The 72,089-nt window shown below is 43.9% G+C and overlaps 1 long non-coding RNA gene across 4 annotated transcripts; it reads left to right on the top strand.

The window, feature by feature from the left end:
- The first annotated feature begins 15,424 nt into the window (after nucleotides 1-15,424).
- On the top strand, nucleotides 15,425-42,664 carry LOC132328476 (uncharacterized). 4 transcript variants are annotated; one of them, XR_009486780.1, is made up of 5 exons: nucleotides 15,425-15,740; nucleotides 15,842-15,952; nucleotides 23,663-23,840; nucleotides 32,934-33,105; nucleotides 42,424-42,664. It is a non-coding gene; the product is annotated as an uncharacterized LOC132328476 (long non-coding RNA). The 4 variants fall into 4 exon arrangements; XR_009486781.1 differs by lacking the exon at nucleotides 42,424-42,664 and adding an exon at nucleotides 41,779-42,409; XR_009486779.1 differs by lacking the exon at nucleotides 42,424-42,664 and adding an exon at nucleotides 38,829-39,853.
- The last annotated feature ends 29,425 nt before the right edge of the window (nucleotides 42,665-72,089 follow it).

Here is a 72,089-nt window from a genome sequence, read left to right on the forward strand (position 1 = left end):
CCCTCCTCTGTGGAAGGTATGATGCCTTGTGCAGGCTGCCCTAGAGCAGAGGCTGGACAGAGCTAAAGAATAAAGCAGGGATTTATTCCAAGGATCTCCTCCATGGACCCACCTTGGGCAGCACCAGAGCCCAGCCAGGGCTGCACCCAAGAGGAACCAAAATGGTCCCAAAATGCACGAGCGCTCCCGGGGTCTCTCCCTGGGATCAGTTCTGCTCCATTTGCACCTTGCAGTTCATTGTCCCATTCCAGCTTTAGCCCAGGCACTCCCACCCTGCTTGTTTTTCTCTCTCCAGCCCATGGGGTTTGTGCTCTTGGGCTGAGATTTGGATCATTTGTCCTTGGTGCCCAGCTGGAGCAGGAATTGTTTTGTCTCCCTGCTCTGTGCAGAGAGCTCACCATCCCCTCATGTGAGGCCCAGACTCACACACTAAAGCAGCACAGAAAGTGAAAATTATAAAAGCTGAAACCTGGGGCATCAGGAGAAGTGCCTCACCTCTGTAAGACCTGCAGTTCCCCTTCCCTTCACAGTGGTGGACATAAATGTCCTGAAAAACCTGACATGTTCATGTTTGGAATTCCAGAGCTTTCCTGGGACACCACCTGTGCCTGCCGGTGTCTTTCTCCCAGACCAAAGAGACAAATGACTCCTCTGACCATTTGCCTGCCTTCTCCACAGGGAGTGTGTCCCTCCTGTAGCCCCTGCACTTACCAGCTCCTGCCTGCCTTCACAAACACCCAGGCACCACATTTATCTTCCCCTCTTCCATGGGATTGGGAGCCCAGTGTGCTCAGGGTTAAGGTGAGCACCTTACCTCTACAGGTATTATCTCTCTTATAATCCTGCAAAAAAAAAAAAAAAAAAAAAAAAAGCCCACAGTTTCTTGGTGTTCCAGATCTCTCATTTCAATTACAAAATACTGTTTAGAAGTCATAGCTCAGGAGTTCTGGCCTAATTTCTCTCACAAATTGCTTGTACGGATTTCTCTCACTAGAAAATTAATTGACCATACAATAAACTATTTTCCCTTGAGCAGGGACTATTCTGTTTCCTGTGACGTTACAGTAAGCTGTCTTTGGGCCAAATATTTAAAGGTATTTAGGTGCTTAAAGATGCAGGTAATGTGAATTTTCCAAAATACCTAGCTGCCTAATACACAGTGCTTTCAGTGGGAGTTGCCATCAAAGAGCTTCTAAAAATCCCACTGTGCACCCATCTGCTCCTTTAAGCACCTGAATTCCTTTAAAAAACAGGTCTCTCCCTCCCTCAGTGGAGATAAATTTTATTTTTCCAAATGTAGACGGAGCTTCTTAATAGATTTTCTCGGGTATTGCCTGCCACCTTTAGCTTATTTTCATTGTTTTGATTATGATGTCAAATGGAGTTGATGATCATGTTTATGCAGTTCCAAGCAGAGCGTGGGCACACAGCATCTATCCTTTGTGACACCAACTTGGCACAGCAGCTGATGTTAATAAATCAGGGCTAAGAGGTTTGTAGGCAAGCAAACTGTCAGGAAGTTACTGCAACTTTTGCAGTGCATTAAATGATCTGTGTTTTGCTCTAACTTTTTAAAGCCTCTTTGAGGACCGGTGTTCTGTTTCTCATTAGTGGGTCTTTGATCCAGTGGAAATATCAGTCCCTTGAGTTAATATTTCATCTGACTATAGGGCCATGTAATTTCCTATGACACTAAGTCAATAGGTCTCTGCTGGCTTACCCCAGCAGGACTTGTATGTGTAGGCAAAAAAATTCTCTGCAAAACAAGAATAACGTGGGTCTAATCAAGAATTTATTTCTCTGGTTAACCGAAGGAAAAAAGCAGAGTGTGAACATCCGTCCATCTAGGCACAAAAGGGGCTTGAGGGAAAGAAAACATTTCACTTTGTATCAATTCACATTCTCAATTTAATTCATAAACAGGAGTGTCAGGACGTGTGCATCTTGCAGAGCTGCAGAAATAGCAGTGGATTGATCTATCATTATTTACTGGCTGGGCCATCCTGCCTGTGTGCTTTCTGTTATAATGTACTTGCAAACCTCAGAGGGTCCTTCTGCATTAGCCTCCACCTTCTGTCCTCATCTCTCCCTCTGGCCACCCCGTGCTACATCCTGAAATTTTAATTTCCTTGCACAAGGTGCTATGGAATGAAAATAAGCATTTGTCTGTGGAGAGTTTGCTGAGTCTGGAATATTCAGTGTGGCTTAAGCTAATTTAGAAACAAGTGGCTAAAATTGTGCTTTTACTTTTTAAGGCTTTTCCAGCAATATTTCATTCTGTGGTCTCCAAAGGAGTGAAGCATTTACGAATATGCATTAATCCTCACTGGGAATTGATCCAGAGCTTGTTTTAAGCATATGCTTAAGTGGTTTGTTGAACTGGGGCCATGGCTGCCCAGACCCATCTCTGGATGAGATTTAATTGAGCAATGAGAACATTTGAATTCATTTACTTGTACTTGTGGGATTTGAAATAGATAGATTTATTTTTGAATAGTTATTGATGAGATTTACAAGGATTTGTGCACATCTGATATTTGGATTCACTGTGAGAGAAAAGGTCTGATCCTTGCTATGACTTTCAAAAAAAAAAAATCTCTTTAGTGCAATATGTGCCTGATACTGTGCCTAAAGAACACAGTTATGTTATGTTTTCACTGTGCTGAAATAGATCTTTGATTCTTCTTGCTTGGTTTTGGCTCGAGATTTTTAAAATTTCTTTGATGATGTGGCTCCCACTTCTGTCCTGAGTGTGTGGGGAGGAAGAGCCCTCGTGCTCTGGCTGGTGTGTGAGCTCCTCACTGACCCACTGCAGCTCATTCATGAGTTTTCAGCTGTGACAGGCTGAATGCCCAGAGTGGTCACTGATTAGTCTGCCACTCCTAATCTCATCCCTGCAGTTATCAGGCAGGAAAACAGTGACAAGCAAATCTAAGCAGCGTGGGAAATGCAGAGTCTGAGGAACCAGGGACTTGGGCATCTCGTGGCATTTCCTGAGCCCTCCGTGGCCTTGCGTGTGAAAGCACCACAGTCTGGAGCAGAAAAGGAACCCAGAACCTGGCAAATCTCACATTGTATTTGTGACTTTTAGATTGCTGCATGATGCCTTAGGGGTAGGAGAAGAATTTCAGAGTCCTGGGTGATTCCTCTGAGCTTGGTTGTTTCGTGTTCAGTTGAGATGCTGAAGAGATCTGACCCTGAAATTTCAGGCTCACCTCCTGAACTCCAAAATCCCTCTTTATCAAGACAAAGTTCTCAATAAAGTCACTGGGAGTTTTCCTCAGACTTGGGGATATCAGAATTTAACGGTCCTTATATATATATATATATATGTATGTAATTTTTTTTTTTTTTAAATCAGAGGATGGTTTAAAGCTTATTTATCATAAATGGAGATTTCAGGCCTCATGAAGACATTCTATTTTACCAGGTTTTAGAGCAGAGGAATACAGCATTTTCTGACTGACATGTGATAAAATGAGGTCTTAGATCTTCTTTTGGCAAATTTCTTTTTGCACCTGTTTATCTTTCCCATTATTTGTGCAGATTTGGATCCCACTCCTGCCGTTGTCCTGACTTCTTGATCAGTTTCCAAGGAACATTTTTACTGTCTTGGGCTCCCTGAATTCCCTGGGCCAGTACCAAAGGCTGAGATGTATGCATCACATTCACCTGGGATTTGCTGAGGCCAAAATTAAATCAGATAAAGCTCCAGGCAGAATCTGGGTCTCCTATGTCTCAGGTGAATACAGTAATGTCTTTATTCTATAAAAACATATTGTATAAATACCAAAAAAATATTTCTCTGACCTTCTCCCTACCAAAAAAAAAAAAAAAAAAAAAAAGAAAAAAAATAGGAAGGGCAGGATTCCATGAATCAGTATTATCCAGAGATTTTTTTTATTTGTCAGAATACTCCTGATTGATTATAGTTGTTTTATTAAGAACACCTTTGCTTAGGCTTGTGTCTAAAATTCCAAATTCTCCTTAGAATATGGGAAGTGCCAGGTACTTTAACAAACAAGGGGCATGCTCTGAAGTTCCACACATCTAAACAAGGTGACCCAATGAATGTTTTATGGAGCAGAATTAGGGAAATAACCACAGTAGTAATCCAGATGGATAAATGTAAGTCCCCTGGCTGTGGTGAACACTTCCCTGTGCCCTTTGCTGTCTTTTCCCCCTCCTCAGTGCAGTTTTTTTAAGCTCTCTGGCAGTTTCAGAGCTGTGCTGGGCTGTGCTAATGGCAGGCAGAGAGAAATTCTCTGTGTTTTACCCCACCCAGGGCAACGAGCTCCCTCCCTGTCCCTCTGAAAGCAGCAATGCCTTAAACTCCAGAGCTGGTCAAATCTGTGAATATCTCTTCGTTTGGTGGAAGTTGAGGACCAGTGTCCAGGCATCCCTGTTTGATTCCATACCCTGGTGAACATCTGGATGTGTGGCTCTTGCAGATGTGCACATGAACCCCATCTATTGCACCAGCTGGAACCCAGGCTGGGTGGAAGGAGAAAAGAAAATAAAAATGTAATCATTGGTCTTAAAGCATTCTGGTATGAGTTAAACCTTAATAACTTTCCCCTTTTACAACACGATATTTTCCCTGTGTTTGGGGCAGGATGTTAAAGCATTAGAAAATTCCCTGTGTTTAGCATTTGAACTATAAAATCATTATAAAAATCAGTTTGCAAAAGCCTCCCAGCTTTGTGCCCAGGTTGTGTGATGTGCTCCATGGCCCATCCTGCCCCTTTTGCTCCCTACAGCTCTCAGTCCCCCCCCTACATAAGGGAAGGAAGGTGTGGCCAGTGATCAGGGTGGAAATCCTCAACTTGAAGAGTAAAAAGAAATAAGATGGGGTAATTGATAAAGTGTAGCAGGTCACACATGGAATGCTTGAAATAACCACTTTAAAATTGCTCAGCTGTGTGGGGAGACATGGGGATAAAATAAGTGTGGCTTTTGTTGATTTTGTGACCATATATAAAATGTTGTGGTATCCTTAGAAGGGAGGGTGCACAGGAAAGGTTTGGGGGGTGGATGTGATGGTGTTCACAGGGGTCCCAGGATGAGGGAAGAGATGAGAATCTTGACTCCATGTTCAGAAGGCTGATTTATTATTTTATTATATATATTATATTAAAACTAAACTAAAAGAATAGAAGAAAGGATTTAATCAGAAGGCTTAGCTAAGAATAGAAAAGAATGATAACAAAGACTGATGTCTGACCATGTCAGTCTGGACAGCTGGACTGTGATTGGCCATTAATTAGAAACAACCACATGCGACCAATCCCAGATCCTCCTGTTGCATCCCACAGCAGCAGATAATCATTGTTTGCATTTTGTTCCTGAGGCCTCTCAGCTTCTCAGGAGGAAAAATCCTAAGGAAAGGATTTTTCATAAAACATGTGGGTGACGGGGGGGAATTAGTGCAAGAATCAAATTAGAAGTAGGGGAAATCATGGTGCAGAATGTGATGGTGCTTTGCCTTCTCCTCCCAGCTGTTGCACTGGGAAGGGAGGCAGTCCCCATCTGCCTCTTGCCTGGAATATCAGGGATATGGGCCCAGGTGGCTGAATGCTCTCTCCAAAGCTCTGCTGTGCACCAGGAACATTGCAGGAGACTCCTGTAAGCATGAGTGCATCCTGAGTTCTGTTTTTAAAGGCAAATCATTTCAAGTAGAGTGCATAGAGCTCACGACAAACACATCTGGATTTCAGTTGTTGATGTGAAATATTCACAGTCCAATATGGTAAGAGCAGATGTTGGATTGACACTCATTGTAAATGTGAATGATCACATCACAAATCCCATATGTAGCTTAGTTGAGAGCAGCAGAGCCTACCTGCCCACCTTAGTTTTGCTCTGGGGTTAAAAATACTTGCTTGCACACCTAATGTTAAAAAGATGCTAAATGAGTCACCACTCTTTTTTTTTTTTTTTAATGCTAAAAAGAGTCACCACTCTTTTATTTTAGGTGTAGGAAATTATAATAAATCTCAAAAAGGTTTAGATGTAAGCTGTGGTAGGAATTGAACCGACTGCCTTAATCAGAAGTACTTGGTTTGAAATGAAACATTAAAAAAACCCTTTTAAAATGTTTAATATTATCATATTTTGTGCTTAGTAAGCACTGCTGCAGAGGTCAGTGGTATCAAAGTTAATGGGTTGAAGATTAAGAGACATCAAGTGTCTGTGCCTTCTGCTGAGATATGTAGAGGCTGAAGAACTTCTGGTGCCTTTGAGGGAAAGTAGCTGAGGCAAGAAAAGTGCAGCCAAACAGGTGAGTCAGGGCTCCATAGAAAGGTCAGCTGATTTTCCAGAAGCTTTTCACTCCCACAGCATTCTGAATGTGAGTTCTGCTGGTGTGAATACTGCATATATGGCCTTCTTTTTGCATTTACTTGGGAGTGTATCCACCAGCTGGAGGACCTTGAAAATTATTTTGGATCCTTAAAATGTGGCCATCTTCCAGACCAAAATGCTCCCAGACACAACAGCTGGGGCCAGAACTTTTGCAGAAGAAAAGCCCAGGTTCCTTTCCTCCCTCTCAAAGCCCTGCTGGTTCTCTGAACATTCAGACCATGTTCTGTTCTTGGTGCAAGTTAGAATTCTCCAGCACACTGAGGGCTCCAAACCAGGGTAAGGGCAGTGTGGGATTTCAGTGTGTGACCAAGGATGAGTGAAAGGGGTCAGAAAAGAGATTCAACAACCAAGGAAATAATTAGGCACAAGCTGAAGGTAGAACCTTCATGCCAAGGTGTGGGAGAAAGAATCCTAGAGATTTAAGAGGGGGTCAAAGGCAGGGTTAAACCAATGAAAATTGTGTTGGTCAGTGTTTTAAATAAAGAAAAGGGAAGTCAGGGCAAAAATGAGAAAGTTTTGAGGAAGAGCTGAAGTGTAGGGGTAGGAACAATCTGAGTGCATTAGGAAAACTGCACTGGGGAACACAGGCAGCAGGGAATTGTGTAAGTTTTTATGTTACAAAGAGCACATCCTCAACTGAGCCATCTCAGAGCTTAAAATGATTCAGACTTCAGATTAACTTCCTTTCCTAAGAGAGGATTTAATTTCTGAATAGGCAAACATTTAAAATTGTAAAGAAGAAAAAGCAAGTACTTTCCTTGGAAGGATGGATGAAACATAAATCTTAAGCAGAACTATAAACTGTGGAGACAAGGCATTTTTGTTGGATTATGTAGCTCATATCAGATAGCAATAAATCAATCCTTCAAAGACAAAAGACTATAGAAAGAAGAATAAACCAAAGACTCTCCAAATAACAAAGGCCAGATACACAAAAGTAACTAAGGAGCTGAAGAGGCAAATAGATGCCTGGCAGGATTTTAAATGGGATCATTCAGCACAGACAATCATCACCTGCTAGTGATTATTGGTATCTTTAGGCTCCTTCAGGCCCAGACACTTCCTTGACTGAGGTTAAAATTCCCATCAGCATCAGGGAAATTTAACTCACAGCCTTAAAATCTGCGTGGTTGGTGTATCATCCCTCAGGTGAATGAAAACTTTACCTCGTGGATGGGTTTGACCTGTTGTGAACTTTGACAGCACACATGTCTTAACACAGCTCTGTCTTTGATCCCTTGGGTCATGCCACTGAGATGGGAAGTTCTGCACAGATTTATTTACCTTGCTTCTTGATCCACGACTTCATAAAATAACAGATTTTTGAACCAAATTCAAAATATTGTTGGGTAGGATGACAAAATTCTAGTAGTGGGTGTAAGTCACTAAATGCTAGTTAATGCTCACTACCTCTCACAATTTGGAAATTATTTTTCTGTAAATTCCTATATTTTGGGCAAAAAAAGGCCCCATTCCAGTGCTGGAAATAGCAAAATCCATGTCACACTCTATGCCTGTACTTTGTACTCCCAGCCCCTTCTTGTTCAGATCATCCAGACTTTTTACAGCATACTCTGGCATGTTCCTAACCTTCACGCACCTTGGCCTTCTCCCTGGGAATATCAAAGAATAAAAGGAGATTAAGACTTGGGATTCAGCCTGACTCACAGGCAGAGCAGTCAGAGAAGCTGGGAAGTATTTTATTTCCAGGTCCCCTGGCTGGAAGTACTGGGGATGGTCCTTTGAGCTGAGCTCTGCTGTGCTGGTAGCTACATTTTCATCCAGGATAAAATTAGCTGGTTTGTTTGTTGCTATTAAATAAAAGGATGACTCAAGTCTGAAATTGTTGGGGGTGTGTGCAGGAAAGGGATTCCTGCCCTTCCTAAATCAGAAGCAGTAAATGTAATGCAGATAAATAAGGGGGGGGGGGGGAGGAGAAGAAAACCTGCTATACATCTGTTTTAAAAAGACAGGCAAACAAGTATTGAGGGCACAAGATCTTAGCATGACAGAAAATGACTAGAACATGCCAGACATGGGGAATAAAAGGCAAGCAGGCAATGTTGCTGCTGGAAGAGGCAGAGATGTGAAAAATGTAGGAAAATTTGCAAGCCTTTATTTGCCACTAGTCTGACAACAGATGATGATGACATATCTGTGAACATATGTTATGAGAAAGAGGGCTACTCTCACAGGCTATGCAGTGATTGGGTCATTGAATATTTTTAGCTCCAGTTCTGGTTCTGGTTGGCCTCTATATCATCTTGAGTTAGTTCAGTCTCCCCCTGGAATTCTGTTCTACAGAGTAATTTAAGTGCATTGATTGAGAAAGGAGCCCTGGCATTTGAATACAATTTAATTATGATTGTGATCCAAGCCTATACAATTTTAGGTTTGCTTCATCAAAGATTAATATTCCATTTCTTGGATTTTGCACACTTACAGAGTTCAGCTGGAAAAAATATCAGAGTGCACATCTCACCAGTGAAATGGTACTTTTGTGCTCTCCTCTCCCCTTTGGCAGCAGAAAAGTGCTTTTTCCATTCCACATCTTATGACATGCAGTACTTAAAACAGGGCAGTGTGGAAACACCATGAGAATAAGTTCTTCCTGCAAAAGTTCAAAATAAACTTACCTGTTTAAAACAGAAAAATATGTTTTTCCAAAAGCTTGTCCATACATTAATCCTGCCCAAGGGCACTTGTGGTATGTGCTTTCACTACTTACCTGGCTTTTATATGCAATCAGTATTGCCTGAAAAGTGAATTTTTTTACTAATTAGGCAAAGACTGGACAGTGCAGCAGGAGATTGTCCCCCTGCTACTCCTGATAATTTTTTCTTAAAGGAAACACCTCACTGATGCATTCCTTTCCACACATCTCCCCCAGCGTGGGGATGTATTTTTGATCTCACTGCTGTTACAGTCCCATTTCCCCCACTCTTTTTTAATTAGGACCCCCACAGTAGAGGAAGGGGTAAAAAAAAAAAGAAGGTAGTGTTTGCAAATGGCAAATCAGTCCGTGGGGACTGCTGGGATTTTAAGGGCAGCTGCTGTTCAATGTATCTGGTGTGTCACTTTCTGTTCTGTGCCACTGTTTTATTGCTGCGGTGGGAATGGAGCAAAAATAGAGGCTACTGCAGTTGTGTTGAATAACCATCAACGTGATCCTAGCCAATGTGTCAGTCCCTCACTGGGCACAAAAATGTCCATATTTGATCTCCACCACCCACACTGGCCTGGAAATGAAAACAGCAACATGCTAAATAGCTGCAGAAGAGCATCATTAGCTGAGAGCCTCAGCTGATGCATGGGGATGTGTTGGTGCTGCTCTGCATGTGTGGGTGTGAGAATATCCCTGCATCTCCAGAAAGGCTGGTGTAAGTAAATAATTCATAAGGTGCATGCAGTGTATTTAAATGTTAAATACATTGCCTTTCAAATTCAGTGCAACAATTGAAACCTGTGTTTGGCTACCACTGCTGCATATTTAAAGTGAAATCACAAATATGAAGTGAAACCCACAGTGTGGAAATGCTGAGTAAAAACCACCCAAGCCCTATTTTTTGATGGATCACCTGAGCTTGACAGCCTAGCCCTTTGTGGAGCTCAGGTTCCCTTCCTCCCATGCAGGAGTGCTGTGTTTCCATTCGAGTGCAGAGTTTTGACATCAGGAGTGCTGACTCACGGGACAGCGAGGAAGGAACACTTCTGGGGTGGCTTGCTGTGGATTTGCCCTGCTGTGACTTCCCCTGCCCTGTGCCCCATGTCCTGTCCCCTGGCATCTGCACCTGCTGCTGGAGAGGAGCACAGGGCTGTCAGACACATCTCACAGCTGCTGGCTGCCACAGCCCGGGCTTGAATCCACCTGGATTGTTTCACCTCTCCTTCCTGGTGGTCACCAAAAGTTTATCCCACATCCAGCCAGGGTGCCTTGATGGACCAGCTGGTCTGGGGGAGCAGTTGCCCCAGCCAGCCACAGACAGCTGGCAGGCTGGGTGGTTGAGTTAGCCAGGTAAATGCCCTGGGCTCCCATCGGGAATGGGGGTGGGTGCAGTCCAGAAGACAATTCCTGAACCGGTAGGTGAATTCCTGAATAGGTAAGTACCTTAGGTGATGTGATAAATGAGATCTCTCAGCAGCGTGTCTCTTACAGTAACCAAGGGAGAGTTCTGCCTGTGGTTATCTGTAAGACAATCGTGCTCTTTGACCTTTCCTGCTATTTACATACAATACACTTTTCTTTGTCCTTTTTGATGCAACTTCACAGAATCAGCTGCTGTACCCATCCAGAGGAGCAGCTATTGAAACCGCTCGTCCTCTTTCAGAAGCAGCTAAAAGCAGTACCCAAACATGTCGTAGCATGCAATTTCTCTGAGGAGGAGATGGAAAAATCCCAGTTTTGAGGCGATGGGAGCCCGGCTGGGCTTTTGTTCTCCCCAGGGCGCAGCAGCGCTCCCTGAACCGGCCGCGTTTCCCCGACAGATGGCACTGCCTTTCTCTCGTACTTCGCCCAAAGTTTAAAAACATTTCGTTAAAAATAGCTGCCCCACATTCTTAATTGGCAATCCTTTTTCTGTTTATTGTTAGGCACAAATCAAACGCTGTTTAGCTCTCAGGCGAGCTCAATGCACAATACATAAAACCATAATGTGAAACACGCAGATTTTCTTACTCTGTTCTGTATCTGCTTGCTACAGCAGAAAATACTGAACAATTTGTGGTTTGTCACTAACTTAGTTATGATAAAATGTTATTTTTTCCATCATGAAGATAGAACCATTTTGTTAAGTCTTAAAACTTGCTGTGTTGCCTGCACAACGCCCCTGTTTTCACATAAATGGAGCCAACGTTATTCCAGCATCTCTGGACTTCCGCTACAGTAATGGAGTGCTTCAGGCATTTGAAAATGCCCTGAATCGGGCTTCAAACTCCTCTGTGCTGGCTGGTCTTTCTTCCATGAGGGGATGGAGACCTCACAGTGAGGTCCTGGGGTACTGAGGTCTTGCAGAGTCCCTGGGCAAAGCCCTCTCCAGAGGGGCTGGGAGCACTGCAGGAAAATAATGGCTGCAGCACATCCCTTCTCCTTCTCTGACCATCCCATGGTCCCGGGGTGATTCTCCACAGCTCCTTACCAGGGTCTCCTGGTGCCAGCTGGGCTCCTGCAGGGAGCAGCGTGGCTGGAGCTGAGCCCCCCCTCTGCTCTCTGCTCAGCCAGCAAATCATTTCTGTGGCCTCTTCTGGGACCTCTTTCATTGCTGCAATTCCTTGGGCTGTGCTGAGCAGAAAGGCCAAATCTCCCCTTTCCCAAATGAAATCCTAATGGCCTGGCTCTCTCCTACTTTGGTCTGCACCTCGTCGTGCTTTCCGTGGCTGGGCTGCTCACGGTGAAGCAGAAGGAACGTGTTTTGTTTGGTTTTGCTTTATTTCTTTGCCTGCTCTTGCACATGGACAGATTGTCAGCCAGCTGCCCACGGTTTCAGTCCCTTCCACCTCCCCCCACAACGGTCACAAATCCAGTGGAGGTCCTGATCCACACAAGAGCTCTGTTTCCTACCGGGGCTCTCCCAGCTCTGCCCCCAAACACGTTTTGTGTGTGCTCCAAGGCGGTGGCACTGCTGGCCTTTTAGCACAGATGCATGGGAGAAATTCCTTCTAATATGCATTCACATGTCTCTCTCTCTCCAGTGACCTTTATTTGCCATCCCCTTGCCTATTTAGTTCGTTTATTCGACCCTTCTGAAGTGGTTGGTAATATTCTCATCATACTGGGCAAGTCTCCATAATTGTATCAAATTCCAGTGCTTTTGGCTGAATTTTTAAGCCCCTTCTCCTGTTTGCTAACATATTAAACAGTGCTGTACCTAACACAGTTCTTTGAGTCACCTCATTGTCAAAGCAGTTGAAAGCCTTTTCTTCTTCTTCTTCGTTTTCTTTGGTGATTTTTACTTCCCAAGTTGGTTTTGTTCCCTTTGTCACTTTTTGTGATGAAGGCTATCAGCTGTTTTTAGAAAGAGCAGTAGAATAATCAGATGTGCTTGTACTTGAGGCAGTTGACATTCTGAGCCTTATTTTCTTTTTAAAAACTCTGCACCATTCTCTCCCTTTTGTATAATGACGGTCTGGCTCTTTTCATACTTTATTTTTGTTTTAAGAGATTTGCTTGCCTGGCAGTAAGGTTTAGTAAGCTGCAAATTTCAAGGCTGGCTCCACATGTTTTTAAAAGCTAAAATACTCACATAGCAGCTTCCAATAGCTGATGGTAATGAGCAAGGATGTAGGGGTTTTTAATTAGTTACTCCAATGCTTCCTTGAAAATATTTGCGTGCACACATGCCGGTTCTGGAGATCTGTTGCTCCTAAATGCAAATGTTGCAGCACCTACTGCCTTGATAACAATCTTTAATATGGTTTTGTTTTTCGGTTTTGGTTTTTTTTTTTACATGGGAGAATAGATGTGCTGAAATGGCAGCTTAAAATTCTCTTTTGAATACAGGTATAAGTGAAATATTTGGGATCTTTGAACACATCATCTTTAAATACTCATTTGTCTCTCCTTCAGTCCTCCTTGCTTCTTGGCTCTGTGTCTCCCTCTGTGTGCAGGTAAAAATTGTTGCTTCTTTTCACAAACAAACAGTCAAAAATATTTTTTTCCCTAGACCTAATTTCTATCCTGCATTTTTTAAGACAGCAGCATGTGTGGTTTTGTTTCGGTTTCACCTGCTGGGGGTTCTTCTGCTTTGAAGATAACTGGTAAACAGCTGACCATGTCAACACAAACATTTCTTTTTCCTTGACTTCTGTTTCCTCTTTGTGTCAAAATATTCATAGTCTAGTGAATGTATTATGATTTTGAGACATTCTGGTTATTAGGAACCTCTGGTGTTATTTCTTGCATCATGCCAGCCATGTGATTTCAGCCTCAGGTCCCAGACAAGCTGCAATGCATCTTTTGTAAAGGCACTCATTCTTACTGGAAAGACATCAGCTTATTACATTGCTGCTCTCAAGCACTTAATTTTAACCTAATGCTTTGCTTTTTAAAAAGACCAGACTCTTTTTTTTTTTTTTTTTTTTTTTATCCCAACCTGCATTTGCCTACCTTCTCTTTTTTAATTTCTTACAGTTTTGGCTTTGCTGGCTAATTACAAATTGCCCTGGTGTCAGGACCTTCCCTCCCAGCACTCCACTGACACTGTGGTGAGTTATCCCTCCCTTTCCCAGGGGATGTCTGGTGCAGTGTGTTATGCACAGGTGAGGATTCCACAATTGCCAATAATTTAATGACTCATTTTGATTCCCTTGCAGCATCCCAGAATCATAATTATTAGAAAATTGGATGCCAGAAGTGGACACAGCGGTGCTGGTGCCATCAGTGAGACACACCTGCAATATCATGGCCTCCTGCATAATCATGCAAGTATTGCATTAACCTTAGCCCATAGATTGCATGGGGAATTCATGGTAAATTGATTTTCTGAAGTCCTTTTCAGTGTCACTGCATTTCAGGATATGGTATTCTGTGTTGTTAGTGTGACCTACATTCTATCTCCTGACATATCTGACTTGGTGTCAGTCTGTATTAAAACCTTTTTAAAGATATTACTTCATTTCACAAGCTGATTCAAACAGCACATTATAACTGACCAATCCCAATCTCTCCAACTGCTATTTGACCTTTTTTGGTTTTTTAATATACCTTTACAGTAGCCAGTTTAAAATATTTGAAGTATTTTCTTTCCTTGATATTTTCATAAATTCCTGTCCTGAACGTAGTCAAAAGGCATTTTTAAAAAAATATTAGAAACACTGGAAATGCTAGTAAATGCACCCATATTCAGATATGATGACCAACAGAAGTGCTTTTTCAGGTTTTAATGTTTTACTGTTGCACATTTTTAGCAGTGTTGTTCTTTTACAGAATATAATGCAAAAACTTTCAGAAAATATGAATCCAAAATGTAAATGCAATTACTTCTTTTACAGCCAAATATTTTGAGAAATGAAAAAAATTACATCAGTCTTGTTAAAAAATATTTATTTTTTATATATATATATATATATATATATATATGCTTCCCATATACTGACTAGGCATTATGACCTCACTTTTCACCTTTTTTTTTTTTTTCATCACAACCTGTGGTAACTTCTTCAAAGAGTTATCTTAGCCCCAGTTCCTGATCCCAATGGTTCTGTGAATTTCTCTCTGCCTGCAGCTCCTTCATTTTATCTGGGTGAAAAGCTGATTTGGCCACCTTTTCGCTCCACCTGCTCTGGAGGTTGTATTTCAGCCTTTTCCCTGGCCACCTAAATTCAGATGGCCACCAAATCCTTTTTCTGCTCCTTCCCTTCACCACTGTAAGTCCCATGCCACGAGCCACCATCAAGACTGGTTTACCCAGGCTTTTTTTCTTCTTTTTCGTTTTTAACCTTCTCCCATGACCACACTCTGTGAAAGAATTCCATAAAAATCTCTTTTGAATTCCCACCAGAGAAGGGACTTGATCATCCATCCTGCAGAGGGGTTCACTGGGGTTAGGCACAGCTTCTTTATTTTCTCAGAAGGAATTTGAATTCTGAGCAGTTACTGACTCAGTGACTAATAAGTGATAGCACCCTCCACTTTTCCATTCCTATTTGGAAAAGCATAGGGTTATTTTCACACAGGTAGTCATGTTTTTTTGGTTGGTTTTTTTTTTTTTTTTTTTTTTTTTTTTTTTTTTTTTTTTGATAGCTACCTATCAATTGACAGATGAACTTTTGGATTAGTGAAGCCTTCAGAACGAGAGGCACCGGCTCAACCTGTTTGTTGTTTTTTTAATGATAACAGAAGAGCCTTGGCAAATCAGTGTTTCCTCGAGGAACATCCAAATATCCACTGACTCAAAAGATCAAAGGAAAGAGCAGGGGCAGGTTATGTGGGACTCTGTTCTTGCATAATTATTGGCAGCTTTTCTGGATCTCTGTCGCTTGCACAGGTTCCGTGCACCAGACAAGGACCTGCTTGCTTGATTCTGTAAGCAAGAACTAAGGGTAATTATTCTTACTTAGTAGAAAATTCCAGATCCCAGTGAAGTCACCTCAGTTACTGGTTGCTAAATTGATTACTGGCTGTTGCATCAAAGCCCTTTCTTTTACTTTTAATAAAATTTGTTTCACCAGGGAAAAAGTAAGAAAAGCAAGGCAGTTTGCAATGATCACACAGGGTTTGTGAGAGCCAGGCTGGGCAGGGACTGAGGTGGCCACAGGCTGTGGCATCCTGGCTAGGATTTTGCCTCCTGACAGCAAACTGTGACTCCCCAGTGTTTTTTCTTAGTGAAGAGAGGAGTTTGCCAGGACAAAGCAAAGGCTGAGGAGCCCAGCTCCTGACACAGGTGCTTTGAAACTCTCCAGAGGTGCAGCTGCCTCAAGAAGTGTTTTATGAAAATATTGGGCTGTTCAGCCTAAACCTATCTTTTTAAAAATTCTCTTTCAGAAGAGAAGAAGTGCTGTGCTGACCATGCATGAGGAAGCCAATCTTGTTGCTAATGGATACAGGATAAAGTGTGAGGTGATATTTGTTCAGCTGAGTCACTTGCAGCCAGAGGTAAGTGACAGTTCTGGGAAGTAATAAGCTGTCATGTAGTGTTTCTTAAATGCATGGATTTTCTGAAACCCTGTTCAAGGGGTCAATAGCAGAGCAGATGCAATTGTCTGCTGTATCACAGAGACCTCGAGAGTCAACTCTGCATTTCCCTTTATTTTCATTCCCCTGAAGTGGTAAACTTGGAGAATTTCCCCCCAGAGCAAGGGAGCTTTCACTAGATGTTGGGGATGAGAACTGCCTGTTTAGCTTTGGAAATTATCTTCTGTATTGTTATGTTTTATTCCACCTGTTTATTTTATTGTTTTGTTACACGTTATTCCTTGAGAAAGCAGTCTGCTTATTACTACTACCATTTGTTAGACGATGATATTTTAATTTTTATTTGGATTTTTGTCCTAGTGGTGTACTTGCTAAGTACAATTTACTCACAGTCAAGGCTGGTCAAATCAAACTGTCAAAATCTATGCTAGGCACAATTCTCATCTTGTATTTGGTTATTTCTGTGTTCCAAAGGGGTCAAACTAGGGAGGTATAAGGAAATACAACAGAGAGAGAGAGTAAATAATCCAGACCCTTCAGAGGATCCACTAAAGAGGAAAAGACTGAGATGTGCACAATAATGAGTGTCATGGAGAAAGTGATTAGGGAGTGACTAATGCATTGTTTCTGACAATACAGGACCTAAGGGGGTTCCAGTGTTATAATCACACAGGGAATTTAAAGCAAACTTTTGTCATGCAGGGCATAATTATTTTGTGGAACTCGTTGCACAGGATGTTACAAGTTCAGAAAAATAAGATATATTACTGAGGATAGGGCCATGGGGGACTATAAACATGATGGTACAGTGGCAGTGCCCTGAGCAGCTGATTGCTGGAAGCTGAGAGGGTGTACACAGGGATGTCATTGTCATATCTTTTGAAAAATTTCTTTGCTAAGATTTCTTCTCCTGGGAAGCTGAGAAGCCTCAGAGAAAAATGAAAGCAATAATTATCTGATTTGCTTCTCCTGTGTTTTGCTGCTTTTGGAAAGTGGTTTGGGCATTGTTTACCAACCGGTCATTGTTTGATTGGTTTCATGTGAATTGGTTTTTACTTAATAACCAATCACAGCCAGCTGTGTTGAGGTGCTAGAGAGGCACAAGTTTTTCATTAGTATCTTGTTAAGCCTTCTGTAAGTATCCTTTCTCTATTCTTTAGCATAGTTTTAGTATAGCATTCTTTAGTATAATATAATATCATATAATAATAAATTAACCTTCTGAAAACATAAAATCAAATTCATCATTGCCTTTCTGCCACAGAAGACCCCAAAAATACCACACAGGGATTTCTGATTCGTCCTGTTTCTGTTTTTTGCCCTCTAAGAATCTCCTCCTAAGAGCCCAAAGACAGGATGCAGGGCAGGGATGGACTTGAGTCTGACCCGTGGGGTTGTGTTCATGCACACAGCTAGCTATCCAAAAGAGATCAGAGGCAGCAGAGGAGACACAGGCACTCAGGATGTGCTCTCTGAATCAATGCCATGGTCTGGTGGGGGTTTTAGTAGCCAGATAAATGCCAAATCCACTCCAACCTCCTGCAGTAGCTCAGCAACACCAGTACACACCTGCAATGAGGTGTGTTGGTGCCCTGCTGGGAGGTGTTTTCCAGTGTGCCTGTAACCATGGTCTCCTGGCCAGCCAGGCTGTAGGGCTCCACAGAATCTGTGGGAGCATCTCCTCTACTCTCAGAGCCAGTTTTCCCACTGAAGGGACTCAGGCTGTGCAGAGGAGCAGCATCCAGCTGCACAGCTCAGCTGTGCCAGGGGCACTCAGAGGAGGATGAGGATGTGCTGTGAAGCATAAATACCTGTTTGGCAGGGCAGATCCTGTTTTCAAGTGCTCAAGTGTCACTGTCATATTTTCTGAAAAATCCCTTCACCAGGGTTTCTTCTCCTGGAAAGTTGAGAAGTCTCAGAGAAAAATGAAAACAATAATTATCTGACTTCTGCTCCCTGTTTTGCTGCTTTGGAATGTGGTTGGAGATTGTTTATCCAACAGGTGGTTGTTTCATTGGTTTAATGTGAATTGTTTTGACGTAATGACCAATCACAGCCAGCTGTGCTGGGGCTCTGGAAGCAGTCAGAGTTTTCATTATCATTCTTTGTAACCTTCTGTAAATACCCTTTCTCTATTCTTTAGTTTCAGTATAGCATTCTTTAATATAATATAAGTACCTAAAATAATAAATTAGCCTTCTAAGAACATGGAGTCAGATTCTCAATTCCCCCTTCATCCTGGGGACCCAGCAAACACCACCCTGAAGTAAAACAATATGATAACAAGATACTGCAAGGCCTCCTGGGGTAGGTGAGAGTTTGTGTGTGCTGTTACCCACTGGTAAATATGAAATATCTCCCCCTGAGTCATGAACAGGGATTCAGGAAGGATTGTGTATGGAGAAGTGATCAGCATGGAAAGGAAGAAATCCAGTGGGAGAAATGCCTAAAATCTGGTTTAAAGCTTCTTTGTAACTTTGAGAAGTATTAAGAAAGAGAGGATGCTTTCAATCTAAGATGTGGCATGATAGCAGCACCAAGGCAAAAATACAGAGCAGATTTTGTGTGATGCTGTGAAATAAAGGAAGGAAGTTAGGAAAGGGCAGTGGAGTGACTCGGGAGGGATTGTGTTCACAGCAGGCACAGCTGTCTGTCTGTTTACAGACTGGCCCAGGAAATAGGAGTGAGAAGTTGCTGGAACACAGGGAGTGACGAAGGCAGCCTATATATCCATGTCTGGGGCTAAAAGGCAAAGGGAAAAGCTTGGAGTATCAACAGAGATTGCAAATGGCAGAGCAAAGCTTTATAAAGCTTCAAGAATACTTTCAATCCCTGCCCTGATGGTAAGTGGGTGTCTGGGCAGCACCTCTCTGAAAAAGGAACCCATGGACCTTTCTGTGTGTTCTGAGGTGGGGGGAATTGTGTTTTCCTTTGGGAAGGCTGCTCTGTGAGGCCAACAGTGAACAGTAAACTCAGAAATGCCCCAGAAGTGCCAGGTTTCTGAAAGATTTGCTCTGGCTTCAGTCAGGAGAGGACAGGGTTTCTCATCCCTTCCTCATTAAGGAGGGAGCACAGCTCTCTGCCCTGGCTCTGTCTAGAGACAGAGATTTTGCCTCAGAAAATTAGAAGGCATTTTTTCTGCTGAGATACTTAACAGCATGGCATAAATTCATCTCTCACTCACAAATTAAATTCAGCAGATGCATGTAACAGGTCCCAAGTGGGCAAGTCTCAGGTGTAGGAAAGACTTCTGGAATTCTTTTGCTTTGGCAAGAATTGAAGGGTGGAACTTGCTTGTCCTTTTTCTTTTGTGATTGTCTTTGCTGAATAGAGTCACAGACTCATAGGCTGGTTTGGGTTTGAGGGGACATTAAGGATGATCTAGTTCCTCTTGTCAGGGACAGCTGCCACTGTCCCAGGTTTCTCAGAGCCCCGTCCAGCCTGGCCCTAAACACTTCCAGGGATGGGGCAGCCACAGCCTCTCCAGGGAACACACTTAATTGTCTCACTGCCCTCATAGTGAAGAAGCAGTTTTTGCCAAATTTATTTGCCTTACAAAATACATAAGTAAATGTTAAATTGGTACATTTATTTTAAAATTACCTAGAAGCAGCTCAGGTTAATATATCTGTACATTTTATTTCTATACTAATGGTCACATATTTATGTTTTGTAAATCTCATTACTCTAAGTATTTTGAGCTAAGTATATATTGAAAGTATATATTCTAAGTATATATATTGAAAATTATTGAGCTGCAGGAAATTCTGAGAGTGGGTTTGAGTGCTGTAAAAAAACTGTGGAATACCCTTCTTCAACCATGCTTCTACCAGAAGTGTCAGAACGTGATTGCAACAGTTCCACTTTAAAATCTTCTAAATGCATATGAACATCAAGACAATAATATCTGCAATATATTCCATCTTGTGCAGAAACAAATGCCTACGTGCATTTAAATTATAGAAAAGAGCATGACTTTAATATTAGATTTCTGTAATCACAAGTGTAAAAGCCCTTTTGTACACAAACATAATAATAATGGCTGAGATTCCTCCCCAGAAAGCAGAATTTCTCTCAAATCCTCTGTTCCTTCCTGTAAAAGCAGAGTCAGTATGTAACAGCTGTCTGTATATGCATCTCTGAGCTGAAATTAGCACCTTGTATTACTGGATTTCATTTCAAAAGGACTTTCCAACAACCTACCAGGTATTTAAAGGATGCACAGTGCAGTTGTAATGATACAGGTTGCTTATTTATTTAACTTGAAAGCCTCTCTCAGCTCCCTGTATCCCTTTCTATATGTAGGAATTATGAGACCTTGAATAATGAACGTGTTATTTAAATTGTGCTGTGGCACTACATAATGCTGAGAAGTCATTTTACACAGTTCACTATTCTCACAGTCAATGGTGCTTGACTTGATTGCCAGTGCCTCATAGCTAGAGTAGATCTGGGCAATGTTTTAAATTTGTTAAAAATCACTTAGACAAAATTGTCTTGAATGAAATAGAGCAGGCTGGAGAGCTTATTCATTCTGATAGTCTCCTAAATGAGTCTTAATTGTCATGCTTAAAATTTCCATCATAAAGTACATTTTTTATTTAAAAAAAAGAAGAAATAGAAGAGTAAAGGAAGCTGAATGTTCTACCTGGTCTCTGCAAAACAATAGTGGAAGAGGCAAACTCAGCCTGACACCCTGCCTTAGGATTTTAAACCACAATTCAGGACAACCATGGTTAAGGAAATATTGTGCCCACAATTTTTCCATCATGAATAAGGACAAGGTGAGTAGAGCTAAATTCTTCCCATGCATCTTCACTGTGCTGGGATCCAGCAAGTGCCCTGGTACAGCTCCAATCTGCCTCCCAAAACTGGTGTTACCCTCCAATATTGATTTGTTCAGCAAGGCTAGTTTGACTTGCCCAGCACCCACCATGTGCATTCTCATGATGCAGCCAACTAAGAAAGGTTTTGCTAGGACAGCACATCACTTCCTGTGTGATAAAGCACTAAGAGGTTCACTTCCAGCTTCTGGGAGCCTGGGAAAGGCAGATTTTAACAGATGGAGGGAGGAAAGGCTTTCCTGTGAGAGCAGCACCACAGAGCTGGTGTGCTCCTTGTCACCTGGGAGTAGGCATGGCCATGGGCATGTCATAGTAGAGTAGAGGAGAAAAACCCTACAAAGTTCCCACCTCCAGACTGCAAGACTTACTTGAAAGGCAGCTCTGAAACACAGCCTTGCTCAGATCAAGACAGGATCACACTGAAATGTTGCTAAAAATGAGATTGTCTTTGGAGTGTGCCTGAACGCTCTGGGATGCAATCAGAGTTTCTCTTGGGAATGTTTTGGCCCAGTGTCCACGCAGGTTTTCAGGTTTCACACCTGTATCTGAGGGCTCAGAGCTGTGCTGTGGGTCAGGACTGGCTGCAGCCATGTCACCACTCCTTGTCTTCTTCTTTCTCAGGCACATGGAAGAGGAATTGCTCGTGGAGCAACTGGTTTTGATACCCTCCTCTTTGCTTATCCATTCTCTTTGTTACATCAACCATGGATAATCCATGTGTTTTCTTCCCCACACCTTTTTGATCAATTTAACTATCTAATGAGGTCTTAACAAAATGAAAGAAAGGAATCTTTATTTCAAGGTACTAGAGTTCTTGGGACATGGATTTGAAGCAGTTTATGATCAAATAGTATTTTTTAATTTGTCCTGATTCATGTGAAAGTAATTTGAATCCACATTAGTATTCTATGAACTGATCATTAACACTTTTCAACTGATTTAGTAAACATATATTGCTTCCAAAATAAATAGAAACAGGAAAGGAGTACAGTTAGTGTAGCTGAAGCATGAAAACATGCACATTAACATGCAAGGCAAAACTCCAGTGTTGAAATGGGGCAGCACATTAAGGTTATTTTTCTGGCCATGTTTTCACATCTCCAGAGGATCCTTAAAAACAATGCAATGATCATCCCAAAGTACATCTTTTAATAATTCTGCTTTGTACTTCACTACAAAATGGTGAACTGGGTGTGATAAATGAATTGTCACGGCTCCCCTGAAAGTATTGGGTGGTCAGGAGAGGATGCCATGGTGAAGATGAAGAACACATCCTCCAAGGGGCTTGGCTCTGAGATAAGCCCATCAATATTTGCACAGCCCTTTGGGCATACAAGGCTTCTCTAGGGGCAAAGTCTCTCTGTCCCCCAGAGGAAAGCCAGGCCAGCTCTGATCCACAAGCCATGAAATGACACACTGCTGTGCCCAAACATCAGTCTTCCTCAAAGCTTGAGGCTCTCAATGCTGGGCTGGTGCAGCTCTGCCACGTTCAGATCTGGGCTGGCTCCTGTCCTGAGCCTGTGGCAAGCAGCTGGAGGAGCTTTGGCTGGCCTCTGCTGAGAAACACACAGCCCCCCAGCACCGTGGAATTTATTCCTCTTCTGTCACCTGCTGCTGAGTTTCACCTGATAGAGAAGTAAGGATCCTTGGAAATGGGCTCTTCCCTCAGAAGTTGACTTTTTACCCCACAGTGATGCCTTGTGCAGGCTGCCCTAGAGCAGAGGCTGGACAGAGCTAAAGAATAGAGCAGGGATTTATTCCAAGGATCTCCTCCATGGACCCACCTTGGGCAGCACCAGAGCCCAGCCAGGGCTGCACCCAAGAGGAACCAAAATGGCCCCAAAATGCACGAGCGCTCCCGGGGTCTCTCCCTGGGATCAGTTCTGCTCCATTTGCACCTTGCAGTTCATTGTCCCATTCCAGCTTTAGCCCAGGCAGTCCCACACTGCTTGTTTTTCTCTCTCCAGCCCACGGGGTTTGTGCTCTTGGGGCTGAGATTTGGATCATTTGTCCTTGGTGCCCAGCTGGAGCAGGAATTGTTTTGTCTCCCTGCTCTGTGCAGAGAGCTCACCATCCCCTCATGTGAAGCCCAGACCCACCCACTAAAGCAGCACAGAATGTGAAAAATATAAAAGCCAAAACCTGAGACTTCAGTAGCCGTTGAGAATGAGGGAACCCTCCACTTCTTCCTTAAAAAAAAAAAAAAATTGTAAGGGCCCATTTTGAAAGATTTGTCCAGTTAGCTCACCTAACACATTCTGCTCTACCTACAAGGCTGTTGAACTTAACAATCCTCCTAGGGCTGAGGCATTAGGAAATTGCTGAGCTGCCCAGCCCTGCTAACAGCATGAGGCTTCTGAGTGTTTCCAAAATCAGAGGCACATAGCAAACTAACAGAATAGAGGTGCCTCTTGCTTTGCTGACTTGAGCTCTGTTTCCTGCAAGCTCAGTCTAGGTTCTTTTTGTAGCGCTGAGTGCAAGTGATTTGCTGAAATCTGTGTGGACTGATACTTTGGATAAAGCTGGGAATGGAGCACCTATCCCCACGCCTCTGGAAAATTCAGCCTTGGGCAATTTGGTGGGTGAGGAGTGTTTACTGATGGGAATGAGTATTTTGAGCTTCAGCTTGTACTCCTTGGGCATCATCTCTCTGAAAGCTCCATTATAATTCTTCTGTGAAAGCTGGAGAGGTATTTGGTGCCACGCAGCTCTCTGGAAACCCACTTTGTGTGCAGTGGCCATGCAGAAGGGAAAAGGACATCACACTTGTATTTCCAAGCCTTGTGGAGTGGTCCCATGCTGCTAAAATGGAACTTTTTTCTATGAGGTTTCTGGAGGGATGCTGACAGCAGCTGATGAACATTTGGCAGAGCTCAAGAACAGAAGAGGTGACAAAGGTGACAATCTCCTTTCCACCTGGCTGGGGCCAGCTCAGGTGCACCACCTGCCAGCAGCTCCAGGACAGGCAGCCCCTCCTTGGCTTTGGATTCATCTGGACTTGAAAGGTACCAAGAAGATTTGAATTCCACCTCATACCTCATGCTGGGAGAATGATTCAGCCTAGATCTGCTTCTACTTACACTGTTTTGCTGTAATAGCTTCTAAAAGATCTTGTAGGAGTATGGTAAATACCTGCAGGGCCACACATTGTTCTGTTCATCAAGTCTCTCAGGGTCAGCCTTGTCACAGTGAGGTGTACTCCGTATTTTTCCTTTCTGCTCTGGTGCCTCACTGCTAATGGAGTATTCCCTTGCCAGAGAAACCTTATTTTGAAATCTTAAATTCTGGTTCCAGGTTAAAGCAAAGATTTTTGCAAGTGCTGCAAACACTATTGCTGACTGGCAGCTATGTCTCAGCTGCACATATGGAAAGATGGAAATTTTTAGTGAAGAGGCACAAAGTGCTTCTTGAAGCAGAGATGTGAGCTCACATCAAATGCAATGTATGCAGGGGGTCTTTTTTGTTGTTGTTGTTTTTGCACTGCATTATAGAAAAAGGTTCATTACAAATAGTAATGATACAGACCCACACTCTTGTGGGTTTAGTTCTAACTGGAAATGCACTGAGCCACCAAAAATAATGCACCCCAGCCAGCTTCCTTGGGACTGTGGTTGTCTTCTCCAAAAGTACATCTTTAACCAACAGCATATAAAAAGAGCAATGATGACATCCAGAGGACAGATAGTTTAATCATAGGTACTGTAGGTATCCCCAGCAAATTTCCTGGGGGTATATCCCTCACCTTTTTTTTCTGTTTAAAATTTGTTCCTATTAAATCAGTTATTGACAGCCTGTTGAGCTCCTTTAAATCATAGTTTTTATGAAAATGACCTTGTAAATTTGAGTGATTCACCCCCAGTGCAAAAATTACATGTATATGATAAACTTTTATTAGTTTCATCATTTTTTGTGTGCATTATCATTCTGTGTTATCTCTGAGTCCGCCTGAAATGTGAAGCACTGCTTTAAGCTACTGGAAAACTTCAGGTTAATAGCTGTCTGGCTTGCTTCACCTGTGAGGGCTCCTACTGTGGAACCTCTCCCTCTATGTAGGTTTTTATCTAATCTGTCTTAGTAACCTTCCATACTCTGCCTTGGCAGGTTGGTTTTTTGGTGGTTTTTTTTTTTGTTTTGTTTTTTTTTTTTTTTTTTTCTTTCAATTTTGTTTGCAAGTGCAAGAATATTGGCCAGGTGCACCATATGTAGAAGCCACTGCACAGAAAAACCTCTGAGTTCCACAGAAATATCCAGGGATGGGTGTCTATTTCACTTGGATATTTGAAGGAGATACATTACCAACGATAGTCTAAGCACATCTCCACCATCAGAATTTAATTGAAGCATGTTACCTATAATAGGTTGAGATATTTGTGTTCTTCAGCATTTTATAAATTCAGAAACAGATGGGCTATGACCAGGAAGCAGTGGAGAACAGACTGGCATAAAGCAGGTTGGCTCTCTGACAAGAGCAGGTACAGCTGTGGGATGTATTTTATTCAGCATGCCCACCTACTGTATCAGCAGCCTGCCCTACCAGCAATTCAACTACAACTGACTTAATGAAGAGTAGAAGTAAGCATGAATCCAGACTTTTCATGGATCATAATATCTGAGAACCCAGAAGGATCAATATGAATGAAATCAAGCCAAGTAAATTTTTTTTTCCTTGCACCTTTACGTGCAAGAGATAACAAAAGCATTGGAAATTTGAAGGGGGGGGGGGAAAACCCCACAAAATGTAACCAGTTTGCAGTGTATACAAATGTTCCCCTTTTGGTCTGTCTTTGGTTGGTTTTTTAATTAAAGTAAGAAGATGTTAGGAATTAGCAGCCTATGACTTAAATCACCACAGTTGTGCCAAGAGACATGATGAAGTGCTGGCTAAGGAGGCTTCTGTTGGTAAAAGACAATTTGTATGGGTGACATAAGGGCCAGTTCTTGAAGGTTTCCTGCAAGAAGTGTGCAAAGGGTGCTTTTGCTCCCATTTGTGCCAATCCTTGCAGGCCCCATAGGGAAAAAAACTTCTGTGGCTGAAGAGGTCATGGAAAGGAATCCTTGATCTGAACATTCCCATTCCTTAATTGGGAATGTGGTATTTGCTATTTTATGCATTTAAAAGAGGTGCCTCTCTTTGTCTTTTGACATTCCTTATACATGGATAATCCCCTATTTAGGTTTATTGTACCTCTTTGTCTCTGTTTCTATATCTATCCAACATCATATATTCTAACCTACAGTAACCCACAAAGGGAATTTGGAAAAACAACAACCCATAATTATTTTATATGGTGATTGTCTGACTTGAAATATTGAGGTAATTATCAGGTTAAATTCCTATGATCCCTGCAATTTCTATGAAACCTGGAGATGTCAGTACCTGAGTTCTGGCATATCTCTTAAAGTAAAATTATACCACCTCAGCCTAAGGTCGTAATTAAAAATGAAACAAAGCTAAGTGAAAAAGGGCTGCATGATTTGAATTAAAAGCAGAACAAGCCCCATAATTGTCAAGGGTGAAAAATGAAGTGAGCTGGCCATAAACTCCACCCTTCAGGGGCCACAAGCAGTGGGCAAGGCTCTGTTTCATGCAGCTGGACACAGGCAAAGGGGAAGCCAGGGGTGTGGGACCAGGAAAGAACCCTAGGGGCACTTGCTTTGGAAAGGGAATGGCAGGAAAGACGTGGGAAAAGCCTAAATGAGAAGGGGGTTTTATAAATATAGCTCTACTGGGACTTTTGTTTGGGAGGTAAAACTTTGGTCTCCAAAGTGACACTGTTGGCATAAATGACCTTTATTTGTATCTGGGTTTCTAAGAAAAACTTTAAAACCCAGCTAAAAAGGATTTTGAAGAGTTCTGGTGAGCAGGAGAAAATGCAGCCTGGTCTGTTTGTGCATGTGTACCTCTGTGTGTGCACATAGATGTGGAGTGGTGCTTCCATTGAAAACCTGCAAGACTGGTGGGGTTTTAGGGAATATTCCACAGCCTTATTTTAAGGACTCTTAAAATAAGAGCAGTGGAAGCCATAAGGGTTCAAATGACAGAGGCATGACTGGGAGTGCCTCTTCAAGAGAGCCAAACAAAGGGCTGCTGCTCAGGAATTCATTTTCTAGAGCTCTTGTGCTGGCTGAGCCGTGCATGCCGCATCTCTTGCTTGCATCTCGGTCTCTCAAGGGTTTTCTTTTCTCTCATTCTCTTGTCCAAGCTTCACATTTAACCTTTGAGGCAGTTTTGAATATATCCCTCCATAAATCATCGTCCAGCAGCACTAACCTCAGGCAGCTCTTTAGTGTTTTTGACTCCCTTCTCACACTGCTCCTCCTCAGGCTTCTGCTGGTCATTCTCATTCCTCTCCTGATGATTTTGTCACTTCTCTTCAATGTAAAACTCAGGGGATCTCTGAGACTGCACACTGCAACTGTGTTTGTGATGTTGGGGCCTCTGCCTGATGCTGCACTTCGCTTCATTTACCTTTCTCATTTCATTGCTTTCCCCATGTTCCAGCAGCACTGCCAGCCCCCTGCTACTCCTATAGGGCTGACATCCTGTCCATCAGCTCCTGTCCCCTGCAGCCTCCACCAAAATATGGTACCTTTCATGTTGGTGACTCCCTCAAACACACTAAATCCTCTGTGGCCTCTGGATTTTTTTCCTGTTTGGTTTTAAATGTCCCCTAGCTGTTCTGATGCTGCAAAAACACCTCTGGACCTACCGATCCTTCACAAGCTCTTTAAAACCCTTCTCTGGTATTTCTTCTGTCAGCATTTTTACAGCATTTCAAGACTAGTTGGTGTCACAAAAGTGAAGAATATTTCACAGTGAGGGTAAAATACTACAGTCAGTTCCATATAGGCTTAGTTCTGAGAAGTCACTTAAGCAAAGTGTGACGTTGAAGGAAGGGATAAGTGATAGCTCAAGGAGATTTGTCCAGAAAAAAAAAGTCATTTTTTATTTCCTTTTTTATTTCCTTTTTTTCATTTTTTATTTCCTCATTTTTTCTTTTCTTTTTTTTTTTTTTTCAGATGACTGGGGAAAATAAGATTTATGTAAACAAATAAACAGGGGAAAAAGGAAAAAAATAAAAGGAAAGAAAAAGTTGTAGTCCTGTCAGCTCCCGAGGTACAGAAATGGTTCCATCCAATACTTGCCAGAAGGAACCTTTGTCTCTTTTCTGAAGCTGTTTCCCTCTGCCACCTAGTCCCACAGCCCATCACACTGAATATCTGCAGTGCTGAAAGTATTGTTCCTGAAGGGAGTTCAGTGAAATGGTTCAGGAAAGCTTCTTGATTAAAGAGGTCCAGCATAGGAACAGCATTATTTGAGACCTGCATTATTGTGATAGCTACAACAACAGGCACAAGTCTGCCTTCAGATCTCCATAGGCGTTTGCAGGGAAAGCAGGTGGTGAGCTGGGAGATTTGGCTGAGGAAAGCACTCAGGTGCTCTGTTGAAGAGAACAACATAAAATCTTCAGAGGAGATGAAAATCTTAAAATCTAAATCTTAAAATCAAAATAAAATCTTAAGAGGAGATGCTCTTCAGCACCAGAGCAGAGCAGACAGGAGCATCTGTTAGGATCAGCCCTGCACTCTCTGGTTCTGGATGCAATATCTGATTGCTGGGGGAAGGCTGTTGGGTGTGTGCTCTCCATCACATCCCCTAAGGTGGCTGCTCTCTTCATCCTAACTGTCCAGAAACTGAAGTGAGAGCTGGGAAAACTCAGGGAGCAAGTGAAGTCAGCCTCCCCCGCCTCCCCACCCGAGTAAAAAGCTCCATGGTAACTTTGAAGAGCATTGAAGGGAGCTGAAAACCTGAAGCTTTAAATCAAGGTTTAAATAGTGCACCATTTCCTCAGCTGTCAGGCAGCTGTGGCTCTGGGTACGTTGCTCCTGTGCAGGATCATTCCTCCTCCTGTTGGAGAAGAGGCTGGGGTGCAGGGCTTTGCCCAGGTGAAGCTGAGGCAGGGAGCAGACCTGTTACAAATCGTGGGAATTCACCTTCCAGAGGACCTGGAGTCCTGCTCTGAGCTCAGCAGCTGGGCTGCAGAGTGACACTGCAGCTTGGTTCAATTCCCTGGGTGAGGAGCATGTGGGAATGTTAGGGAATGTAATATTTAGGGTGGCCTGCTAAGGACTCTCTCAAGTTCAGAGCAGAAAAAAAAAAGATGCCAACTGATCTTTAGGAAGATTTCGATGTGTGCAGGCAGAAGGCCCAAGAGCAGAGAAGGTGAAAGTGAAACCACAGGTTTTGTACAAAGAGAGTAAAAGAGATGAGCTCAAATTAATGCAGGGAAGGGTTTTTGTGAGGCAGTGTGCTTGTAGTGGGGAAGATAACATTTAGGTGCTGTCATGGACTGAACAGGAGAAGGATGTGAGTGAGCAAATAAGAAGGAAACAGGAACAGCAGTTGCCATTTCCTTATCCTCCTTTTGGCTTTGAGTTTTTAAATTAACAGGTTGAAAGCAAGAGTCAGAGAAAATTCTGTAGCACTTGTGCTCTGCAGCATCCCTGCTAGACAGTGCACACTGCTGCTGGGGAATAACATCCTTTTTGGTAGTGCTCAGACTTGAACTTGAGAGTAATATCTCTGACTCAGTCACAGGCTGTTGTGGAGGGAGATTAATGCCAGGATTCATGGCCAATTCTCTTTTTTTTTTTTTTGTGGGTCAATCTACCTTCAAAATAAAGCATATGCCAGTTATTTCTCTTGGAAGGGAAAGAGAGAGCTGATATGAAACAGAGATAAAATCTGGAGCATAATTAAACAAGCATTTTTCATATCTTTATCATTGTCTTCTTTCTCTGCCCTGCTTCTGTGTCTTGTTCTCTCTAAAGCCATTGCAAGAGGGATGGATGCTGAAGGAGAAGCAGCTGGGTTTGATGCCAAATAGGTGCTCCAGGTTTTATCTGACACATGGCAAGATGCATTCAGACATTTTTGTTGTGCATCTGATTGTGTGAGGCATTTTGTGAGTAGCCCACCCTACAAATTCATTGTGTTACTGTAATTGTCACATCTTCACAGCAATTTTCAATTCAGCTTCCACAGTTTCCTCACACTTCCAGCAATGAATACCTAAAATAGTTGTAAGTAACAAAACTGAGACTGCAGTGAGGCTTTGAGAGTGGTGAGCCTCCTTCCACACTCCTTGGGCTCCTGTAAAAGAACATGTATGCACTGTGTTAGCACACAGAACTAACTTTGGGAACATAAAGAGTTATACAAACAGCTTCCAGACCTGTCATTACATGAGGGGGCAGCTTCACTGCCCCCACCTGATGCAGCATCTGTTTGTCTTTCTGTTAGATGTAGGCACTCACCAGGCTGTCCCTCCTGGCTCTTTACCTGCTCTGCTGTGTCCCATAAACCCAGCCCTGCCCCAGCCCCGACACCTTCTGAGAGGTTCTGCTGCCCTGCCACTGTGACAGCAGCAGAAACATCTCTGCTGGCCATGACTGGAGCTTGGGATGTGTAAAACAGAGCTGCTGGAGAGCAGCATATTGATCTGTTTGAATGCTTGTGCTCTGGGCTGCTGTGTGCTTCCTCTTGCCTCTGTGCTTGGCTTTGCCTTTCACCTCCCCAGTGCTGTGCAGTGAGTCCCAGGGGGCTCTTTGCAGACTGTCACACCCTGGTGTCTGCTCTGCTCACAGATACACAGGGTGGGAAATGCTTTTCTGCTCCCTTTCAAGTGGCCTTAGCACTCTGAGCGCCCCCTGCACGAGGCACGGCAGAGCAGGGCATGTGGGGCTGGGCTTGTCCCTTGCTGAATTGCTCCAGGGATTTTGGCACCCATCCTGGAGCTGATAGCATTTGTCATGTGCTGCACAGGAGCTCAGCACAAAGGTTGCAGATGCAGTCTAGATGTTGTGGATGTCATTTGACTCCTCTGCTGAAGTGACTTGTGTTTTGGAGGGTATTCCTCTGGGTTGCTGCAGCTCCCAGCCCTCTCCAGTAACATCAGAGGTGTGGTGAAGGTGAAGGGTGCAACAAAAGGGAGCAGGCACTGAGTTCTGTCACCTGCTATGATCCAAAAAAGGGACCACAGGACCAGAGAAGGAAGGAGCTTCAGCAGTGAGACATATTTGGGGGAGAGGAGCAGCAGAAGACCTGGGAGACAGAAACAGCAAGAAGAAGGTGTGGGAGAGCAGAATGGTGTGGGAGAGCAACCTCCTGAAATCTGTCTCCAGATAAGTAAAAAAACCTGGGGAAAAGTTAGCTTGGTTAGCAAACCAGCAAGGCTGCAAGTATGTAGGCAAATCATCACATAGCTGACGTGATGGATGATCTTTGTGGAAAATATCATCAAGCAGGATCTGGTTGATTGCTCATGTGGGCAGCTTTGCAAACTGCAAGTACGTGGTGCATCAGGAGTCAGCTGCATGTGCCCCTAAATTTTTTAGAAGCCAGATTTCCCCCATGGAAACAGTGCTGTTCAAAGTTAGCCAGCCTTCCCAAGGCTCAAAGGGAAGCTTATAAGTAACAAGCTGTGATGAATTTTCTGTTTGTTTTGTACACACTCAAGAAAATGCTGGGATGTTTTGTTTGGTGATGAATCATCCTGTGTGTGCACACTCATCTCTCAAATGCCTGAAATAGACATTTTGTATTTTGGGACCCACTTCCTCATTAACAGAGAGAATATGTCAGGTCTTACAAACCTTCTCAGCAACTGGGTAGGCTTCATCTTAAAAAAAAAAATAAACAAAATACAAACAGTTGAATTTTTTTGGCCTCCAGTATTCCTATTACTGGGCAGCCATTCCAGAGCTTTTATCCATCTTATGACAGCCAAACCCATTTTATTTCTGACCTTAGATTATCCCTTGCCAGTTAATAGCATGTGAAGAAATGAATGAATGATCTGCAATGCCAGATTGCAGAATAAACAAAAATGGTGTCACTAAACACCATATCCAGCATTTAGGAAGGAGATCTAAAGTAGATTCAGAAAGGAAAAAAATCAATGCAGAAGGCCATATAGCTAATTACCAAGTACAATAAATGACTACCACGAAAAATAGGCCATGTCTGGAATAATCTCTGTCAAATGTAGCTAAAGACTGTCCTCCTTAATCCCTTTAAGAATTGAGAGGGTATTAAAACCTGGAACATGTAAATCAGTTGTGAAAGTTTACAATTCACTGCACCTCCAGGATCTCCAGGTTGATAGGCGTGGAGGGAATTCCAGCATGTCACTTTAGGAAAACTTGAGATAGCCAAGACCAGCTGACGTGGAAGAAAACCTCTAGCAGCAAGTCTCAGGTTGTGTTACAAAGGGTGCTGTGTTTCACAAAAAAGCATTCTGGTGATGGGGGGGCCGTGACATGATCTCTCCAAAAGGTGCAGGAGGTGAGATGAGCATCTGTCTCAATCCTTAGGGTTTGACAGGAGTGAAACATATGCTGCCTGGCAGGTGAGCCCACATTTAATCTACGTAGCACTTTTCTTTAATGCCGACGGTCCTGGCAAGGGCTGCCTGGCAGTAGGGTGGCTTTTACTGAGCATAACAGGAGTTTTGTTCCCAGACACAGAACAATTAGTGGGTTTAGCATTGCAGAGATTCTGAGAACTGCTGGAAAGTCTGAAGGTCTGGGTGTTGGAACATTTTGAAATAGTTGTAGTCCAGCGTGATGGTCTTCAAGTGCTTTTATCCATGGTGGTCCTGTTTCACAGGAACCAGAGTTACTACAGAGGGTCCAGGAGTGTGAGCAAAATTTGAAATTGTATTGTTTCCTCAGTGATCACCACAGAAAACCCTTGTGACAGCACCATACCTTCACAGTTATTTGTCAATAAGGAGCAGATTTGCATGATGGTGTTCTTGAGCAGAGGAATGTGTTAACACACTCCCACATCCACCCCAAAAAGAGACACCAAGTCTTCAAAACCAGGGGAACTTTTAAATAAATGAATGAAGAAGAGTAAAACATCATCTGTTTGAGGTAGTCAGATTCATAGATTATTTAACTTCTCTGCTGCTGTGCTGACTTCTCAGTTGTAAGGCAAAACCCCCTAATTTCTCATCCCATTTTCTCAGTATCATGAAGATATTTATTATCACTTACTTTTGTAACTGTTTGTTCACATTTGTCTCTTACAGGAGATGCGAAGAGCTGTCTGTACTCCAGCCTTTCTTCAGGATGAAGCTTTTCTTTGCATTTTGTTATTTTAGACTCCTTTAGGTTAATAAATTTCAGCTCCATCAGCTTTTCAAGCCATCAGGAATTCTAGCACAAGTATATCCAGTGCATATTGAGTCATTTGGAAACAAGGTTAGTAATCAATATGTCTAATTTGGGAAGCAATGCAAAAGGTCTGAGTATTTGTTGCTAGAATAACTCAGCTCTTTGTATGTTTGACTGGCTGCAAATGGAAATATTCCTGCCTTTCAAAGAATTCAGCATGGACATAAAGTTCCACTGGCATGGATGATACAGGAGGATCAGGGCACATAAACTGGGCACAAAATAAAATGAACTCAGTATGCTGCAGATACAAAGATATTAATAACTCTTACCTGTCATAGCAGTAACTCTTACCTGGGCAAGATTGGCTTAGTCTACAAAAATATCCATTCTGTTCTATTTTTTTACCTGAATCCTAGTAAATACAAAAAGATATTCTCTCAAACAGTGTGGTGTGTGTGACCTCCCTCAGCTGTCCTCATTAGCTGGATGCCCTTAAAATGTGTGTATTAGGAAATGATGCAGAGGTTTATTCATCAAAGTATTGCTTCATTCTCATACATGCACAGCTCAGCTGGGTTGCAATTAATAGCTGAGAAGGCAATGCCAAAATGGACTTTAGATAGAGTCCTGGGCTGTGAGGAACTATAAGGTTACACATTAAATTACCTGCTTAGAGATCAAAACTCATAAGCCAGAACTAATAATTGACAGTCACAAGACAGCAATTTGTTATTTCAGGTGAGCCAGCTTTGAAGGGATCACAGAAAAAAGGAGTTCACGTGCAGTTTTAGCAGATATCCCACAGGAATAAGAAGGTGGACAGCCCAGATTGCAACTGTGAAATATAGATAAAGCAAACTTGCAAAGAGAAGGAAATTGGATTGTATGAAACACTGCCAAACAAAACTAAGGAAAAAGAAAATAGACTAATCTGGTGAAATGTAGAGCACAAACTACAGAATAAACTGGAAACAGTCCTAAATTAATAAAAGAGAGGTAGAGTCCAGCAGTAAATTGAAATGCAGTTGGTTGAAAAGCACATATTAATGCTCTCCTTCCCTCCAACACTGCTTTCTCTGCCTGGAGTAGCACTCCTCAGAGATTTTGTTTCTCACTGCCATGACTACTCATTTTTTTCAGCAGAGATAATGAGATGGAGGCAGGGATAGCCTCCTCTCATTCTCTTACTCCATTTCATTTCTCTCCTTCAATTTGCACCACGGCAGTGGCAGCAAAAGCATCAAGGAGATGAGTTGTGAGCAGTTCGTGGTCAGCAGTGAAGAGATGCTCTGCAGAGGGTCCTAGGTGGAGATTCAGCTGGGGCTGGGACACATTTCTGAGCTGGGTGTCTCCACCTCCACATGACCTGTGGGGTCCTGCCTGGGACCCAAGAGAAACTGAGTCAGCAGAAGGAGAAGAAGACAGCCATGAGACTTTTTGGATGCTTGGCTGTGTTGCTTCATCCACCACGCAGAAGCAGTGCTGCCAGGAAGGCTTTTTTAGCAATAACCACCCCAAAATCTGTGTGATTATTTCCAGGATGAAGTGCTGAGGTGCTTACAGTCAGCACTCAAAATGGAGACTCTGCTCCTTTGCTGCTTCACCTGGAAAGCACAGAACAGGAGCAAATGCTAAGGAAGGTGTGTGCCCTGCAGTGCACTTGTGCAACCAGAAGCCAAAATTAGCAGGGGGACCATCTAATTGTATTTGTTCTGCTTGCAAATAGACACCCCCCCTGCTAATTTCAGCTTCTGCTTACAAAAGTGCTCTGCAGTGCTCACCCCCCCCTCCCTTCCTCCTGCTCTCCCCGTGGTTTGGGTTTGGTTTTTTTTTTTTTCCTTCACTCAGATGTGATTTCTCTACATTTCCAGCTCTATTTTCTCAGCCTTTTCATCAATATTTAATATGTGAGTGGAACAGTGGGCAGTTAGTTTCTTTTTCTTCTTCCTTTTTTCTCTGTAAAAGTGCTGGTGCTGGGCTCTGGCTGCAGGAGCTCCTGGCTCCTGGGAGCACTCGCTCTCTGTGCCTGCATTAAGGAGCCAAAGCCCAACCTGAGGCTGCCAGAGGGGCTTTAAAAAAGGCAATAATGACTAATTGACCTCTTTAATGAGCTTAGGAGTTATAAAGTAGATAATTGCAGTGCATATGACATATTTTATCTAGGTTTTCAGAAAATCTCTGATAAGGATCTACATGACAGGCTGCTTCTGAAGATAAACCTAACAGGGGCTGAGAAGGACGTGGCATAGAAATACAAGAAAGAAAATGAATTTTCTGTGCTGAGGGTTCCCCCCAAAAGGGAAGAGTTAAGTGTGATTAATACCTGGTTTCATAGTTTTATTTTAAATAAATTACCTAGCTAGAAAGGCCCACCATAATGCACTGTATGTGCTGATGATACTAAATTATGATGCATACTGAGCACAAAGTGAGTGGCAAGAAACATCCATCGTGCCTTAGATCAGCTCAGTAATTGAGCTGACACATGGCAAATTAAATTTATTACTGAGGAATGTGGAATAATGCACATTGTTCTTGATATAGGGATGACAAACATAAAGACCCTCTAGAATATTTTACAAAATAATCTTTACTAGATGATGGCTGTCCTGAGCAATGTACACAAGGAGAGAGAAACACTGGAAAAGCTGAAAACAGGAAGGGCTGGCTTTGGCATTTAATTTTCTCTCTGTTGCAGTGTATTTCTCCTGCCCATTCATTCCTTGTTTTTCCAGCTGCTCAGTTTCTCAGGCTTTCTGAAATCTCCTCTCCATACCTCATGGGTTTGCTAGGATGAAAACCAAAGGAGTGAGCTGGATGCATGAAGAAAAGTCCCCCAGTCTTGGAGCTTAAAAAGTGCAGCAGCTGAATTTTAAAATGTGCTGGAGCAGCCACCCTGGTGACACCATCCAATTTATCCTTTTATTGGTGCAGTAAAGAGAAGTGAAAACAGGTGTTTCATAGGACAGTGTAGCAAGACTCAAGTGAAATGGGTGATGTGGGTTTGGTTACATCTCTGGCTTTTCACAGTGTGCACACTCTGTGGATTTAAAACAATTCCTAGCTAAGGTCTGAGGCACACAGCTGGATCTGGGGAGATCTGATGAGCTAATTACTTAACCCAGATCCAACAGCCCAGGGCAGTGACTGTGATTTGTTTTGGTCTTCCAGGGTTAACACCAGCACTTCTCGTTATCCTCCTGTGTGGCTGCTGTGACTCCAACACTTTATTTTCACCTTACAGTGGTGTATCTTGGAATTCACTGCTTTAAGTCAAGCTGGACCCTACTTTTCTGCCTTAGCTTCTGTTTCCAGCTCATTTTGCCAGGTGTGGTGGGCACTTTCCTGCTGAGAATTAGAAGCTGGTGCTTGGGAGAAGGCCATGGGAATGTGGGATGGAAGGAAGAGAAAGGGGTCAAGGCTTTCAGGCACAGAAAAAACACTCAGACATTTGTAGGAGAGGTGGCCAAGCAGATGAGCAGGGCTGCCAGGTGACAGAGGAGAAAGGGAAAAATAAGATTGTTTTGGTTTGGGGCTTTTTTTAAGGAAGGGCTAAGTTGGGGCATTTGGGTAGAGAAGCCTGGGGTGCTCAAATTGACAATAGCTGAGGGGGTGCCACAGCCACAGGGGCCCAGCTGAGCACAGGATACCTGGAGAGCTTTGCTGACACCTGAATTACAATCAGAACTGTGCCACTCATTAAAATTAACATCCTCTTAGAATTAGTCCTTTCAGTTGCTGCTGGTGGGTGCTGTGGTATTATTATTTCTGTGGTGTGTGCTTCTCCTTCTGTATTTTAGCCATCAGGGTGGTTTGAGTTCCAGCTCCCAGTGTTATGCTGATGACACATCTATGTGTTTTTTTTTTTCCCTTGACTACTCAAAGCCATTTAATCTCTTTGAATTTACTTTGGATGTCAACATTTTGAAATGTCTCTATGAAAATCTGTCACTATCCTCCTAATGTTTTACTTCATTTCTTTTGCCATCTGAGCTGTCCTTCTTGAAGGCAAGGGATTGCCCCTTTTTTTGGATCACGTTACACTTTCTGTTTACCAAGTCATCTTTTTATTACTTGGAAACATCTCACAAACCAAAGACACAAAGAGAAAGAAATTTAAAAGCTTACCTTTGTAGCACATTTTACTTTCCTCTGGATTTATCCCTGACAGAATTCAATTGCAAACAAAACAGCCATTGATTCAACTCTTAAAATACATCTTGTGAACAATGGGTTTCTAGCTCAAAAGCACAGGCCAGATCCCTTCCTTCTTTTGCAATTTTCAGTGCAATTTGCTTAGGATTTAATTTTAAATTGGACCTCTCCTGAACTTAGCAGGCTGATTTAAACTAAAAGCCTTTTTTTGTGAATGTCTGAACACTCTTGGTGGCTCAATATTTGAGCCATCTCCTTGAGATTCTTGAATAATTTGGCTTTCAAAGTTTCAAGTCACAAAACTTTTTGGCCGTAAAATTTTAATTGGAAGTTATTACTGGGGTGAAAAAAAATTGGTAGCCTTTTTTTGTGAAGAAAAAGAATCTTGTCTACTGTTCTGTTAAAAATTGTTGGAGTGAAAGATTTTTTTAAGTGAAAGGAAATGTGGGGATAGGAAATTTAAAAAGATAGTGGATCCATTGTCACTGCAAAATGTCCCAAAGTGAGGAGGTATGGCATTTTTTAAGAGGGATGATACATGAATCAGAAGTTGGGAATTGATGAATTTGCCTCTCACATCCAGCTCTACAAAGGCTCTGTCCAAGTCCACTGGAGTAACTTCTGTATTAGGCATAGGAATTTTTTTGAGGAGGAAATCTTTCAATTAAATTTTAGATATTGTTACCTGCTGATACTTGCTTAGATCTGTTGTGGTAATCCACCTTCAAAATTTTGCTCAAGGTGCCACCTACTGCCTAATTTCCATTTCCTAAGAACTCTAACAAACCAGAAATCAGACTTTTTATCCTGTACCATTCTACTGGGTTGGTCTGTTTGACCTCTTGTAGGTTATGATGAGGAAAGTGCCTTGTTATTTAGTAGATGAGATGTCCCCAGCATTTGAAAAAGAAAGGATGTTTGTATGTAATGCCCTGTGCTTCCCCATGCCATTTGATAATATTGATCACAGAAGCTTCTCTCTTGCCTCCAGGAAGCTTGAGGGGTAAACAGAAACACCCTTAAATGACTTAGACCCTTCATCTCAGATTAAAGCCAAAAATTTGACTGGGGCAAATGGTTTTCCATGTCAGCAACCATCCCTTGAGAGCCTCTTCAAGGGTCATTCCTCTTCTCCCTTTGTAAAGCATCTATTCAATTCCACTGAAAATTGGTGCATATCTATCCTGATGATTTTAAAAGAAATCATCTATAGGCAACAACTTTTTCTCATGGGTTCAGCATTTAAAATCCTGTCCTTTTCCTTATTACCTATGTTTTGGGTTAATGAGGAAATAAGCTCTCAGAATCCATTCCTGCTGCCATCCTGCAGAAAACACTTCAGACAAAATCTCCTGAATCCACCTCTGCAACCTCCTGTCCTCCTCAGTCATAATCCTCCAGTGGATCTCCTCTGTGCCACACAAGGTGTGTGATCATGGCATGGCAGTTTTTTTGTTATGTCCACCAGTGGTTATGAGATCCTGCTTGTCTTCCCTTATCATATCTCATCCCATGAAATGCTCCTTCTGAGCTGGTAAACTGCAAGGCCACTACCTTTTTCTTATATAAACCACCATTTTATTTTCCCCCTATTTCTTTGTGTTTTGTTTTTATTTTTCTCTCTCTTTTTTTTTTTTTTTTTTTTTTTGCAGTGCCCACAGGAAATCTATTTAAGCACTGGAACTATCTTTCATAAAGCAAATATTGCCATCAACTTCACCACCAGGTTGGACTGGGCTGTGAGCTTGCTCTCTCATTATCTACATGAATTTCAAAAATATGTCTAATTGCTTAAAAGTCAATGGGATCTGCTTTTCCAAGTTACCCCAGGGCTTTTGAAAATTCCTCTTCATGAGGAATGAAACCAGAAGTCAAACCTGCCTTCCACAAGTGACCACTTTCTGTGCCTCTCCTTGCTACCTCCTCTTTCACAGCTTGTTGGATTCCTGCAGAGTCACAATTTAATGTATGAACTCCTGAGCTCTGCAGAACAGACCCTGCAATCCCTGAGCCCACAACTTCTGATGGGTCTTTTGCTCCTCCTCTTCCTCCTCCTCCTCCCCCATCCCAGCCAAAGGACAGCAGTTGCCTTGCAGTCCCCCAGAGTTTTTGCTTTTGTGGAGTAAAAAATGACCCTCTCCCCATGCCTCCTGCAGACTGCTTGTTTGCATCAAGGTAAACATTTAAATGTCACCTAAATGTAAAAATAGGTAGGAGGCACATTAAAGGAACTTCATCTCCACTTCACATCAACACCACCAAACACATTGTTACAAGAGTGACTAAAACTGTCTAATAACATCATCAGTGGCAACTGGTCAGTAAAAATGTTTTTTAATTGTGACTTGACTGTGTTTATCAACCTCTTTTTGTGACATTAAAAAGACAGCAAGAGAAACACATGGAGACATTGTCCTCGAGGGAAAGGATTAATCATCAGTGAGTGAGCAGGCCTAAGCAGATGGTCAGCTATGCTTTCCTGAAGTCATTTCTTCTATCCACCATTCAGTGTCACTGCCAGAAATAAGGAGAAGTGTTATCTTGACATTGAACATCTTTATAATAAAATCACTAATTGGTGTCTAATACCAAAGGCTTTATAGCTGCAAAACTGCAGCGGAGGTAGCTGAGTGGTTGACTGGGTTTCATTTTAATAAATGCTGTTTTCCAAACCCTTCCTCAGTGCTGGCCACGCTGTGCTGTCACTGGGAGACCTCTGTGCTGTGGTGGTGTGTTTGTGTTAGCTCAGCTCCAAACACAGCAGCCAGGAGTGTTTTACCAGCACAGCAGATCAACGTGGTGCTGCCATTGTGCTGCTGGTTTTCGTGTATTTCATGTAAGGCTAATATTTTGCAGGAGATGTTCTTTAGGATTTAATTCTCAGGTTTTTTTTTTCCTGTCTTTTTGGCAACCAGAAAGGGTCTGTCATCTTAAATTATCGCTTTTGGCCTTGGAAATATATTTTTATGAAAGCTGAAAATGTGTCAGCATTGGACATCCGTGAAATTCTCATGGTTTGTTAAGGATTTCTTTTTCTTTTGTGCTTCTCATTTTAGCCAGGAGCATTTAGAGAAAATATTTCTCTCCTTAATAAACCATCCACATTTTTTTAAGGTGCAATCAGTACTGGGATGGAAAGAGTTACACATTACAGCAGTTATGTGAATATAGCTGCTGTCTTTAGTATAATTTGAGTGTGTGGCTCTTGTTTCCTTCACCCACTTTTTCATTTAGCAATTCTTTCATCACAAGAACAGTGAGATTTTGGCTTCTGCACAGCAAAGCCATTCTGGAGTCATTTGGACACTCTGGGCTGTGTTTTGGTGTGGTTGAGGCCACGCTGTGGCTCAGCAGTTGCTCTCTTGAGAGGACCTTTAGTGGTGCCTGACCCCAAGGCATCCAGTGTGATGCTGCTGTGCTGCAAACTGGGCCTGATCCCAGGTCCATTTAAAGCAGCAGAAAGGATCTTGTAGGCAGTAACAGGCTCTCAAACCAGGATTTTGATTCCTCCACTGTGAAATTTGAAATTTGCAGAGAGGGTTAATGCCTGGAAAATCATATAAATATGCTATGTCATAATATTATATCTCCCAAAATATTGGTAAAGGGTGTTTTTCCCAGAGATTAGAGCATTAGTGAAAAAATAATGATTAACCTTTAAAATCAGATTGGCATTTCTTTTTTCTCCAAATGTAGAATTAATACACATTTTTTAATCATTAGTGTAATTTTCAGGATGATACTTTTGTTCTTTTGGCTGTTGAACTGTTACGGCTGCTAGTAACCCTTCAAATTGTTTGCTTCATTCAAGCATTCTTTTTTGAATAATTCATTAGGCATTATTATCCAAGCGTGGAACACCTCATTTAGCACTGGTGATCTTTTCCTTATGTGTAGCTGACAGGCAATCAAAGTTTTTATCAGTGCAGAAAATTTGCAATTCAGAAATGTAGTTGCAGCAATTAGTAGCTATCAGGTAGCATAGGAAGGACAGCTTCATAAAAAGAGAGAGTTGAATGAGCTCAACTGATGTTAGCACAAAAGTAATGGATAAAACTAACCAGCTGTTTCTAAATTTACCAAATGGAACATTCCTTTCTCCTCAGAATAGAGGCTTTAATTAACTTTGTGTTATGTGCGGCTTCACCAAAGGAGAAGTGAAGAGGTGACAGAATGTCCCTCTTTGGGTGCCCTTCACTTCATTTTGTGACTGTATGGAGGCATGCTGTGGATGTTCAGCTCCCTCCTCCCTGCAGGACAAACCTCCAGGTTCCTCATTGCTCACCTCAGGCCCACTGGACAGCAATAAGTTTTTTTTAATGTATGGCAATTTTTTTCTCCCTGTCTCTCACTGGTGCACAAGCATTGCTGTTTTTATGCTTTGCAAGAGGCTTGCTGAAGTTTGGGCAGCAGAGGTGTTTTGTTGAGCATTCCCAGTGCGGCTCCTGCAGTGACCCTCAGTGGCAGAACACGGGTAAATAGCTCTAGGAGTAAGTTCTAGACTAAATAGTTCTAGGAAACAAGGTGGGAGGAGAGGAGGTGGAAGAGGAAGGAGTGAACTCCTAATTTCATATTTGACCAGTCACTCTGGTTCATTCCCAGCTTGCAGATCAGGTGAGGTTTATGCTGGATTTAGCCCAAGGATTCATATTCTGGAAAGCTGAAAGAGAAGAAGAAAGCCTTTGCAATGCTCACTGGAGTCCTGGAGGAGACCTGGGCATTGCTCTTTTTCCTGGGATGATTTATGTGCTTTGCAAAGGGTTGTTTTCAGGATTTACCTTCAAAGACACTGGGCCTGCTAAGGGGATCCCAGACCCTCACATTCTGCTGAATGCTCTAATTGGTTTGTGACTGAATAACTCCATCAACTCCTCCCAACATTTTAGGAAGCAAGACTGCTTCCTGACCTCCCTGATGGTTCTTACTTGAAGGAGAAGTGTCCTGGCACTGGATCCTAGACACATTCTGCCTCAAACAGCTCAGCTGCCCAGCCAGAGTGGTGGGTGGGAGAGGAAAGAACCCTTTCCCTGGGCTCTGCCTCCACACCTGGCCACAGGGCAGGGAGCCGGGAAGGCTGGATCCCTCAATCCCACCAAGCACTGGAGACAGAGGCTGCTGAGGGCATTTTCTGGGGCCAGATCTCCTGGAAGCCACACAGGAGTGTGGCTCCACTCCTGTCCTGTCTGGTGGCCTTTCATGGGTGAAGCTGTAGCAATGTTCTCTTGCTCTTTAACATGTGTCCTTCAGAGTCCAAGAGGAAGGAGAATGCCCAAAGAACAGCCCAGCTGCTGCAGGAACAAGAAGTTATGTGGAGCAAGGCACTACATCAGCTAGATTCATGCCATGGTGATGGAGACTGCAAAATCTGGTGGCAAACACAGGGAATTCATTGCAAGGTAGTTTAGGAGCATTTAACACTCTGCTCTGTGTGCTTGTTGTGGGTCCACAGGATTTGAATAAAGCTTCTAAGCACCGGTACTGAGCCACACATGGGGGCTGTAGCATTATTTTATCCACTGTGCTGTCTGCTTCCTTTCAGTGAGATGAAACCATGCCATGTTTCACATGCTGTTTCTTCCCCTGACAGCAGCCACAGGGCTCAGGAAGCAGCTCAGAGCACTGTGGGCCATCCACAGCAAACTCTCCCATCTGGGGAAGCACTTGGGAGGCTGCAGAGGAGGCAGGTGTGCAGCTGCCAGCCCCCATTCCCCACAGGGAAAACTCTGCATTCCCAGCAAAAGGAACCTCCTGGCGTGCTCCCCTGTCTCAGGGGCCTGCCTGGCCTTTTGCTGACAGCAGAATTTCCTCAGGAGCTCCAGAGGCTGACATCTCTGCTCACAACCCTTTTTTCTGAGCAGCAGCAATGTCTGCTGCAGGTCTGACAGGTGCAGCCTCCCCTTGTTGTGTCTGCACGGCCAGCCCTGACTCAAGCACCCCTGCAACATCTGAATTTTCACCAGGGCAGTGCACAGACCTCCTGTGCTCCAGGAAAGAGTGCACTGCTCACTCGTGAGCCCTTGGCCCAGGATCTCCAGACAAGAAGAAAAGGGAAATTGGCCTGAGCCATCCTTGGGGGAGCTCATCAGCACGCCCCGTGGAGCTGAATAGCATTTGCCAGCCTGAATTATGGCTGGTGTCACAGGCACCACCAAAGCTCTTTTGTGAGGCCAGCAAGGAGACAGCCACCTCAAAAAGCCAAAAATAGTTGATAGAAACTTGAGTGAAGTGGCCATCTGAGGTGGTGAAAAGCAGCACAGTGGGAACCTGTGTTGACCAGACACTGTGCCAGGCAGAGGGTGAGTCTGGGCTGAGGAGCAGCTATGGCAGGGAGCTTCCCATCCCTTGGAAGCCAGTGAAGCATGCCTAACCTGGCACTGATTACTCATCCCTGGCACTCGTTATCTGCCCCAATTCTTGCTCAGAATTAAATAAGATTTTGAGAACGTGCTTGGTTCGTAATATAGAAATAAATATGTGATCTGCCTGTGATGTCTACCCCAACTAGCCACTTAATTAAGTTGGAATTTTAAGCATAAATAGTGTATTAAAATAACAGTTAATCAACACTAGATTTGTGTCCCAGCTGGTTCTCTCCACCAGCAAATGCTGAGAGGCTTCTGAAATCCCACATTTTTCTTGGTGTCACAAATACCTGTGTATTTGAGGGAAGCTTAAGAATTTTAGGGAAGGTAAACAGAGACAGCTCAGAATTAAAAATCCTGAGATTTTTCTTTTTCCCCCAAGACTTAAAATTCTCATAATTTCTGATTAAACAAGCCAGCATAGCTCATTCGGACTGTGAACTAACAGGTGCTTCTAAGACCAGAAAGAAGCATCTTCTGCACACCCTGGCTTTGCTAGAGAGTGGAATAAGACCCTAAATACAGCTCCTAATGTTTCTCCTTTTTTTTGGATTTGTTGTTTATGAAGGGGTGGGGGGGGTTGTTTTTAATGGAACCTACTTGAAGTTGTAGAAAAATCAGGCTTCAATGGTGAAACACAAGGGTGAATGAGAACCTTCATCTGTGTATCCCTGCCATCCTTCCCTTTCAACTCTCAGGGATACACTTCCCTTTCAATTCTGTTTCTGTTGCTATCTGAATTCCCAGCTTGGGCACAAAACCTTCAGTGACATTTTTTCAGAACCCTGCAGGGCTGGTTCCAGTTCTGTATGGCTGATGCAATCCAATATGTTGGATTTAGTCATTCCTTGTGTTTAAGCTCAGGTTAAACAGCCTTTTGGACAGTGGCAGTCACAGAAGCCAACACCTCCTGCCCTCGCTAATGAGGCATGGGGTTAGAAATTAACTTGGAGTAACTGCTGCTGCTCCCAAACCTACAGGAAGGGTTACAGGGATTTTGAGGTCTGTTGCAAGATGTGTAGTCCTAAATCCATAGCCCTGAACTGCAAGGTGCTGATAGATGGAATTGGGTTGATTTTGATTTCTGAGAATCCTCTTTGCTTTCTCCTTCACCAGCAGAGGAAGTGGCTGAGCTCAAGCTCTTACTCAACACATCTCTCCTTATTGTTGTTATTATTTTGGCAGAGGCTGCTCTGTATTCACTCCCACCTGGGTGTGGAGATGCCAGCAGGATGATTTGTCCTCTGAAACAGAACCAAGCCCTCTGATAAATACTCGAGTTATGGGGAAGGACCTCCCAGGCCAGTCCAAAAGTTTTAGAGAAGCTTGACTCAGATGAGCCTATTGGCCAAGAAGGACAAATTTCCCTAATGAATTTCCCTCTTGAGCTTTTCTAGTGATTTAGAAGGGACACTGGGGTTGTGATTGAGCCAGCAGAGCAGGAGAGCAAAATCCCCCAGTGATTGTTTCCCAAAATCTGCTGTGGAACCATTCCCACGCCCAAGACATACCGTTCCATCTGCTCTCATGGCTTTTTCTAAGGGCGGTTTCTTTTCTTTCTTCTCTAATTATTTTTTCACAAATCAAATGAAGTCATTACCCAGTCACAGAGCATTAATCACCTTATGTAACTTCCTAGCAGTGACACACAAAAATATAAGTAATAGAAATAATAAGGGATGATGATGCATGTGTGGAAGGAACTGCAAGACAAAGAAATTGCTGTGGATGTGTCACCACTTTCTCAAGTGTATCACAGGAGTTTAAGAAAAGTCATCTCACCCTGAGGTTGTCTGAAACACCTGAGATGTAACCCATCTATAATCCAGCAGAAAAGCCATTCATATATTGTTAGGAATTAATCACTTTGTAGGTATAGATACTTGAGAGGAAACTGAAGCACTAAAGACTGTGAAATCTATTTTAAAAGAAAGAGAAGAACAGCCATAAGGGCTCAGAGGAAAGCACATCCCAGCACCTTGTCTGCAGCAGTGGCCACAGCCAGTGCCTGGGGTAGGGTGGGAGCAAGGCATGCATTTATGATATTTACTTACTCTCCTAGGCTCAGGTTGGGTTTGATTCAAGAGCCTGCCTGAGTCTCATGCAATTTGTCTGGTTTTGTGCCCTCAGAAAATCTCTTTTAAGTTCTTGTCCAGTCTCCCTTTTCCAAATCTGCATCATCTGCTGGCAAGGAGATCATAGGGTGAGGAGCAGATTACAAGATTCTGCATCTTGCTTCTTTTCAGAAAAAAAGTCCCAACACTCCTGGACACCCACTGGGGTCAGCTGTCTGGAGACTTTTTTCCAGTAATTTCTGAATTAAATACTCTTTTGAACTGCTTTGATAAAATGTCTTTTAGATGACAGGAGATATTTCAAAAAATCACATCATGTTTCTGTTGCTCATTTCATTTCAGCATTGATGTATCACCAAATATGCATCTTCAGGTGGATATTTGGTGATATCCCACTGGATATCCCTTGTCTCAGTGGATACCAGGCATGGCAGTAGCTCACAAAATGTTGGAAGCATGATGATAAAACTCAGATTACCAGGTGATCTATGTGTTTTAAATGACCTCCATCCTATCCCTTTTGGAATTGTCTGGCATTTGTAAACCGAGATTGTCACAAGTATGCAAAGAAGAAGGAGGGGGAAAACAAAAAAGGCGTTGTTTCAGTTCTGTTATCTGAATTCCTTGGGGGTTTTTAGTGTTATGTGTTGTCCCAGTTCAGATTTGGAGCTAAACTTCCACTTGTCCTCAATTGTTATGGTCCATTCTTTCTGTGTAGGTCCTACCTCAGAAACAGACATGATTTCAACAGGCATGTTGAAATGACCTTAGCATGGTTAAGGATGAATAACTGAATTATTCATCCCAAACTCTTTAGACCAAAAGCTCCTTTAGCTCCATAGCCAAAGTCTGCCAGGAGATGCAGACAACTGTGTTGGTGCCTCAGAGTGGTGGCAGAAAATAAGATTGTTGAGTTGGTAGTCTGTGAAAAAGGAATAAAGTACCATTTGGTCCAGGAGCTAGAAAAACACATACATAAAACATTTTAGGTGCTGCTAGAAAATACAGCTATCTCTGTTTCTATTTTTAAGTATGTGAAATGAACTTTCTTCTGTGGTCACACATGTTCCTTCTTATCTGAGGGGCATTCCACAGTGCCTAAGGAGCACAGCCATGGTTTATTGAGACAGGAGCAAGTGCCTGGTCAATTAACAGCCTCATTATTGTCTTGAGAATCAGAAAAATGTCTTGGGTGTCAGAAAAATCCCACACATTCAAATTAATGCTGGATTATGAAACTTTTCTGCTGTGGCTGAATGGTGGTAACACTCCCCCCTAAGTGCTGGCACAGCCCTTCCCTTGCTCAGTGCCTTGGTCAGAGCAGAACTCCTGCCCTAGGGAGTTCCCTGTGCCTCTGCTCCTCTTGGGGCTCCTGTGCAAGAGCTCCTAATCCTAAAAAGAGACTCTGAACCAGCACTCTGAACCACAGATGCAGGAACAGCAAAAGGTGTTGCCAGCTCTGGGAAAGCAAAAAAGAAAAAAGGATGGCAGCCTGTTTTCCAATCCCTGTGAACGGGTTAATGCTGTTGCTAGGAAAAGATTTGCCCTTTTACAGATCTGAAGGGAGGTGATGTTGACAGTGAGGAGCAGGGGCCCAGCAAGGTCTGAAGTTTTTGTGTGACTTTTATTGCAGGGAAAGAAAGGGCATTGACAACAACAGCTGCCTGTAGCACAGCTTCCCCTCCTTTTTTTAATTCTTTACACTTGACTTCTAATATGGATTCCAGGCATGATTCAGCAAACAGAGGGAAGATTTTACAGACATGGACTGGCAGTATTAGAAAAAAAAATTAAGCAGAAAAACCAACCCTGGAATAATGTAATGGGCTTTCTTTGATACATCTAAAATTTGGATCTTAACAATTCCACAGGAGCCTTAATTTGTAAGAGTTTTGAGTGTCTCCTGCTTTAACTGCAGAGTCATTTGCTGGAAATTGCTCTGGTTGAGAGAAGGGCCCAGCTCACCTCCAACCTCAAAATGAAAAAAACACTAAATTGCATTGTCTGGAGATTGGTTTTGCTCTTATTTAAGGACAGGGCAAGCAGACAGAGAATGATTCTGTGATCCAGCAGTGCCTGAAATGGTGCTGACAGCTGCTGTACTTCACCCCTCCTTCTCGAGTAAGTGCTCCCTTTCCAAATCTGGGACAACATTTTTAAGCTTGAGGAGCAGATTTTTAAAGACAACAGAAAACCTCAGGAGCTCCTCCAGCCTATCCTCATGCCCCAAGAGAAGAGCAGGTGTTTCTAAACCATATCTGTGGGCTGAAACAGGTACAAGCACAAGCTGGTCACCTTCAGAAGGCAGCTATGAGCAATAAGGGCTGGCTGCATATTAAGTTAAATCACACTGGGCACACACAAGTACAGGAAAAGAAGAGAAAAAAGGCTTCTGAGACAGGCAGCAACTTGATCAGTGTGGGAGTGATTGATTTTTTTCTGGTGGTTGTGAGAGTTATTGTATTTTAGCATGTGATTAGAGCAGCTAACGTTTGGGTATTGTTGAAATCTAATGGACAGGGGATAATATTCAGCAATTTGAGTGTGAATTAAAATGATGGATGTCTCCTTTTGTTGAGGTGGTGGCACAGTCAGGTGAGGTCCCTGGTGGTTGAGAAAGGGAAACTTTGCACCCATTTTTTAAAAGGGGAATAAGGAGATTGCGAGCCTCACCTCTGAGTCTGGGAAGTTCATGGAGCAGATCCTCCCAGGAGCTCTGCTGAGGAACATGGATAACAGAGAGTGATCCAGGACAGCCAGCATGGCAGCTCCTGCCTCACCAGCCTGGTGGCTTTCTGTGATGGAGTGGCCACATCAGCAGGCAAGGGGAAAGCCCCAAATGTCACCCACCTGCACTTCTGTAAGGCTTTTGACATGGTGCCCCCAAATCCTTCTTAGTAAACTGGGGATACATGGATTAGGAGAAGAGATTCCAAGGCTTATAAAAAAGGAAGGAAAAAAGTTTTAAGCCAGGCCTGTTGAGATATGACAAGGGATAATTGTTTAAATCAGAAGAGAATAGATTTAGCTAGCTAGCAGGAGGACATTTTGTGCAATGAGGGAGGTGAAACACTGGTACAGATTACCCAGAGAGGTGATAATAGTTGCCCCATCCCTGGGAACATTCAAGGGCAGGCTGGATGAGGCTCTGAGCAGGCTGATGAAGTTGAAGGTGTTCCTGTGGTGCTTTGAGAAGGCTGCCCTAGAACAGAGACCAGACAGAGCTAAAGAATAAAGCAGGGATTTATTCAAAGGATCTCCTCCATGGACCCACCTTGGGCAGCACCAGAGCCCAGCCAGGGCTGCACCCAAGATGAACCAAAATGGCCCCAAAATGCACGAGAGCTCCCGGGGTCTCTCCCTGGGATCAGTTCTGCTCCATTTGCACCTTGCAGTTCATTGTCCCATTCCAGCTTTAGCCCAGGCAGTCCCACCCTGCTTGTTTTTCTCTCTTCAGCCCACGGGGTTTGTGCTCTTGGGCTGAGATTTGGATCATTTGTCCTTGGTGCCCAGCTGGAGCAGGAATTGTTTTGTCTCCCTGCTCTGTGCAGAGAGCTCACCATCCCCTCGTGTGAAGCTCAGACCCACCCACTAAAGCAGCACAGAATGTGAAAATATAAAAGCTGAACCCTGAGATATCACCTGCCCATAGCAGGGGGGGTTGGACTAGATGACCTTAAATCTCCCTTCCTGCCCAAACCATTCTTTGATTCTATGTCAGTGGTAGAAATAATTTATGCAGCTGATAAAAGCAATACTGTATTGACAGCAATGTTAGGAGGAAGCCTGTAAATTATGGATGGCAGCACAGGCTGTCATAAAGCACTTTGCAACTTTAAATCCCCAGCAGCTTGTACTGATAGTGTCCACACCTCCTCCTTCTCCTCTTCAGTAGTTGTGTTCAACTCTTTTGTTAGGAAAATAAATCTGTTTAAACTGGCAGTGTTTAATTATATTATATATATATAATATATATCTTTTATACAGAAGAAAATCTATATTTTCTTGTTTATATATATGAATATTTTTCATTAGCATGTGTGTCCTCTCTTTGGGAAATCTCAAATTTGTTGGTTCTGGGACTGGCAAAGGAACAGTAGAGGAGTGACTGGTGGAGACTGCAGAGGGCTGTGAGTGTAGCTACCATTCCCACACTAAAGTTTTAATAATGCTTTCATTTTCTCTTAAGATTATCAGAAATTGAGACTCATCCCTTGCGGTCCCCGTGTTAATCGTGGCTGTTTATGACGGTAACTTTCTTGATTATTTTGGATGATTTGAGTTCTGAGACTTTTCTCCTATGTATGAGTGCATCTGCACACTTTAAGATATGAAAATTGCTCTGGTGTATTCCTGTTAAATTGCATGGTAATAACTACAACAATATCCCCCATAAATTATGACTGTGGAGACTTACCTACTTGTCCTTGCCTCAGCTAATTATATTTCACCCCCATCCACTTTTTTCATGCTGTCACTTCAAATGTACATTTTTTGGCTCTCCAGCTCTGCAGTAGCTCAGGTGCACTCCCTGACAGCAGGGTGGGTTACAGCTACAGTGGGGAGACTTGCTGCACTCAATGAACTGAAATGAAAGATATTTTAGTCTCTTGACATCCAGTAAAGGCATGGAAAGAGCTCATAATTCTCATGAAGGAGGATTTCTGACACAAATTCAAATTTAGGCATATCTGGGGACAGATTCAGGGCAGAAGCAGTCCAGACAGGACTTCACCACCTTTTATATTTTTAGGGCTGGGCTATTGGTGTGAAGCCCAGCATGAGGAGCAGGCTCTGTGGGTTATGTGTAGGGAGGAATGGGTTGCCCAAAGGGCAATCCCAACCCTCCTGCCCTGTGCTATTTCCTGAGGCCCCCATAGAAGGGAGGAAATGATGACTCTGACTCCATGTTCTTAGAAGGCTAATTCATTATTTTATTATCTATATTATATAAAAGAATGCTATACTAAAACTCTCCTAAAGAACAGAGAAAGGATACAGACAGAAGGCTAAAAGACAATAATGAAAAACTCATTACTCTCGCCAGAGTCCCAACACAGATGATGGTGATTGGTCATTAAGTAAAAAAAATTCACATGGAACCAATCAAACAATGACAAGTTGGTAAAAAATGTCCAAACCACATTCCAAAGCAGCAAAACACAGGAGAAGCAAATCAGATAATTATTGTTTTCATTTTTATCTGAGGCTTCTCAGCTTCCCAGAAGAAGAAATCCTGGGCAAAGGGATTTTTCAGAGAATGTGACAATGACACTGCCCCTCCTGAGGCATTAAACATCTGGGGAGGCAGGGATTGTGCTTCAGTCTCTGCCCCTTGTTCTCCAGAGCTCAGCTGTCACTTCCAACATGCACTGGCTCATGTTTTATGTTAAAGACCCTGAACATGAGTGCACTTGCCCCAGGAGTGACTGGCATGTCTTCAAGACCTCCCCAGCCCAAAAAGATCCAAATTGTTCCCCCCCCGGAGAACAACTGAACCCAAGGAGCACCCAAACCCCAGCCAGCCTTCCAGCTAAATTTCTATTTATGTCTAAAAGCTATTTACCCTTGAAAAGACCACTCTTGTAGAAAACATCCAGCTCCTGGGCTGGTTTGGGGTGGGTGGGTGTGTGCAGAGAGCAGCCTTGCCTGCTAGAGCAGTGTTTTGCTGGAAGGGCAGGTGTGGCTCTGTGTGTTCTGGGGCTGCAGAGGACACAGTGTCCCCCGTGCCCCTGTCCTCTGCTGCACTGCCCCAGAGGAGCAGGGCTTCTTTTCAGAGACCCCTTTATTGCAGTTTTCAATGAGGGTTTTTAACCCTTGAGGAAGTGCCACAGAGCCAGTGTGACATGAGTGCCACAGCAAGGGAGGGAAGGTGTGCTCCCTCTCTGTGAATGCCTCAGCTCACCACCTGCACTGCTGCCATTTCTATTTTTTCCTTTCTAAGGCATTCATAGCTCTCTAAAACACCCCGTTTTCCCTTCCATGTCCTTCTTGCAGAAAAAAAAAAACAATAAAAAATTAAAACTTCTCAAGGGAAGGATGATTTTGTTGTTGTTGCTGTTGAAACGCTTCCCTGCTTGATAAACAATGAGGTATTTCAGTTGGATTTAAACACACAATTTCCAGAAAATTTCCAAGTTATTCCGGTGACATTGTTACTGTGTTAGCCTTTCTGCTCTCTCTCTGGCTCCTTATACTGTCAGATACTATCAGAGTACCTGAGCATCTCACGCATAAAATCAATAGCAAAAGTAAAATCTCTGCAGGGGTTCATACTCTCTGGCAGTGCTCCCTTCCTACTGGTAAAAAAAATTTCTTGAGTCAGGGCTTTTCTCTGGATTTTGAGGAGGGAAGAGGAAAATGCTGAAGAATATTTGTGGTGTTTGTTTCCTGTGAGCTGCACCCACCAAAAAAGGGCCCTTAGAGGTGCCAGGGGCAGCTCCTGGAGGCTACCTGGTGAGGGGGGCATCCCTGTGCCCACCCAGCCCCACTGCCTGAGGTGGCAGGGGACAAGGACAAGGACATGGCTGGGCACAGGCTCTGCCCCAGCACAGGTGGGTGCAGCCAGGGTGGGTGGCTTTTGCACCAAGGGGGTCAGCACAGCCTCCTGTGTGAGCCTCATCTGACCCCCACAGCTCCCCTGGAAAGCTGCATTTCTGTTCAACTCAGCACTTTTGGTGGTTTCTGAAGGCCTCTCTCCCATCTGGCTGTGGAGAGCACTTCACAGGTTGATTTGCCTCCTCCACACCTCTTTGCCATGTTTCTCTCCCCCAGGAGTCCCTTTTTCAGGATAACTTGATGCTGTTTGGTTTCTCCTCGTAGGGAAGCTCTTCCATAGTTTGGAACATTTTTGTGTCTCTTGTCCAAAACTTATCACTCTGCCCTTTTTTACAGTGAGAGGTCAGGAGGGCAAGGAATTATCTCAGGTGTGGATGCACCAAGGGTTTAGCAATGACATCTGCTGTTTCTGCTGTCTCTGATTTCATCTTTCTGTGCACAGGGACACTGATGAAACCCCTCTTAATAATGTCACCAGTGTCACTGTAGAGTTTCCTTTTAGTATTGTCATTTGTGTTGCATTTCAGAAAGGGAGAAGTATTTTTAGCAACACATGAGGCATAAAAGCAGGTGCTGCATCTTTCACTTTCACAATTTAACCCAAATGGCTTTCTGTGTCATTAGCTTCATGCAGCCCTGCCGAAAAGAACTATAAACTACAACCTAGGCTAGTTTTTTTCCACATTAGATTTCCAGGAGCAGCATATGTGCTTGTCATGGAGCTGGGGCTGCTCCAAGGCACCTAGAAGTGCCTTGGATGGACTCGTGCCTGAGTTCCCTCCCAGAGCTGCACTCATGAGAGCTGCCTCAGGGCTCCCTGGGGTTTTCAGCAAATCAAACGTGGGTGGGCAGACTCACACCTTCAGTGGTGCCAGAGTAATTTAGTTCCCACCCCCAGCCACCTCCCAGCCTGGTGGGTTTTCCTCTGAGAGGCTCGGGTTATTCGTGGTGGTGGTCTCTGCAAGGATGTGAGCTGACACCAGCACCCACCTCCCAGGCAGCTCCTCCTAGCTCAGCCCTCCTTGGTGCCACCCAGCCTGTGCCAGCCCACACAAAATAAAATCCTAGATGCAGTTCCAGCAGGGACACTGATATGGGTTAACCCAAATTTGGCCAATCCAAGCTAAAATTAACAGATCCTTCAAAGACTGCAGGTTATCCAGCCCAGGAAAACAAGTCTTACCATGGAATTCCCTCAGGTGTGCTGGGGGCATCAACCTCCTTGGCTAGGGAAGCAGCTGCTGCTTCTTTTATTGCTAGTCCTGGAACAAGCATGTTTCAGCCAGCTCAGAAAGTCTGAGCCATCAGTTTGTGCTGCTGATTGGCAGCTCCTGCTCCTGCAGGGAGTGCAGGACATTTCTCAGGATGCCTTGCAAGCAGTCCCCTCTGAGTGCTCAGCAGAACAGAGCGCAGTCTCACATGCTACCCACTGAAAAACCAGGCAGCCCCCACTCTGGGAATGATTGGCATCTGACTCCATGATTCATAAGCCTTTATTAAACTATATTATATCACATTATACTATATTAAAGAATACTAAAAGGATATTATACTATACAAAGATACATACTAAAGAAAAACTTGTGATTGTCTTAGATAGCTAGGACACAGTTTTGACTTAATAGGTTAATTAATATGAACAACTGTCACTGGAGTCCAATTAAGAACTCACTTTAGGTAAAGAATCTCCTTAACACATTCCAGATGTGCAAAATAACAGGAGCAGTAAGTAAAGAGTTGTTTTCTCTTTCTTCTCTTTGTGCTTCTCCAAGAAAAACTTGAGAGAGAGAATTCTCTCTGTGTGTTCAGAGAATGTGAATGCTACACACATTCACATTCCCTTTCTCAGCTGTGCCACTGCTGCTGTGAGCCTGAGTGACTGTTCTCACTACAATCCACCAAATCCATGTGCTCTCCCACCCCACAGCCCATCTCAGTTTGTTCTGTGCTGCAGGAGCAGTGGCCTGGGCTGTGCTGTGTTCCAGGAAAGGTGTGAGCAAGACTGGAGCTTTGTGAGCTGCTCTTTGTTTTTGCCACGGTGAAGCACACGTGGTGAGTCAATCCAATGGTTCTATTCCTTGCTTTTCCACTAGCTTCCACCAGAAAAGTGGAGCCTGTTGGGAAGCTACAAGGTTTGAACTTGGGATCACTTACAATAGCCATGCTCACTCACTATTATTCTGTTGAAGCAATGTAAAAAGACAAGGTTTAATTTGTGAAATGGGCCATCTGTTCCCATGCAAACTGCATAATAGAATGCACAACTATTTCAATTAATAGAGTAAACCACCTTCAGCAACACAGATGATTTTGTAGAAATTTTTGACTGCAGAAGTTACCATCGTCCTTTGCTCTAATTGTTCTTGATCTTACCTTCCTATCTTTTTATTTAAAGAAAAGGAATGACAACTTGTCTCACTGGGAGAGAAGTTTGCTCATAGATGGATCAGGAATAATTAGACCTAACAGTACTGCAAACTCCAGCAGACAAGATATCTCCATTACAGAGAGTAATGTTGTCATTTCTTTGACCATCCTCCCATCAATCCATCCATCAACAAATTAAAGCTGGCTAAAGAGCCACTTATCTGGAGTGCTTTTTATCCTGATTGCTGTCAATCTAGGTAAATAAACATTTTACCTAGGCAGAGTTTACATATTTAACCATGTTTCAGTAGACAGTCCCCTTGCTGCTCACACATCCAGCAAACCACACATATTTATTGCTGTGTTTCCTGACCCACCTCACCCACATTTTGCAACTCCATTGGATAAGCCCTGCTCCCTCTGCCTCCCTTTGGTTCATCTCTGAAGATGGAATGGCTGGGATAAAGTTGCAATAAAACTTGCAGGCTGAGAAATGTCTAGAAATTAATTTAATTCCTTTTGTGTTCTTGGAAAAGCCTGGCATGCTGTGCAGGACTCACAGCAATAATGAAACCAGGGTATGAAAGAAAAATTAAAAAGCAGAGCTTTGTCAGGCAGGTTGCTTTGAGGAATGTGACAATACCACTGCATCTGTCTTCCACCATTTAAACCATGACACACAGATTACTTCAGGGCTTCATGATGCACATAAACATGATATAAGCAGCATTTTATTTGCTGTCTAATAAATATGCAAAATATTATATAAATATGTGCCAGTAAATGCACTGTTGAAGATATTACTTTCTTCCTATTATTTATTTTTCACTTAATTGATAGGCAGCATGGCTCACAGTCTGCCTGCTGCCTGTCAGGCAGAGGCAAAGGAGCTCTGAGCACAAGCTCTCAGTTATTGGTGTTAATGTGTGCCTGGAGCATGGCAATATGCTTGTTGGGTAATGCTGCAGTGATGCCCTAGAAGGCCCCAATATCAGTGGAAAGCAGTGCCTTAGGAAAGATAAGGATGGCTCTTCTGACAAATTAGAGCCACAGAACATCACCCTGGCACCCCCACTGATCCCCTCCCAAAGACTCCAAACACATCTCCCCTCTCTTACCCCCAGTGCAGCTGGCACTGAACACCTCACTGCCACAGCCTTCCCTCTGTCAGGCAGCTGCAGCAGAAGCAGAGGAAGGTTTGGCTGACCCCACACGGCGTGTGCCAAGCACAGAAACCTCTCCAGACACTGCAACTCTGCAGCAGCCACGGCAGAGCCTGGTGCAGCCCTGCTCCCGGGCTGCTCCCAGTGTGCTCCCTCACTGTGGAGTGGCCTATCCTTGCTGAGAGTGCTTTTCCCTGCCAGTTTGTCAGGGCAGGAGATGGCAAAGCTGTGCTCTGGAAGGCACCAGGGCCAATGCTTGGGGAGGGGAGCTCAGTGAGAACACCTGTAGCCATGATATTTTCTGAAAAATCCTTTCCTTAGGATTTTTTCCTCCTGAGAAGCTGAGAGGCCTCAGGAACAAAATGCAAACAATGATTATCTGCTGCTGTGGGATGCAAAAGGTGGATCTGTGATTGGTCTCATATGGTTGTTTCTAATTAAAGGCCAGTCACAGTCCAGCTGTCTGGATTGTCTCGGTCAGAGACAAACCTTTGTAATTCATTCCTTTTCTATTCTTAGCCAGCCTTCTGATGAAATCCTTTCTTCTATTCTTTTAGTATAGTTTTTAATATAATATATATCATTAAATATTAAATCAGCCTTCTGAAACATGGAGTCAGATCCTTGTCTCTTCCCTCATCCTGGGCCCCCTGTGAACACCACCACAAACACCTTCCCCACGGACTGCAGCAGAGGTGAGTGAGTGGCATGGCCTTTCCTCACACCCATCTGTGTCCCCACTGCCTGTTCTCAGGAGCTCCAGGCAGGAGTTTGCTGGAACCAGGTGAAAAAAGATGCCATTTTTTCACCCTTTTAATAGACATTGAGCGATATGTGCCTTGCTCTTCTCTGCCAAAACAACTCACTTCTTCTGTCTGGATAAATAAGGGTGACCAGATGATGGATTTATATTCCTCACAGAATATTATAATTTGATTATATGATAATAATTATATTCCTAATAATTTAATGAAACTCTACCTCAGATTTCCTTCCTCAAACACAGCCATAAAACTGGTGTGCATCAGTTCCTGCTGAGTTCAGCAGTTGAACCTCAAGGTTCCTTCCCACCCCAGGATCATCCCTGCCTGCCCTGCCCCATCTGGGACAGGTCCTTGCACCACATCCCAAGAGGCTGTGCACCTGTAAAATGGCATTTTTACTATCAATATGTCCATAGGCACGGGAGGGGGTTCAGGCAGGCAGAAGCAAAGCAGTTGTTTACAGATTTGGGAGTGGTGGCCGTGCACAGAGCTGGAGGAGTTTGGTTTCCCCCTCTCAGCGCTCACAGGGGACAATGACAAATGTTCCCAGCCATCCTGGAGGTGCTCTCTGGCATCTGCTGCCCTCATCCTGGGGCAGAGTCAGTGCCTCACTTTGCCCAGAGGAGAACAATTCCCATCTTGAGGATCTTGGCAAGGCGCTGGAGGTGCCTCATGGCATTCCCTGCGTTTCACTGACAGTGAGATGTCATGGTGCTCACACTGCCTGCCTGCTCATTAAACCTCTGCCACACCTTCAGCACTGATGTTCTGGTCAAGCTCCTCTAATTCCAGCTCCTTGCTTGTCCCCAGAGGTGTTCCCAAAGATGGCTGATCCAATCAGGTAGGAGTGGCCTCCATCTTTTAACACTTGGTTTCCTTAACTCTGCCTAAACACCACTTCTTTGCATTTATTTATACTCAAGTTTAAGTGCCTGTGCAAATTATAGCACAGCCAGCCAGAACAGAAATGAGGCATTTAAATGGTAAATAAACACTGCCTGTGCATGGTGGTGCTTTTATAAATAGTATCCCCTTTTAAGCTTTATTCTCTTCCATAGAGGAGCATCACTTTTCAGAACATCTGAACCCGCAAACATCACACATCAATCTCTTTATAAGCTTATTTAAAGAGCGTAGCAAACTATTTCTGCAAGCAAAAGGACTAAATTATCCATGAATTCCAGATAACCATCCTTAACCCAAGAAAATGTCAACAGTTTTCTGTAATAGTAGTCCCAAACATGACAGCTGTTGTGGTGGGGATGCTCCCCTTTAGGAGAGGGAAAGCCATCATTTCTGGGACAGGCTCACCACTGGACATGTGCTGATTTATTAGGACAATATATTCTGTTTATAAATTTGGTTTTTAAATATGATCCAATACACTCTGTTCATAATTTTGGTTCTGTTTATAAATTTATGTAATTTTGATCCTGCATAGCTTTTGCTGTAGCCCACTACAATGCAAATAGGAAACCTCACATCTTGCTTTATTCTTTAACTCCTGGCCATCTTTGAGTGATCTTTGGATTGAAAGCCACCTTCCTGATGGTTTCTTTTGCAATGTTTACAATGCCAACCTATTATATCTCCTAAATTCTACTTGTTAACCTTGTAATAATTGCTGCCCAAAGCTACCTAATTAGCAGACATCCAGATTTGTACCTGAAACGTTTCAGTGAGGATGCAGGTGGTTCATGTCCACAGTCCCGAGCTGGGTGCTGCTTCAAACAAATGTCCATGGCTAAATTCTGAATGATGGGAAGCACTGCCCATAGGCAAATGTGTTTCTGAGATTTTGGGAATGGTAACAACAGCACAGCACCTACAGCGCTGCATTTGCTCTGAACTATCTGCAGCTAGCAGGGGAGGGTTGTTTCATGGTCCATCTGCAAGTGGCAATCAAAAAAATACTCCAGATTTTCTGACTGCTGTCCAGAGGCTGCCAGCTGCTAACCAGTCATGTAGCACAGTCATTCCCAGCTTTTGCTTTTGAGGAGGGAGTGGGATGTGGACACAGGGTGTGGGATTTGCTGTCTCCTCAGCTCCCAAAATGCTCAGCCTGGTGAGGACCAGCCCAGCTTTGATCTCCTGCCCACCCCATACTCACATTTAGTTAAAATAGGTGAGGAAACTGCCCCATGGGAAGATGATGCAGGTATTGTAACAGTGTGAAACAAGTAGTCAGGAATGAATTTGTCCAAATTGCTCCCAAAGTCAATAAGAGCCCAGGGAGCTGCTTTGCTTTCCAGCCATCCCTGTGCTGGGGGCAGTGATGGTGAGTGTGCCTGGGCTGTGGCACAGCAGCTCCTGGCTCCAGGGCACACCCAACCACCCATGGCATGTCTCACACTGCTTCCCCACTCTTCTGGGCAGCCCAGGCACAGAGGGGAGTGGCTGCATGTCACCATCACATCATCTGAAAGATCCCTTTGCCAGGATTTCTTCTCCTGGGAAGCCGAGAAGCCTCAGAGGAAAAGAAAAACAATAATTATCTGCTTTGCTTCTCCTGTGTTTTGCTGCTTTGGAATGTGGTTTGGACATTGTTTCTCCAACAGGTTTGATTGGTTTCATGTGAATTGTTTTTACTTAATGACCAATCACCATCAGCTGTATCGAGGCTCTGGCGAGTCACAGGTTTTTCATTATTATCTTTTTAAACCTTCTGCAAGTATCTTTATTCTTTAGTATAGTTTTAGTATAGCATTCTTTTATATAATATAAGATCATAAAATAATGAATTAGCCTTCTAAGAACTTGAAGCCAGATTCATCATTTCCTCCCTTCATCAGGGGACCCTGAAACTGCCACAGCTGCAGGGACAAACACCCCTGGCCCTGCTGAGGGCTGTGCCCAGCTGTGGTTGCAGGGGGCTGGGTAGAAGTTTACAAATTGTAGGGCTGTTCTCAGTCCTACAGTGCCTGTCCTGTGGCTGCAGAGCAGGAGTCACTGGCCAAAACTTGTCACCCTGCCAAGCACTGCCTCTCTCTGCAGTTTTAACAAACATGATGAAAATGCCAGTCACAAGTTCAAATCAGTGTGTTTAGGGGGTTTTTGTCTCATAATCGGAATTCGGTGGTGGAATTTATTGTTGGTGCAGTTTGGGCATTGTGCTGTAAGATACAGAACTGAGAAAAAAATGGAATACTGTGAGAAAAAGGTTGAGACAAAACACATGAGTGCTGTACAGGCTCCTCCTAATGTGGTCTCTCAGAGTGGATAATAATATAAACATCCATCCATTAGAAAAAACCTACCCTTTACTGCCCCCCATTAAATACATTGGCAGTCCTATTAAAATACAAGTCAGATTTGTGTTTAATGATCTTGAAAGGAAAGTAATTGCTTGAGTATTACCATTCCAATGTTCTTACAGCAGCATATAATATATACAGTCCAAGTGCCACTTCTGAGTGCTGTGTGGCACTGGAGATTGCCCAGCCTGTTCAGAGAGAGGGTGCAAAGCTGATCCACCCTGTGAGATACAGCCAAGCCATGGGCTGCATCATTTCTCCATTTTAATAAACTCTTGAAAGGAAAAAAAATCCCAGAAAGCCACTCCAGCCTGGGAAGGCAGGGCTTGAACACCACTGATGCTTGCTCAGGTGAGGAGTTCTGCTGTTCCTCAGAGGAGCTGAGCTCCTTTACCATGTGCCAGCAGCAGCACAAAATCATGCTGAGGTCTCTCATCTTCTGCTCTAGGTTTTTCACCCCTGACAGTGTCTTAGTCCGCATCATAGATTATATCATGGTCAACTCTTACTCAGGTTTTTGTGGGGATTTCCTCAAACAGAAGCTCCTTGTGTTGAAGGAAGAGGGAAATGTAAATGCATTATTTTTATTTATATTATATTAATTTATTATATTATTATTATTATCATCATTGTTGTTTCTATTTTATATATTATATTCTATATATTCTATTATATTCTATTATTCTATTATTATATTAATATAATATAATATAATATAATATAATATAATATAATATAATATAATATAATATAATATAATGTAATAATATAATATAATATAATATAATATAATATAATATAATATAATATAATATAATATAATATAATATAATATAATATAATATAATATAATATAATATAATATAATATAATATAATATTATTATATATTATATTATATGTATTCTATTATATTATATACAGAATATTATATAATATACAGAATATTATATAATATACAGAATATTATAATGTATCATATTATAACATATTGTTATATTATACCATATATCATTATACATTATTATATATTATTATATCATGTTATCTATAATTTTATAAATTATTATATTATTTATTTTTATTATCTATAATTATATATATTATTATATTGTTTATATTTTATTTTGTTATTATATTTATATTTATTTTATTCACTTTATTTTTCTTTTATTATTTTTATTTTTAAGTCTACCAAGAGTAAACCAGGAGAGTATTTCATAAAGCACACAGCAAGAGTGTCACAAAGAATACCAGAACTTTCCCAGTGGGCACAAATGATGTCCAAGCCCTTTTTTCACCTCTCTTGCCTATCAGGCTTTAGGAGGGATGGTGAAGGGCTGGGCTCAGTGTCTGTGTGTCACCATAGCTTGTCCTGGGGGGAAAATGGCTTGGCAGTGTCTGCCCCGAGCTCTGTGCTTGTGCCAGACCAGCTGAGGAGGCCACAGCCATCCCTGAGACCCCAGCTAGAAGCAAGATTAATTAAAGGACCCTAACGAACTCAAAGTGCCTCGAGCATTGCCTTTTGTTGGCCATGCTGGTTCTGAGAGTGACCAAGTGACAGCCCTGCCACAGTGCATCAGCTTTCACAGCCCCAGGTGCCACTGTCAGCTGCCATCCCAGCCAGGGATGTGATGGGAAGGGAGGTGCAGGAGGATGAGAGCCACTCAAGCACCCACATCTACCAATCAAACTGGTGCCATGGGTCAGAGATCCACGTTGGGATTTGGGGAGGGTGTCCACAATCACTTTATTGGTGGGATGGCTGGTGTTTCTGTCCAGGAGTGGGTCATACAGTTTCTCCCCAGCACCTGGCTCAGGAGGGGCTGCTCCCTGCAGAGTGTGGGCTTGGACAGAGCCCTTCCTCCATTTCAGGTACTCACAGAGGGAGGGCTGGAACAGTCCAGACACAGTGATTCCCCTTCACACTGAGGCTTTTTTAGATCCTTCACCACAGAAAAGGCCTGCAAGGAGGTAACAAAGGTAGTTCATGTTCCTGCTGGGTCCCTGGCTGATGCCAGGGGCTGTAGGAGAGCTGGGGATGTGTAGCCCCACATTTCTCTTCACAGGGAAAAGCAAGGCACAGTTCTTCCCAAGAATATTTCTGAGATTCACATTCTCTGAACCTCAGAGAAAATAAAAACAATTCTTATCACTTGCTGTGCCTTTGTTTGTGCCACAGTAGAATGCAACATGGAGACTGTTCACCCAAATTCATGGTGTTTTGTTTCCTTGGCCTGTCAGGGCCAGCTGTGTGTGTGTGTCGTGACACTCACCAGATTCTGGGCAGTGTGAGCAGAGTGAAGTGCTTGGCAGATTCAGTTCAATAGTGTACTATAATATAGAATAATATAGTATAATAAAGTAATTAATTAGCCTTCTGATAAGAGGGAGCCAGATGCATCATTCTCTCCCCTCATCGGGGGCAAAAATGATCTATAGGGATGAAACTGGAAATCTCTGCTAGAGTTGTGAAATTCCTGCACACTCTTTATGAGGGAAGGGGAAGGCAGAGAACCAGGAAAAGGGAAAATATTTGCAGTTCATGCAAACTCTAATAGCAAAGAAGAGTGGATGCACCCTTCAAGAGGTGTCCACACCTCTCTTTGAGGGTGTGCCCATCCCTGCAGAGAGGTGTGTGAGTCCAGACTTCATGCATGCCCAGGGCAGAATATCTAGCTGTGTGCCAGGAACACCTTGGCAAGCCACTTTACTGCCCTGAGAACTGGGAGCCAGCCCCACATCCCTCTGCAGATTAGCACATTTTTGGATCAGGATGCTCAAGAAGTCCAAACCACTAACAGTGTTTTCTCTGGATCCTCCTGAGCCTTTCACCAGTGAACTGAAAAATATGACTGTGCTGAGTGATCTGGGATTTAGCTGAGCTCCTCATTACAGGTTTCTGATTCCCTCATTAGTGAGCTTTAAATTTCAAGCTGGAACAGATCAGGGACAATCAACAAACCCAGAAAAAAAGTGCACTGGTGCAATTTTAACATGACTTGCCTCAGCTTCAGGCCAACTAAACAGCACATCTGGATGGCCCAACGTGTTGCTCTTGAGAATCTGAGAAAAGCCCTTGAGCTTTTATTGCAGCTGGGACTGGGTGTTATTGAGGGCTGGTGACCAACTGGTGGTGCTAATGCTTCATTGGATGGGAGGTGAAGAAGGGTTCATCACCTCTCACTAAACGTGTACATCATTACACAAACCCTCTGCAAATCACAAAGCAGCTCTCACCAGCCTTGCAATTAAAGGATCCAGCTTGGGTCAAAGAGACAGTTGTAGAAAATGTCTATTCCCAAATTTCACATGGCAGCACTTGGATCGTGATCTCTTCAAGGAGCAGTCTCTTGCTCGGGTCACCCAACATTCCTTAGTCCCCAGGATAGACTTTTGTGTGGGTTTTGTGTCTGTGAAATGCTTTTGGCCTGGGAGGCTGATTGAAACTCACTTGTTCGCACAGAGCTGTGGAACAGCAAAGCATCAAGTCAGACAGGGCTGGGTTTGAGGGAGAGTTGGCCGCAGCCAGAGCCAGCAAGCCTGGCTGATAGAGCTCAGTCCAAGCCCTGGTGGGTGTAGGAGGCTCTGGAGCCAAGTGTCACTCTGTGTGGCAGGCAGCACAGCCACTGACTGCAACAGAAACAGACTCCAAGAGCTGCAGGAGTGTGAAAATAAAACCAGAATCCTGTAACTTTCATTTATCCAAGGAAGTGATGCTCCTTCTAAAGAAGGCAAGGTGCCATTATTCATACTTGATGGAGGCTGTTGAGGCTCTTAGAGGTTTGTGTTTGGTGGCATTTGACAGCTCTGTCCCCTGGGTGTTGTGCTGAGAGTCACCTGCCACAAGCAGGTCAGTGACAAGCTGCAGGAAGGATTGTCCTGAAAGGAGAAGGGAGGAACTGAGTAATTTTCTTTTGCAGCTGGTAGGCTGTGAGAGGAAAACCCCTTTTCACACCAGCTCTGACCTGTGAGGACACTTTCTGAACACGAGCTCCTCAGAGTGGCAGTGAGAGTGGAAGGGGAGAACTGCAGTGTGATGTGGTGACAGACACTCGTGGTGATTACACCAGGTGATTACAGCCCTCCCTTCCCACTGTGCTCACCCTCTCCCTGAAATCATCCTCCTCTGAGAGCTCCTGGGTCCTGGCAGGAGTGAGGTACCCCTGGTACTGTCAGGAGGGGCAGGCAAAGGGATGCCCACCCTGCAGACTCCCACCCACATAAATGTAAATATATACATTTATATATTTATATATTTAGTCTATTTATGCATATTTAGTATTTATATATTTAAATATTTGGTATTTGGTGTGGTGTCTGGAGGATACTCACACCTGGCATTTCCAGTGAACTAGTCAGAGATTACTGTGACTGGTAAGGAGCTGGCCTTTTTTCACATTTTCTCCAGTAATCACAGTTTCAGTACTATGAAACAACCTATTTGGAAACAAACCTATTCATTAATGCCAAACTTCTCCCTGATGAGCACTGTCCTATCTTTTGGTGGTGGTTACATTGATGACCATTTTTTGGAGTTCAGGCAAGTACCAGGGCACTCTGTGAAGCTTTATCTCATAAAATACAGACATAGAAACTCTTCCTGTCCTCTGGAGTAGAATGTCTGCAGGTGCTGTGCAGGTTCCTCTGAGGCCACCCTCAGGCAGGTCTCCTCCTCCCCAGAGGAAGAGGCAGTACAGTGGCCCAGGGGCTGCTGGCCCACCAGCAAAGGCAGCCAAGGCAAAGGAGGGCTCTGAACGTCACCTGCTGATGCTCTCTGAGTGTCCAATTAAACTGGCAATGGCAATTGTGAGCCTTCTCAAGGGGGCCTGGTGACACCCCATAGTCATCAGTCTCAGTTTCCCCTTTTTTTCCCCTCCTCCATTCAAAGAAACCCAGTTTTTCCACTCCAAATCCTTTCCTAGTGGTTTTCTAATTGTTTTTCCTTATGGACAGTCCCCCTATGCATCCTTCTTTCAGAAGGAACAGCCCTGACAGAGGCTCTCCACTTGGGATTATCCCCCAGCAGTGTTTGCTTCCTTTCTGGCTCATCCTGCTTGTTTCCCATACCCAGGCATATTAACATTCCAGCTCTGATTGTCATTTATCTTTTGTTGGAGAACATTTCCTTTCTGTCTCATTCAGGGAAAAAAAAAAAAAACAACAACCAAAAAAACCCCAAGAAGTTAAAACAGTGCCAGATTTTTAAAAAATGAAGGCTTCTTCTCTATTTTTGTTGCAGGCACTTCAAATCTCAGCTGCTTTGGATTGCAGAATGTGCAACCCCAAGAGGCACGGGCATGCTGGGTGCTCAGGTCAGATAATTGCATGCACAAGTGTCCAGTTCCATGCATGTCTGTGATGTGCATTCCTGAATGCATTCATGCTGGGTGCCATCACGTCAGAGCAGGGCTGTGCCTCAGGAATGCTGTGATGGGAATGCTGGGGACACAGGGCACAGAGGACAGGCTGTGCTGGTGAATGTGGCTGCGTTTCTGCATGCAGTCCTCATCTTCTGACATTTGAAAATGTGTTCCTTAATCTCTGCGGTGCGGGATTTGCTGTCAAGAAACATTGTCTGGGATGAGCTGTTGGGATTCAGATTATCAACCAGACATTAATTATTCTTCCAACTAAACCCTCAACAGCTAGGCTAGATAATACAAATGTAGAAAAGGAAATGAGGATGAATCATGTTCAGGACTTGAAACCTAGAATGCACCATGCTGTAGGAACAAAATCAAATACCATATGCATATGAGTGCTGAGGCACAGCAGAGCCAGACCCTCAGCTGGGGCTGGAAGGTGCAGTGTTGATGCATCACAAGATGCTTTCCCCACTGCAAGATCTCAAGCAGTTCTGTTTATTCTGAGCATTTCCAGATAATGACAATATCTGTCAGGTGGCGCTGAGGAAAGCCCAAGCCAAGAGAAGAAATAAGAGCTGTTAATCTTTTGTGATGGCAAACTTGTTTTTTTTTTTTTTTTTAGTCATGCTTATGCAAGAAGCTGCTCAGACAGACAGAAGTAGTGTAGGCCCTTGGAGAAGCTGCAGCAGGTGCCTCCCTATGGGTTTCTCTGGGTCTGGATTGAAGGCACTTGAGACAATAGTTCATGTTTGGACTCAAGTTTATTATTTCTTATCAGTAAAACAGTCTCACAACCATGAGTTCAGCAGCTTTTCATTACAAGGCACAAAATGGCCAACAATCTCTTGTTCCAAGGTCTTTTAAGACTCAACTATCCAATTAAGAGCTGACACCCAGATTATTTTCCCTTTTAACCCAATTACTGATCCCACAGAGCCCCCAATGCAGACTTTTCTGTCCAATTACACAATGCCACCCAAACCCAAGAAGAAGAAAGAAGGAAGAAGCAGCATGAAGAAGAAACCCAGGAGGACACCCTGTGCCCTCCATCTTGCTTCCATCCACAACACACGAAAAATCCCAAACCCTCAATTTCTCACCAAGTGACACACCTGCACTACTCTCTATAATCTATTTCACACTTTTGTGGATTCTAGTCTATCTTGAAGTCTAGGAAACTTTCTCCATGGATGAGGGTCAAAGTCAGTGTTCCCCTGGGATTCAGGGCACCCCAGAGCAGACAGAGAAATATTCCCTGTGGTGCCCTGGGTTTCCACACCTCCCCATGCACCAGGCAAAGCATCAGAGCTTTTCCTGTGTGTTGTGCTGACCAGGCAAGAGGCCTCCAGCTCATTTACCCTGTGGCACCTCAGGCTGACTTCAGTACAGCTTTATATTTATAGCCCTCTGTTTCACGTGTGGTTAAAATGCTTAATATCATCATGGTGTTTTCCTTGTATTCATCTGGGCTAGACATTAAGTATTTACATTTCAGCATACACAACTAAATGCTTTTAAACCCGAGGAAGGGGTTTAAAACCTTAGAATAGAACCATAAAGAGCTAATGAGAAGAATAAAAATTGGGTAGATAAAAAATGATGTAAGGTAGGGTCTTAATTTTTTATTATTAAATTCACAGCGCATTAAATATTAAGTGTCCATAAACTTTGTTTTGTGCAATGATAAATTAATAATATCTACATAGACATGTTCTTTTACAACAGGGAAGCCAAGAAACATAGTACCAGAGGACCTTGTGTTGACAACCAAAGCTATTAGAATAGACTCCTTAATCTTCAATCATAAAAAGTAGATAATGTTGTTTCTTATTACTATTAAATGCAAAGTGTCTTACTAGGAAACATATATGCCATCACTAAAAATAACTATCAGGGAATGTTTTGAGAAGGGAGAAAAAGATGTTGGCAAATTATACCTTGAGATAAACTCAGGGAAATGTTCCCTGCTAATCTCTGCCATATAAAAATTGTTTTTCAACTTATTCTCCTGTTAGCTCATAACAGGTTGCATAAGATTTATGTCTGAGCACCCAAACAGTCAGGGTTTAACCTGGCATGTTGTACTTTGGGTAATATCCCCAAATGTCCCCAGCCTGCAGGCTGATGGAATACTTTCTGAGCTGCTGAAAAGCCTCTGCTGACCTCCTCCTGGGGAGAGGATGGTGAACTTTGTGTCTTCCACCTCATCTGCAAGCCGTGAACAACGCTTCCTTGATTAAAGCCAGGGGACTTCTGCAACTTTTGTCTGGGGTTTAGCAGCATTATTCATTCTGGTGTTTCCTGTGGCTCATAAATGAGAGAGGAGGAGCTGTCATCCAGGCCAGTCCCCTCAAAGCCAAACTCCTTGACTGCAGACCAGGCCGTGGAAAAGCATTTCCAAATGAAGTGTGGCCTAAATGAAGGAATTAGGGGTTTGCAACATATTTACACATGGCCTAGACAGCAAACCCCTCCACTGCTTTCTGCTGTAGCTCCCAGGGCATGGAAGTAGATGGGCTTTGAAAACCCTTCAGCAGCACAGCTGGTAAAGAGCAGTTCCAAGCACCTAAACCAGTAAGGGTAGGACAAAATGTTGCTTTGCATGACCACACACAAATTTTTGAGTCCTGACACTTTAATTTTTTTTTTCCAAACTAGAAGTGAAATGAGACTCATCTGATGTCACCATCAATGATTACCTTTACCATCAATGGTAATGATGTTACCATCAAGAGTATTGAATGGGTAAACCTAAACCAGTTAACTTTGGACATACATTTGCTTTCCAAACCCTCTGCCTTTGGTTCCCCTGCACGTTCCATACCCAGGGCTGCTGCCACCCCATGGCTCTCAGCCAGCTCCTGCCTTCTTGGGGCTCTAGCTGGTCACAGTGACCCCCAGATGTGTTAGAAAGTCTCTTTTCCCAGCCCAGCGGTCAAAGAAGGAGTCAGAACTCCTCACTTCTCATTCTCAAGGTTGTTTATTGTTTCTTATCTATAAAATTCTTTCCCCTGTCCTGCCGAGGTCCTTTCAGCAGGACAGTCAGAGGCACACTGCCCACCCCCAGGACAGTGTTGTTATCTTTTTATACTAAAAAACTATGTGTACAATATTTGCAATAACTTCCCAGTACCTATCACTTATGTTAGACAGTGAGCTTCTACTCTTAACCAGTCTAAAAGTGCCAACATCAGAGCAGAAGATGGAGGCCAAGGAGAAAGACTGGACACATCCAGATTCCTCCATCTTGCCCCCTGAACCCCCATTCTAAAACCACAAAAAATCTATTTCTCACCCTGTGACAAACTAACTATTATTCTAGTTAGCTATTCTACTTATTCTACTACTATTCTAGTTATTCTACTTAAACTCTTGTGACTTGTAATTCTTCACATATAGGTTGGTAACTGTTTTTTCCATGGGTCAAGATCAGAGGCACAGGGGTCTGGGGCTCTGTGCCAAGGTCTCTGAGCCCCCCGGGCAGGGGCTCGAGTCCTCCAGGGCAGCCAGAGGAATTTCCTGGGTTCCGACACTGCCCCAGTTTTGTTTTTTTTCTCGTTATCCCGAACGAGCCGGGCTCGGGTAAGGACAGGCTGGGGCAACACGTGGCTGCCTTTGTCTGTTCCTAAGGGCTCTGTCCGGTAGCCGATGGGAACCAGGAGGTGCCAGGGAGCGCATCCCGCCAGCTCAGCTGCTCCCGGAGCGCCTGCCAGCCCCGCTCCCGCCGGCTCCCCGGACAGCCGGCCGGCTGGAGGCAGCCGGGAGGGGACGAGCCGTGCCCCGGGGTGCAGCAGCAGCTGCTGCTCGCTGCCAGGCTTTCCCAGACCCTGTGGCACAGCCCCTTGCCGTCCCTCCTGGCAGCTGCGGGGGCTCTCCCCGCCCGCAGCCCTGCCCTGGCTCTGCCTGTGCCACCAGGAGCCTGTCTTGGAGTCAAGGCAGGGGACGTCGGTGGCCCAGGGCACCCAACTTCGGTGTCAGGCTTCCTCCTCATGAAAAAGAGAGTTCTGCCTCCCAAAAAGCATCCCCAGTGCTCTGGACTCAGGGAACACCCGACTGTGCTGCTTTAGCTGCAAAAGCTGAGATTTGAGGCACGGCAGAGCAGTGGGGAGGAAGGCTGGGTGGGCTCTCTTTCCTCTCCTTCCTATTTCGAGGCTTTTGCGTTGGGGGGATGTTCACTGCAGGGAGCTCATCCCCGCTCCTGCAGCCAGGCCGGGCTCTGCGGGCTCTGCTTTGGGAAGGTGAACGTGGAGAGGTTGGCCCATCCCATCCCCAGCCTCAGCCCCTCCTGCCCTGCACCATTTCACAGGTGACTTCTGCTGAAAGCCACCCACAGGAGACTGCTGGCTGTCAATCCCTCTCTTACAGAGCTGCAGAGCTTCCCATCCTGCTCTGGGTAACACAAAAAAAGAGCAGTGAGGGGATGGTGCCTGCTCCGTGTGCCAGCATAGAGACATTGAAATTTTTTTTTTGTGGTTTTTTTTTGGTGGTTTTTTTGTTGGTTGGTTGGTTGGTTTGAGTTCTTTTTGGTTGTTTTTGTAGGGTTTTTGTTTGTTTGTTTGCTTGCTTGCTTGGTTTTTTGCCTTGTAAAAAAAAGAGCAGTGAGGGGAGATGCCTGCTCCATGTGCCAGCCCAGAGACATTGATTTTTTTTGTGTGTGGTTTTCTTTGTTGGGTTTTTTTTTTTTTGGTTTGTTGGTTGGTTTGAGTTCTTTTTTTTTTGTTGTTGTTGTTTTGTTTGTTTGTTTTCTTGGTTGGTTTTTTGCCTTGTTAAAGAACAGGGATAAAGACATCCCTGAGGCAAAGACTCCAATGTTCTGAACTTTCAGGTGGAAACCACAGACATGTCAAAATTGCAACCAGGGCTGCAGGAGTTTTGCAGGCACACCCTGGTCAATGGGCAGCCTGATACCAGCTGCCCAGCAACCTCCAAAATTTGGAAGCACAGCTCCAAAATTAGATGAGCCTGACCATGCAGATCCCCCAGCTGCTGGACACTGGCCACAGAAAAGTAGTGCTGTCAGAAAGCACCTTCATAAAATGCTGTCATTTTTGGGAAACCTAGAGAAAGCCCACCTAAAGATCTTAAACTGATAGACATCAGCGACAGGCAGGGCTTAGCCAAGCAGCTAATGGGGTTTAAGTGGAATAAGCCCAGGCTGACAGTGGCAGATCCCATCGGTCAAACACCTGGACAGAAATACCTGCACCACACAGCCCCGCTGTTATTGGCTCGGCATGAGCCGCAAGAGGCGTGATGCAGTGCAGCGGGATTAGTGGAAACCTCCACCTGGGAGAATTTAGGGTAAGCTCCTCAGCATTTGCTCCCAGGGTAGTTTAAATTGTTTTCTGCTTAAGGAATTGGCTCCGAAAATCCCTTTGTTAAGCACTTAAGTACAGGTCGGCTCTTGGGCACAGCCTCATGCCGGTAGCGCATCCCCAAGGGCGCTGGCTGGGCGGAGGAGGGTGCGACCTGCAGGAGCGGGCTCCCCTCCCTGCTCTCGGGTCAGTCCCGGCTGGAGCCTGGGGATCAGTCCAGGCTGGAGCCTCGGGGTCAGTCCAGGCTGGAGCCTGGGGATCAGTCCAGGCTGGAGCCTCAGGATTAGTCCAGCTGGAACCTCGGGGTCAGTCCAGGCTGGAACCTCAGGGTCACTCCAGTCTGGAACCTGGGGGGTCAGTCCAGGCTAGAGCCTTGGGATCAGTCCAGGCTGGAACCTCGGGGTCACTCCAGGCTGGAGCCTCGGAGGCAGTCCCAGCTGGAGCCTGGGGATCAGTCCCAGCTGGAGCCTTGGGATCAGTCCCTGCTGGAGCCTTGTGGTCACTCCAATCTGGAACCTTGGTGTCAGTGGAGACTGGAGCCTGGGGATCAGTCCAGGCTGGAGCCTCAGTGTTAGTCCAGGCTGGAGCCTTGGAGTCACTCTAGGCTGGAGCCTTGGGATCAGTCCAGGCTGGAACCTAGGGGTCGCTCCAGGCTGGAACCTCGGGGTCACTCCAAGCTGGAGCCTCGGAGGCAGTCCCAGGTGGAGTCTGGGGATCAGTCCAGCTGGAGCCTGGGGATCAGTCCAGGCTGGAGCCTGGGGATCAGTCCAGGCTGGAACCTGGGGATCAGTCCATCTGGAGCCTGGGGATCAGTCCTGGCTGGAACCTGGGGATCACTCCAGGCTGGAGCCTTGTGGTCAGTCCAGGCTGGAACCTCGGGATCACTCCAATCTGGAACCTCAAGGTCACTCCATGCTGGAGCCTCGGGGGTCACTCCAGGCTGGAGCCTCGGGGTCACTCCAGGCTGGAGCCTTGTGGTCAGTCCAGGCTGGAGCCTCGGTGTCACTCCAGGCTGGAGCCTCGGTGTCACTCCCGGCTGGAGCCTGGGGATCAGTCCCTGCTGGTGCCTGGGGATCAGTCCAGCTGGAGCCCCTGTGCTGCTCCTGCAGCCCAGCAGGCATCGCACCCCAGCACTGCAGAGGGGCTGCCCAGGAGCCTGCTCCTCTGTGCTGCCTCCCTGAAGGGCTGCTGCTCACTTCTACCTTCCCTCTGTGGCTTTTTTTAAAATTCCCTTTTCATTTTTCTTTTTTTCAGCTGCCTCAGTTTTCTGTGACGCACTTCTGTGGCGTGACTTTGTCATTATAATACACTTATTTTCATTGCAAACCTACTCTAGCTGGACCTTTCCAAAGGAGCCCAAGGATAGGTGACAAGCTCTTCGTTTGTATACTTGGGAGTCATTTGGTCAAGTAAAGCTGCTGTGTGTAAAGTCACATTCACTGCATAACAATTGGAGTGAAGTTTTTATGCGCAGGGCTTTTTATTTTCCAATCAGCAGCCCTGAGCTGGGACTTTTGGGGTAAACTGGTAGCTCTGGGCAGCTTTGAAGCATCACAAGTGCAGGGTTTTGTCTCCAGAAGATTTACTAGCAGTGATCTTTTCTTCAACCGTTTTATTAGCCTCCTTTTACATATGTATAGCAGCGAGGGGGGGACCTGTTGTTGGTGAAGTACAGAGCCTATTTCCC

Source organism: Haemorhous mexicanus, chromosome 6 (assembly GCF_027477595.1).
Source record: "Haemorhous mexicanus isolate bHaeMex1 chromosome 6, bHaeMex1.pri, whole genome shotgun sequence".
NCBI classification, from domain to species: Eukaryota; Metazoa; Chordata; class Aves; order Passeriformes; family Fringillidae; genus Haemorhous; species Haemorhous mexicanus.